At 40.0% G+C, this 51,161-nt stretch overlaps 3 protein-coding genes across 4 annotated transcripts; 2 read left to right on the forward strand and 1 right to left on the reverse strand.

The window, feature by feature from the left end:
* Positions 1-3,059: 3,059 nt before the first annotated feature.
* Positions 3,060-12,576, forward strand: c21h16orf89 (chromosome 21 C16orf89 homolog). 2 transcript variants are annotated; one of them, XM_061711836.1, is made up of 8 exons: positions 3,060-3,294; positions 8,381-8,533; positions 9,629-9,794; positions 9,978-10,095; positions 10,500-10,662; positions 10,882-10,986; positions 11,738-11,827; positions 12,121-12,576. In XM_061711836.1, exons 1-8 carry the CDS (start codon positions 3,114-3,116, stop codon positions 12,222-12,224), a joined length of 1,080 nt encoding a protein of 359 aa, XP_061567820.1. In that variant the 5' UTR covers positions 3,060-3,113; the 3' UTR covers positions 12,225-12,576. The 2 variants fall into 2 exon arrangements, with proteins under 2 accessions (XP_061567820.1, XP_061567822.1); XM_061711838.1 differs by having other exon boundaries at positions 9,629-9,779; positions 12,121-12,575.
* An 899-nt stretch (positions 12,577-13,475) lies between these two features.
* On the reverse strand, positions 13,476-29,323 carry ift70 (intraflagellar transport 70). The gene is made up of 19 exons (XM_061712302.1): positions 29,168-29,323; positions 28,678-28,743; positions 26,374-26,583; positions 25,882-25,938; positions 25,605-25,740; positions 24,721-24,825; positions 24,469-24,597; positions 22,212-22,261; positions 21,387-21,539; positions 20,031-20,096; positions 19,859-19,912; positions 19,498-19,563; positions 19,119-19,195; positions 18,405-18,612; positions 17,806-17,877; positions 16,606-16,709; positions 16,206-16,284; positions 14,261-14,390; positions 13,476-13,847 (listed from the first exon to the last, which is right to left on the reverse strand). Exons 1-19 carry the CDS (start codon positions 29,216-29,218, stop codon positions 13,711-13,713), a joined length of 1,950 nt encoding a protein of 649 aa, XP_061568286.1. The 5' UTR covers positions 29,219-29,323; the 3' UTR covers positions 13,476-13,710.
* A 1,165-nt stretch (positions 29,324-30,488) lies between these two features.
* si:ch211-76l23.4 (uncharacterized) lies at positions 30,489-38,283 on the forward strand. Its single transcript, XM_061711830.1, has 4 exons — positions 30,489-30,633; positions 32,707-32,838; positions 34,450-34,579; positions 37,771-38,283. Exons 1-4 carry the CDS (start codon positions 30,492-30,494, stop codon positions 37,988-37,990), a joined length of 624 nt encoding a protein of 207 aa, XP_061567814.1. The 5' UTR covers positions 30,489-30,491; the 3' UTR covers positions 37,991-38,283.
* Positions 38,284-51,161: the final 12,878 nt, after the last annotated feature.

Consider the following 51,161-nt stretch of genomic DNA (forward strand, 5'->3'; position numbering starts at 1 on the left):
GGACAAAAAAAAAATGCCCGGACAAGAATAAACATTGGCCCGGCGTTCACTCGCTGGCGTGAGATGAAAGACGAGGAGGGATGTCCGACCGATGGGGATTTATTGGGATAAAACAAGAGACAGAATTGTTATGATACAAATGTAAATGTAGAGTTCTATGTTCAATAAGAATCAAAATTAGAATGTTTTCACATACAGGGGATTCATCTTGGGTTCTAGTATTTTTCCTGAGAACTGTAAAATTGTGCAGGGCTGATCTGCAAAATATAAGGAATGGGCATTCAGTTATTCACAGGTTATAAAGTATTTTTTTATTTTGTCCGTATGTTGGACTACTAATTTATGACGAAGTCCCTCTAAAAAACGTGACAGGAAAAAGTGCAGAGCATTTGAGTTTGTAGGGCGCATTATCTCGCTGAAACAACTTAATTAAACCAAGTTGAACTTAGTGTTTTTCAACTTCGTCATATTATATTGTTTAGCCAAAAATCGATACATTACCTATTCGCTATCCATCCTGCAAACGACCATTGAAACAGAAAAGTAGTTTTGAAAGTCCGTCCCGTCTTCTCTCATCAAAACAAATGCACGCGACGGGGACAGGATCTTTCCGGCAGTACGCTCTGGTGCTCATGGGAAATGTAGTGTTCGGCCGGAGCCTCCGCCATTTTTCCGTAGCGGTGTATCGCGTCATTCAGGCAGCCAATCAGCACAGTGCCTCATTATCATAGCCCCGCCCACTCAGAATCCCTCATAGAGAAGGGGTTTAGAGAATGGGAAGATAAAGACATGGCTCACAGAATTTCTAATTTATTTAGCAAAAACAATCAAAAGCTTGTTTTTAAGACATTCAAGGCCTGTTAAAAATGTAAATGTTAAAAGGTATTAGTTGCTATAATAGGTCCCCTTTAATGAAGAGCTGGTGTTGTGACTTGACTTGATTTGACCCAAACAAACAAGAAAAAAAAACAACCTACAAGTCACTGAGGCGCTGATTTACCGGTAACAGATAACGTGTCTCCTTGGGGCAGCATGTCAGCTGAATGAATGATTGTCCACAAACATCCTCTGGTATTTATTTGTACACACAAGCTCCTTTATATACAGTGAACTACATGCACTTATAAGGCTATAACTTGCATGAAACCAGTAATGTTGTAAGACCAAAACTGCAACAATGCAACACCAAAGTTAAGAATAGGTTCTGAAACCTATTCCCCCATATACCACCTACTGTGCAAAAATGGCACTACAACAATTCACATACCCACACAAGTTATTAAATGGGGAACACAACACAATACAAAATTGGCTCTAACAGCTGGGGAAAGCCTGGGAGATGCTCTTCAACCTTTTATCTGTGTTATTTTCAGGGCCGCACCTCCCTAAACACAGAACACGTGCTGTGCGTGGGGCGACATCTTCCAACAGGGACAACATTTTGCGCGAAGGGATGCAACGCAATAGACATTTGACCAATCAGAGGGCTGCGCGTGCAGGCAGGCTCTTGCAGAGCTGCAGGAGGTGAGATTTCCACATGTTGTTCAAAAATACATCACAAATCAGGAGAGAGCAAGAGAAAAAAGGTAAACCACGAGGAAACTCATGCTTCACTTGAAGGTGGGTCATCATCATCATCGGCGATTACTCGAAACAAGTATGATTTTCCTCCTGTCGGTGAGTCTGGTCATCTGTGGGTCTTCAGGTGGCTGTGGAGGCCGATCCTTGATCCACAGTCTCTTGCGCAGTGGGGGCATATATGACAGCTTGACTGGGTAGTGGTGATGGTGCCGAGAGCGGTTTTGATGGCAGATCTCTCCTTCCTTTGTTGCCTCTTGGTTTCCGCGGAACAGTGGCTGTCCTTCTCCAGCTGTGATGTGCCTTCATGGACCATCCTGCTCCACATGTCTCTCCGGAGAGCAACCTCCTCCCAGGTGTTGAGGTTGAATGTTTTAATTCAGTATTTATTCATTCATTTAAAGGAACTTGCGGCTGGATTGAGGCAGAATTTATGAAAAAAATTCGTATACGTTTTAAGTTTTCTAGTAATAATGTCAGATGAAGCGTTCCAAACCCAAAAGAATGTGTATCTCTCCGTTGCCTTGAACAGGCTGTGTGCTGCAATATGTGGTGCAATTCGGGCCCAAATTTCCCTCGCTGTCCTGCAGATGTGACGTCACATGACCCTGCATGTGCGTTCTCCCCGTTCTCCCGTGCCGGCTTCACTGTTGGCTGCAGTACCCCCAACGGCCGTCGTGGTGAAGGGTGGCGCTAGAGAGTCTCATTTCTTAAAAGGAGCCTCAAGCTCCTTTAATATTTTATTTATTTATTTCATTATTTATTTATTTTTTAAATTGTATTTGATTCATACAGTCAAACTATATACTTACAGTACATTTGTTATTATTAATAAAGGTTGTCAAGTGTGAGGGTGTGGGCCGGGGGGCCTCAAAATAACATTTCGCTTAGGGCCCCCATTTGGTCAGGGGCGCCCCTGGTTATTTTACATAAAAAACAAAGTGAAATGCAGAAAAAAAATGCGGAAACTATTTCATACATGTCTGAAGTGTAGGCTACAATACACACACACACACACACACACACACACACACACACACACACACACACACACACACAAACACACACACACACACACACACACACACACACACACGCGCACATATGTAATCTGAAGTTTGTGTTTATGTAGTTAAATGTTACTTTTGTGTAGTTGGTTTTTATTACATCTTAGTTATGACTCGGATTCTGCACATCTTTTTTCCGGTCACACTTCCTGCATACACACACACACGGGTGCACACACATATTTGTGGGAACATACAAACAAAAAATAAAATAATAAAGTGAACTCATGTCTGATTGCCTAAATCAAACGTTTGAGGTTTGCAGGTGTGTGCATTACTTTCTTCCTATAAAATATTCTCTCAAAAACACATTCCCTATTAAGGCTGATTTATGGTCCTGCGTGGAACGCGGAACCATCATTCAGGCTTTTACATCACGCTGCCCCCTCCCCTCTTAAGACCCGCCCGCCCCGTCCTCTCTGCAGCTGTTCCCGGTCTGCAGGTCCCGGTTCCCGCAGGCCAGTGAAGATGCGGGCAGCGGGGATGCGGCTGGCCGCGGCGGTGCTGCTGGTCTCCGCGGCGGTGAGCGGGTCGCGGGCCGAGGTGATCGATGACGTCCTGACGAGCCTGTCCCGCGGCGTGTCCTTTCTGGAGCGGCAGCACGAACACATCAACCTGGACGGGGCCGTGGGCTTCGTCATGCTGCAGGGTAGGTCCGCAGAACACGCTCTGCAGTTGTTTTTATCCTCCGTATCCCCCCAACCCTCAATGCGGAATGATCTCCAGCAGCAGGGGCGCCAGGGACGGCCCGCTCATCGCAGAGTTTGGCTTGATAATGAGATCTCCAGCAGTGCACTGAAAAAAATAAATCTAAGCGCATGTAAATGTAACATTTTTAAATCTGTGTTATTAAAAATTTAAAATGAAGTTGGTTGCTTTACATGAATAAATCTAGTTTTGAACTTAATCTGCATTTGTTCAAAAAACAAGATATTGTGCAATTTTTCCTTAACAAGCAATATTTATGTAATCCCAGGCAATCTTTTCATTTACACACAAGCAACAAGCAATTATCTTGTTGTATTTACCTTTCCTTTAACAATTTTAATCTATTGGGCAGATTGACCAACGTTTAGATGAAACATGCTTTATAGATGCTTTTTTGTAGAACACAACAGTAAAAAATATCTTACTTGATCTACTTTAAAACAATTAAGGCGACATTTTCGCATGAGATTTTTATGTAGATCAAGAAAGACTAGTCTTTGAATAAACTACTTAATTTTTAGTATGTACAAAATTAATTTGCAAGTAGTCAACTTAATTTTTTTTCCCTTTTTTCTCTTTTTTCCTTTTTTTTCTCTTTTTCTCCTTTTTTTCTTCTCTTTTTTTCCTTTTTTTTCTTTTTAAAATTAACTTAATTTTGATAAATAAAGTAAACTTAACACAAACTTAGCACAGTTGACTGTACTTGCAAAATGTATTATTTACATACATAAAATTAAGTAGTTTAAACAAAGACTAGTCTTTCTTGATCTACATAATAATCTCATGCAAAAAGTTGACTTATTTTTTTTAAGTAGATCAAGCAAGATATTTGTATCAGTGCGCTCAGTGCACAGAGTTTGGGTTGATAATGAGATCGTCAGCAGTGGCGTGAAAACAGCACCGCCTTCTATAGTTTTTCTGTAATTTGTTTGCTTATCTGTTGTTTTCCAGTCCTTTCTTGTGTCCAATACTGGAAATTGCCTCCTGAAACCTTCAGCCCCTCAACCATATTGCACTTTTGTAATCTACAGCATTAAAGGGATAAGCAATATTCTTGAAACAGAATATTAAGTTAGGATGCATCACTGAAATGTACATCAAAACTTGTATCTTTGTTTGGCTCATAGGTTTATGAGTAAAACTTTACAACAAGGGCCACAACATATATTTAGATACACAGAAACTAAGAAGAACAATAGGTATTCAATCATTAACTAATTATTAGTAATTGCACTTGATCAGGAATTCATCATTAGGTATTAGTTCTGTATTCAATTCACAGTACTTCATATGTACCAAAGCACATTTGTGGCATTTTTTGTAAAGTTTTGGTGGTTTTTAACTATAAGAGTGATGCAGGAGGTGTGACCGGAAAAAAGATGTGCAGAATCCGAGTCATAACCAAGATGTGATAAAAACCCAAAACAGAGAAGTACAGGATTGCCTGAGAGTCATCATGACAGTATTTTTTCGTCATTAATCATTTGCATCTGCATATTTACTGATGCACAGCTCACAAGAAGCAGTAATAGAATTGGATGTGCTCCACTCTGAGTTGCTCAAGGCTCTGGATGTTGTACAGCTGTTCTTGGTTGACACACATCTGTTTCAGTGTGGACATTGGGACAGTTACTCTGGACTGGGAGACTGGGGTGATGTTTCCACTTGTTTAAGAAGGGGGGGCTCAAAGTCATCAGCCTTTCCAGTAAAGTCTATGCAGAGATGCTGGAGAAGAGAGTCCAGTTGGTATTGGAACCTCAGATTCAGGAGGAACAATGTAAGGGGCACTCGAGTTTTCCAAATCTGCACGTGCTTTGTGGACTTAGAGAAGGCATTAAACGGTGTTCCTTGAGGCATCCTGTGGCGGTTGCTGTGGTATGGGACATCTGGGGCCAGATTCACCAATATGTTCTTAAGAACAATCTTAAGAAATGTCTTAAGATCTAAAATTAAGAAGTTCATAAGAAAGTTCTTAAGTGCAATTCCTCAATATTTTCTTAAGAACAATCTTAAGAACTGTCATTTCTTACGAATTTCTTATTTTTCCTACTTAAGAACTTCTTCAAATATGTCATTGCATTGCACGCGCCAACAAACAACATTTATACAGGTAGTTTGCGTCTTAACCGTCAGTCACTCACTAAACATGGAGAAGGAGAAAAAGAGATGCAGGAACTTTTCAAGGTTATGGTGGATGAGATTAATTTGCGAAAAAAAATACTATTGGGGAAAATTAATAATAATTAACTACCACGCTTACTAACATGCTAACAAACAGTTAACAGGCTCTTTGTGTAATTAATTACAAAGTATATCCTCAAACTATGACCTACTAGTCTAAACTTGTCTAAAATGTGTTGAAAAACATGATATTAGAGGCTTATTATTATTATTATTATTATTATTATTATTATTATTATTACCTTTTCACAGAAGAAATTTTAAGACAGGTCAAGGTTGTCTTAAAGTTAAGAAAAAAGTCAAGAACAAATTTGAGAACTTTTATTTCAAGAATACCATTTATTCTTAAGTTTTTTCTTAAGAAGAAAGTTGAGAAAATACTTAAGAACTTTTTTGGAGAATATGACTTCTTCTCTTTTTTCTTCTTAAGACTGAACTTAAGAAAAAAATGACACTTAAGAAGATTTTTTTTCTTAAGAATGTTTTGTGAATCTGGCCACAGGTCTGTTGCTATAGGGCTGTACTGGTGGTAATAATCTGGATTTGTTTCAGGTGGAACTCTGGAGTCCATCAGAGCTGCCCTTTGTCACTGATTATGTTCATAGGCTTTATGGACAGAAACACTAGACTGTGGTTCGCGAGTCTGATTCTGTAGTGTCAACATTGCATCTCTGCTTTTTTGTGGATGATTTGATCTTGTTGGTGTTATCGAGTCAAGAACATCAACTCTCACAAGAGTGATTTGCAGATGAGGGTAAAGCGGCAGGGTTGAAAATCAGCACCTGTATGTCTGAGACCATGGTTCTTATTCTGAAGAGGATGGAACACACTCTCCAGGTATAAGGTATTCACCTTCAAGTGGGTGAATGTTAAGTGTCTTGTGAGGTAAGACTAAAGGAGACTGACAAGCAGATCAGTGTGGCACCTGTAATGCGGAAACTGTACATGGCTTGTTGTGGTGAGGAAGGATCTGAGTCAAGAGGGGAGGTTTTCAAACAGTCGATCTATGTTCTCTCTCTCACCTATGATCACCCATCACTGGAATACTGAGATTACAGATACAAGCGGCTGGAGGGTCTGGACTCCCCTTTAGAGAGAGGGGGAGAAGTTTTGTCCTTCAGCAGAGACTCTGAGTAAAATTGCTGCTCCTCCATATTGAGAGGAGACAGTTGAGGTGATTATCTAGTTAGGATGACCCTGGGCACATGTTTTAGGCACACCTTACTTGGTGGATGACCGAGGGCAGTCCCAGGGCACACTGGAGAGTAGGGCTGGGCGATATGGACCAAAAGTCATATCTCGATATTTTCTAGCTGAATGGCGATACTTGATATATATCGATATTTTTTCTGTGCCATAATTGGGGTTTCCCCCAAAGCATTATAGCATAGCATCTCTGTTAGCTTCATTTTTTCTGAGGCAAACCCTTAAAAAAACAGTCAGTTTTAATACAAAGCCTCATGCCAAATGTCACACAGGTACTTTTATTAACAGAGGTCTGCACAATACCAAAATGTATAAAACAAATGAAATAAAAATAAACTGCCTGCATATATAGAATAAAAATGCTTCTTGAATAAAATAAAACAAATATCCCTTTCCTGCATAACAATTAAATTAAAATACACTTAATAATTAATACAATGCAATTAATACAATGTAAACAGTAACAGGCAGACTTTTCCACTGAGGTTGACAGTTGTGCAAATAACAAAACATTTGTGCAAATCTCAAATAAAACATTCAAGTCAATTTGTCACAAAATAAGCTATATCAAAATCGTAAAAAAAAAAAAAAAAATGTATAATCGATATAAACGATATTGTCTCGTACCATATCGCGTTTGAAAATATATCGATATATATTAAAATCTCGATATATCGCCCAGCCCTACTGGAGAGGCTACATCTATTGGACGGCTTGGAAACACCTTGGTATTCCCCTGGAATGGCTGGAGGAGATGGCTGGGATGTGGTAAAGTCTGGGCCACGCTGTTACAGCTACTGCCCCTGCAACCTGAACTCGGATAAGTGGTAGTTCATGGATGGATGAATCATACATCATATGTTAGATAATGTTACAATAGAAGATACAGATAATGTATATCAAAAAGGAACCCCCTTTTAGCAAAACTTCAGACCAAGAAATAAGGTTTTAGTGGAGAGCTTTTCCAGAGGTCCCTCTGGTTAAAGACACTCATTTAAACAAGGACTTTGTTTTGAATGGGTTAAAGGACTTTTTATCTGTGAACTCTGCACACAGAGAATCACAACAAGGGGCTGAGGGATGATGTGTGGTGGTGGTGCTAGTTTTGAGCTGAAGGCATTTCCTCCCTGAGTCACATGACAAGGAAGATCTGTAAATGCTTACGCTGGTCACATGTGGCCCAGACCACCTTGAAATGTGGCTTTGAGTGATCAGATCTCAATGCCTCCTTCCTGGGTGCATTTACAGCTTAAGACCGTCCATCTGTGACTGGATCCCTCAGGCTAGATTTTAGAACCAGGACACAAGGAAAGCAACTTTAAAACTTCGTTTATTGTCACATTTTTCAAAGGAAACACAGGAACATTCTTCATTACCAGTAGATATCAGTAATATTTTATCATTTTCATATGGTTGATAGATTTTCATTGATGCATACAAGTGCAAGGTTTAACCTGGCTTCAGGCCACACGACCTTTACAGGTTTACAGGTTGATTGCTGGATATGCAGAGGGAGAAAATGTGCAGAGGTTTCTAAATTGTTTCCAAAGTTCCTGTTTCTTTGCAGCCTTTAAAACAAATGAACAGTCTGAGTCCACACAATGTGTTTTTCCTGTTTCCTATGATGTGATCTGTCTCAGCTGAGCTGAAAGCAGCAGTCCGGACATGGCCCCACACCGACCCGGTCAGCTGGGCTCAGAGAACCACTGTGGTGGCTCTGGTCAAACGTCTCGACCAAAGTCTGGAGAAGGCCGTCACCGCTCTGAAGCAGAACGACCCCAAATACTACAGAGGTGAGACGTCCAGACGTCTCCTGCCAGCTTTGTAATGGTACAAAGTTACCCGGGAGGGTTTTCCCCTTCTGTTGGATGAGGCTTCCTTGGGTTGCAGCAGAATGTTTCCAGATAGAACATTAAGAAGAAAACTAACAGGGTCCAAGGTCCAGTTTGGAAACACAAATTCAATATAAGTTAGGTAAATTTCATAATCTTATCACTCAATTGATGTTATCACATCATATCAAGTTGAGTTACAAATCATATTAGCTTTATTTTACTCTACATTTCCTTCAACAGTTGCTTCTTTACTAACCGGATTGAAACATTTTCTCTCTTTTTTTACTGACATTAGTTTCTAAAGTTCTGTTTTCTTTGACATCCAAACTGTTGTCAAGGTATTCATGTCCATGTAGAACATCTCACACTTGACATAAAACACAATTTCATGACTTTTTAGGCATACTGTACAGGACTGTCTCAGAAAATTAGAATATTGTGATAAAGTTCTTTATTTTCTGTAATGCTTTTAAAAAAACAAAAATGTCATACATTCTGGATTCATTACAAATCAACTGAAATATTGCAAGCCTTTTATTATTTTAATATTGCTGATTATGGCTTAGAGTTTAAGATTAAGATTCCCAGAATATTCTAATTTTTTGAGAAAGGATATTTGAGTTTTCTTAAGCTGTAAGCCACGATCAGCAATATTAAAATGAATAAAATGATGGCTTGCAATATTTCAGTTGATTTGTAATGAATCCAGAATGTATGACATTTTTGTTTTTGTAATTGCATTACAGAAAATCACAATATTAACATTTTCTGAGACAGTCCTGTAGATGTGAAACAGGTTCAATCTTTTAAGATAAGACGTAGCAGTAAAGTAATTAACGGTTTAGTTTTTCTGGTTGGCTAGATGTAGAAACATATTGAATTTCAATCTTGTAATCACTGCTTTCTTTATCTTTCATTAGTAAAACAATGACAAAGCAGGGTTGCAGCCATGAAAAGAAACCGTATTTGTCCTTAGATGACTTTCTGACTGTTTTAGACGAATTGTGTTTCTTTGTCTGAGGTTCTGAGAGTTTTCTAACCTGTTCCCTCCAGAGTTTGAACCTTTATTGTCCTGGACGTTCTGGCTGATTCCTCAGGAGTGGCGGTCCACAGACCCCAGCCTGGTTTATTCCTCCACCATGACATCCGAGTGTTACGATGAGCAGCTCAGTGACAAGTGTCTGACGCTGCTGCTGGGAACCTGGTACGCGTCCACAAAGTCAGTCCAAACTACCCTCAACACAACTCAGTGGAGCTTTCTTTATTTCTTTTTTCACAAAGAAAAAAAGTAACCCTGTTTTTTTTTTTAGTCTGCAGACGCTCCTCTTTTTGGCCAAAATTGCTTTATTTATTGATAAGTTCAACGTGCTAACACTCGCATATCTAATTCACATTTGGACAGGAAGATGAACGGGACACCCTGCATCGTCACCAAACCCTGCCGGGACACCATGACTCGTTTTGGTTGTCCGTTTTACTCTCTGTCTCACCAGCTGCTCTACTTTATGATTGGAAGAATGGTAAGAGGTTTAAATTACACTTAAAAACATCTGCAAACTACAAAAAATCTCCGCTTTCACAACAGGAAAACACTTGCAGCACCGTATATTGTTATTAGGACTTCATTTTACTGTGTCTACAAATACCACAATAATGTGAAGGAACATATGAAAGATGATTGTGAAACCATGTAATTATGCACTATGTCATCTGCAAAAGAATAAGGATTAATTATGTGTTGGCTAATAAGATGGAAGAACAATGGTGGATGAAAGACTGGGCTTTGAGGAACTCCATGAAATACTATTTAAAAGTAATCAAACAAAATAATACTAGCTGTTGTCTATACGAGAGGATGCTTCTGTCTTTTAACATTATCAAAAGATCCTCCTGAGATGCCTGCTGGTTCCTCTTTCCATCTCAGAAAGGCTGTAACAACCTGCTCAAAGGGGACACGAGAGCACCCAGAGCCAACATGACTGAACAAAACTACCAGGAAATCTTCTGTTCCAACATGATGAAGGCCAACCAGGACATCGTCACAGACGGGTTATCCGAGCAAACGGTCGACATCTTCATTGAAAACAGTGAGTTCCTGCTTGTTCGCACTGCAGCTGTGTAGTACATTTATGACTGATTGTATAAAAAGATAGTTGATAGTGTAGTTGTGATGCCTCCGGTAAAGCATCAAGCATTATTTGAGCCAGAGGACAGAGCTCGATTGGGTCTTGTTCATCTTGGAATTATTTTCAGAAGGATGTAAACCAGTTGGGTTGAATGTCTTGTGTCCTCTCCTCTGTTGACAGTCCTGATCTGTGGACTGGCTGGATTCTCAGACTTCCACAAAGCTGATTGGCTGCAGCACATCCTCAGGCTGCAGGACGAGGAAGTTGGCTGCTTCGGCAGAGACAGTAAGGATCGCTCGCTACAAAATCTCCATGTCCAATTACAATTTGAATTTCCCCAAGGTGGGATTATTATAGGAATTCTTAACACAAGTGAACCGAGAAAGACATGTTTTAGTCAGGATTTTGTGCTGGCCACACAAAATAAAATGAAATAAAATACATCTCAGGTTAATATGTATAGAATAAATAAATAAAATGTAGAAAAAAAACACAACATAGAAACAATAAAACATTTTTTGACCCAAAAATATCTGTTTACAACACTGTCACACATCGTTCTTTATGTGTGACAGTGTTGGCAGCAAAATGCAGTTAATGCGGGAGATTAATCCAGAACAGAAGTCCAAAGTTGCTTTGGGTATTTTTTGACGATAGATTGGACAGGCGACCACGAGAGCTAGAAAACCCTTCTTAAAACTAATCAAATATTCCTTCAAATTTAAGTTAAACTCATATTTTAACATGAAAAACTCGTTTGTGCTTCTGTAAAAGTGTTTTGATGCCAATACATCTAATTTACTTACTGCATGGATTATGAAAACAGAACTTTGGGTGCAACAAGGGTAGTTGTACTTTGCTGTATTGTAAGTTAAAAGATCAGAATACTTCTCCCACCACTGTAAATGTGGCAGCTTCTGTTCCAACAAGTGACTTGGATAATGTGTGATATTTTTAATCAGAGAAACTCGGTGCCTCTGCGGTGCATTTTGCACAGATGGGTTAGCAGTTGATGTTCTGTGTTGTTTGTCCTCAGGGAGCTTCATCTCTCAGATGATCGGGGACGAGCTGCTGGAACAGCTGCAGCCTCACAGGAGAGTGAAGAGGAGAGAAAAAATACTTCCAGGTCACTTTGTGTTTTTTTTCCCCCTCATACTTGCATAATTACATAACTTAATCACAGCAGCAGATCCGTGATGCTCAGTCACAAATACTAGTTTTATTTGTTTATTTGGCCAACAAACAGAGGGCTTACCTGTACCTTCAGTTCCCTGATCTCTTTTGAAAAGTTAAAGAAAAAAAATAAATAATGCGCACTCGTGTCAAAAAAAAAAAATGAAGTTGAAGTTTGACGTCACTCTTGAAATCTGACACGTTTGGCTGAATTCCTCTGTGTTTCTGTCATCTCTCATCTGGCAGACGGCTGTTCCAGTCACATGACGGCAGTGGCGGTCGGCGCTCTGGGAGGATACCTGAACTTTTATCTGACAGAACAGGACATAACGAAGAGGCCGCTGTCCTGAACAACAGGACCTGTTCACACGATCCTCAGAGATGTTCCTCACTGACGAACACTGACCCGTTACGTTATGAACATGGTTGGAAGACACAAAGAGCGGAAGAGATTTTTTCAAATCGTCATGTGAATGGGTTTTGTGAGTTTAATCAATTAAGCCGACCTCTTAAACATATATATGAATATTAAATCCCCCAAAAGATCCCAAATGAAAGTAGTGGTGCTTCAATTTTCAAGTTGAATACATTTGAATATTGTGATTTTCTGTAATGCAATTACAAAAACAAAAATGTCATACATTCTGGATTCCTTACAAATCAACTGAAATATTGCAAGCCTTTTATTATTTTTATATTGCTGATCATGGCTTACAGCTTAAGAAAACTCAAATATCCTATCTAAAAAAATTAGAATATTCTGGGAATGTTAATCTTAAACTGTAAGCCATAATCAGCAATATTAAAATAATAAAAGGCTTGCAATATTTCAGTTGATTTGTAATGAATCACAATCACAATATTCTAATTTTCTGAGACGGTCCTGTATATGTTGTTCTTCACATGGACCACAGATGGCGCTGTTTTGTTCAGCCTGAAGATGCAGCGATTTCTGGACTCAAATGACGCTGAATAGTGATGCAGATATTAAAATCTTGTGTGTGTGTGTGTGTGTGTGTGTGTGTGTATATATATATATATATATATATATATATATATATATATATATATATATATATATATAGTTACAGATTTGATCTCTGTTTGGGAGAATTTTTCATCTCAGACAAGCATTTTCTCTGTTATAAAAAAACGATCCAGGTATTGAAAACATTTTCTGACACTCATCAGGTTTCAGCAGCCGTCTATATGTGTCTCAGAAATGGTCTCAGATACTAAATTATTGGCACAAATTCCAAGATGCTTTTCTAGTCTCTGCTCACTACCCTGAGGGCAGCGACAAGCGTGTTTTTATTAGCCGAGTATCCAAGTGAGTGAACGAAAGCACCTCAGTGATTCGATGGTTCTGACATCATGGAGCACCTGCAGGATTTTTTGCCAACTTCAAACAGATATTGACAACATGCAATATAAAAACTCATAGTGGAGTATTTCAATATGAAACATATATTTATTTTACATTACAATTAAAAATAGTTTCCAAAAAAAAGAAAAAACTTTTTTTCATAAATACATTTTTTGTTTTCATAACAATTATATGGAACCTTTTGAATCTGTAATAAAGTATTCATATCATATCATATCATAACATTTAATTAGCTATAAAAACTGATCTGAAACATTAAGGCAACCGTAGGAACTGCATGACCTATAGCTGAACACAGATGAACTCACGTGAACTGTTTATATGTAAAGTTATGTGAACAGAATAAAGAGAACTACTAGTATAAAGTCTGCTCCGTTTACTGAAAACACTTTTCGAGTTTGTGCTGACAAAGAAACAGGTTTTGTTGAGCTGGGACCTGAGTGATGATGTCACTTGTTCCACCCGGTGACCTCGTAGAAGAGGCTCTTGAGCAGCCGGGCCTCATAAGTCACAGTGTTTTTGCCTGGGTGAATATTGATCTCCTCCAGAGGCTGCACGATGATCGCTGGCACCTCCTTCCCATACACTGCATGGAGACAAACAGACGCTTGAACAGAAACACTAAAGATGCTTTCTTTCAAAGACGTTCTAGTAACATTAACTTATGTCCTGAAAGTCTCTAATAGGTAAGCATTACGCAAATTCACGTGCGGAACGAAGTGTATAAAAGAAAAAGTAAAATATACTTGACAGGTCAGTTACTGCTGAGCCCAGGTTCAAAGAAAGTAATAAGGAACACACACACTGTTGGATCTTCATGAAATGACTGTGCTGGACTATAATGGACACTTGCTACATGTCACCTATCAAAACTTTCTACTCAGATAAAAGTGATCCAGCAAGAGTGTTTAAAACAGATTATTTTAAACACACCTGCCTATTCATGTCCCTGTGAGTGATGGCTAAAATGTTGGTGTTGTGCAGGTTTGTGCTGCTCACCCTCACAGTGCTCCAGGAACTGAATACACTCCTGAACCACGGCATCGCGCAGAACGACCATGTGTTTGGACATGTTCTCCAGCAAGGAGAGGAAACAGCGCTTGGCGTAGAACCACGTGTCCGTCCCCAGCTACACACACACACGCACACACACAGAGAATACACAGATTAACTGGTTATTTACAAGTAATTCTTCTCAACTACAGCCTTCTAGATAAAAAATAAAAACATCATATTCAGAATGATGGATTGGGGCTTCAGACCGTTTGTGTGAGACAGTTTCCAGCGACCAGAGATACTGTTCAGGTTACAAGAAGCTAGCATGACTTGTGCTTCTCCCCAGGCTTCACATTCCTGGAGTCCTCTCTGCTTTCAGTGTAAATGTGGATCTGTGACTGCTGAGGGGCTGACGGCTTGTTTTCTCTGCTGGAGGTCAGTGGACTCAGCTGCAGCCATATGCTGTTTTGGCTGGACGAGATCAAAGGGTTTCAAATAGAGCCGCTCGCCCGCTGAGAGTGAGTCCTGGAAGGCTTGCGATGGAAAAAGGAAAATATTTGGAGCTGGATTTTTTTTCTCATGTAAAAGATTTTGTTTTTTTGTAAAGTAAAAGTGTAACAGCTTTCTTTGGAATCCTATTGCAGTTTATTTAGATTGATCAGCAACTTGTATAATGATATAAAGTGATGAAGGGTCTCTCCCCTGCGGTATTCGTAACATTGATTCAATTACTCACGTTAAATCTCAACTCAATCAACTCAATCTGTTCAGGCTTCACGGTTCTCTCTGAGTGGGAGAACCTGAACCGAAGTCTGCACAGATAATGTGAGCAGTTGAAGCTATGACCATTATCCACACTTGTCCATTTATCGCAATCGTATTACCTATTTATTATCTATAATTGCTTTTATTCTTTAACCTATACAGTGTCTGTAATTTGTTGTTTTTAATTGTGTATTCAGATTTTATCTATTAGGTGAACTTGAGTATCACGAAAGGTACTTATAAATAAAATGTATTATTTGTTATTTATGAAATTGCAATCTCAGTGTCTTACCAGCTTCTGGTGGACATAGCAGCTCTTCTCAGTATAAAGAATTACATTTCAGCTTGGTTGTGAAGTATGTCAATAAGCCTAACTCTATGTGATGAGTGTAAACTGTCATTAGGGGACCAAAACAACATGGAATTGATGCAGTTTTGAGATGTAGACAAATATGATTGCTGCAAAATGGATTTATTGCTAGTTCAGAAGGAAAGTAGCAACATCAGGATTAATTGCCATTATGTATATACGTGTCCAAACTTCTGGTCTTATTTAAAAAAAAAAAAAAAAACAGACTGCCTTTACAGGAATGTCCTGTTTCTGTTCATCAACAACTACTGGAGAGCTCGTGGCCACTGCTTCTTTACAACTAGATCAGTGTGACGGTTATAGTGAAGCTGTGACTGTGAACTCGTGTCCTTTAATTAAAGCTGGTAAGAATGAAACATATTGATTTAATACACTTTCTCTACACTCCAAGTTAAAACTACTTTGGCTCATCTATAAGAACCATATTCACACTATCACTTAACTGGAATTACATTTTTGGTTGTTGTCAGAGGGTTAAAAATGGCAATTTATTCACACGTTACTACTTGTTCTCTGGGCAAATGAATCCATTAAATCCATTATACTTCAAACATATATTCTGTTCTAACTCAAAACTTTACCGATTGACTGTTTCTTGATCCTTACTGAAAGTTTATACTCAACCCGATGTGGTAATTGACAGAGGGTTGATTTAACTACAGAATATTCCTTTAAACCTGCTCAAGCAGCAGATCAGGTACTTAAAATACTTTTCACAATTAAGTACAATTGTGGATGTTTTCCTTTTCAGAGGCTATCCCTACATTTTTGTGGAGGTACAGTAAACAATGTTAAAATATCAAAACGACCAACCTTCTTATTATAAGGCTCCAGGCTTTTGATAACTCGAGAGATGCCAAAGTCGTAGTTGCCCTTGGCACAGTACAGCGTCCTGAAGGGGAAATGGGTTCAGAGAATGAAGTGATTATTTGTAACGTTGTCTTATTATTGTCAGCTACTTCAAAAGAAATGTAACTCAGAAAATTTAACTCTGATTTGATGGTCAAAGTAATCTGGTGTGAACGGTCCCACTGCCTCTTTAAGAGAGACACCTATCAACCCATAACTCAAACCCTGTAAGTAACCCTAGAAAAAACCCTTCAAATCAAGGCTGATTGCTGCCTTCCAGTTGTGGCTACAGCTCACAAACATATGTTGGGATGGTCGTCCCAATTTTTTCCCCTTTGCTGTTAAAACACAGTTCTGTACTCACCCGATGACCAGGTTGACGATGCAAAGGTGGAACACCTTTTTGTCTGGGTTGTCATAGGAGACCTGCTCCTCCTCTTTCTCGATCTTCCTCATCAGTTCTTCAGCCTATTCAGTCAACAGGACATAAAGAAGAAACAGAATATTTGATATTTAAAGACAATTATAGCAATTGCAATAATACAACAAAGTCACACAAGATTCTGATTTGAAGAGGCAAATGTACAAGGTGGCAAGAAGCAACACTAGAAACTTGCTTTGATAGTTCTAACAGCAACATTGCTGTTAACGGCATCGGTCCTGAAACTCTTACACCGTTGTGTGACAGAACATCTTTACAGAAGTGGCTCAAACAGGCATCTGTGAGGTTTATAAAAGGACATCAAACCGACATGAATTGGGACACAAATTATGGAAGGAAAAAATAAAACATTTTTGTTGCTTTCATGGAAAGTCAGTGAGTGAGTGAATCCTTTACAGTCAGTTTGCATAGCAGTTTTATTTTAATATTCGGGATTACTCAGCAGCCCTGAGTGATATTTTCACAATATCAAACTTTCCTTCAGTGCACCAGATTCTTAAATACTGACACAATTTCTAAACCCCTCCCATGACGGGGCATGTTTTCATGGGGAGCTCAGAGGGAACTGTTCTGTTGATCTCTTGTTCAAGTATCAACATATGATGGTGTCCAGAAGTTGTGTAACTTGCCTTTAACAGTGAAGATGTGATGCATTTTGTTGTGTATTTATGATCTTTCACTTTGCAGGAGTTTTTACCTTGAATTGGGAAGTTAAGAAGTTATATATGAAAGATAAAAGGGTAAACTCAAGAAAACCTTTTGGTTGCTGTAGAACTGAAGGCGTAAAAAAATCTTCAAAGCAAAAAAAGAAAAAATAGAGAACAATGTTTTGTAAGAAGGGATGTTCTTCAGTCACCTTTTCAGCTATTACATTTCTTTTAACTACACAATCAAAACTACAGCAGTCGTAAGAATAAAAACAAAAGTATTGCATACATTTTACTTGTGTGTGTTGTGTAGTTTATTTTCTTTTAATGCGTCATATGCTGCTCTCCGAGAGCTGCCAGAGTACACGTTTCCTACACTCGATACTGAACCTGAAGGCCTCATGGGAACACTACCAGAGAAGCTGTTTTATGCAACAACATTGGCTGTCTGAGTGTCGTCTTCTTTGTACATTACCTCCTCGTTCTGGCTGGTCATGATGTAGGATACACAGAGGTTGGCCAGGACGACGGCGCTCACGTCCAGGATCTACAGCAACAGACAAACGTTTCTTTATCAGCAATTGATTTAAAACAATCCAACGCACTGCAGACCATCAGCCACTGTTGATGCAGAATAATTACAGTTTGCATCAGGGCTTTTGAAAGTTGGGCTGTAATCAGTAATTAAACAGTTTTCTTTCGCTTTCCAGGAAAGAAAAACAACACTCCAAGACCCTCATTCAGGATTATTACGACTCAAACATCTGAAACTGGAAAATATTCAAGTGTCAGATGGTCAAGATTTCTGACATGAAACACAATTAAAAAAAAGTTTTTAAAAAGTCCCACACAAGAGCTGCAACAGATGTCATGCACAGAGGTGAAGACACTGCAGAGGGTTAAACACAGCATTTGGTCTTTATTGTTACCGAAGCTTTGCATTTGCAAGGACACTCCTGAATGTTACACTGCTCCACCTGGACAGAAAGGACAACCTCAGAGTGTCACTGGTGCCACAAGTGTTCACAAAATTCTAAATTTCACACCGCACATATATTTTCCTCATAAACTCACATTATTGTAGTGCTTCTTTACGATGGGCTCGTAGAAGCCGATGGCCTCCTTGTATTTGTTTTGCATGAAGAGAACGTGAGCCACGTTGAGCTTCCACGTGTCCTCTTCACTGCAGAACTCTGCCGACTTGAAAAAAATCTTCTGCACCATCTGGAAGTTTTCACGATTCCAGTAGATCTTGGCCTGAGCCATGACCACCACAATGTACCTGGAATCAGTGAAAAAGGTGAAATAACTGACTGTTCTCTTGTAGAATGAGACAAAGGGAATTCAAAAAGAAAACAGATAAAATCATTTGTTTTATCAAGTAGTTTGTGTTACTTCAGGAAGAAAATCTTTAAGTCCTCTGAATAAATGTTTTCACAGATGGAAAGCTAGAAACACTGGAGAGAGATTTGTCAGGCTTCTTTTCAAACATTGTTTTTATTTATTTCCATTTCTTTAGCATCAAAAGTAGAATTGCAATTTGTAAGTATCTTTACTCCTCCTCATGCAGGCCAATTTTCAATATGTTAAAATGGAAATGTACACAAGTGTACAAACTCCTTTATGTGCAATAAAAAAAAGATATACTGTAAGTACTTAAAAGTAAATGTTGCAATCTGAAGATGGACCCACTTGCCATCTCAAAAAAGTTTTACTTTAATCTCTTTAACAGGAAACAGGCCCGTTCTTTCCATCCCAAATTAAGTGTGTGTGCATGTGTGTCCTCACTTCTCCTGGACCAGGTCGTACTCCTGCAGAACTTTCTTCAGCGCCTCATCATCTCGAGAAAGCTTGGCATCCTGAACCTGAACGAAGACAAAAACCAACATTGAGACACGGCTCTTCGGCTGCATTGATTACAAAATAATTATGTTTCTCCTTGATTCATTCAGGATATATCAGCATCTGTGTATGTGTGTAACTTCCTCTGCGTGAAGGGCATTTACTATAAAACTGACCTAAACATAGCTACACATACACATCAATATCAGCACAGATCTTCAGCCATGTAATGTTCCGCTCATGTCTTTCAGGGGTCTAATCCGAATTTCTGTGACAACTAAAGATTAAAATTCATGTCCAAAAAGAGAAGAATGAGGTGGTCAACCTGTTTTGCCAGTTTGCGGAGCTGCTCTGTCAATTTGGTGTTCATCTCATCCAACTTCCTGAATGCCTGTAAAAGAAACAGAATCAAAATAGTAAAAATATAGTATACTTGAATGCACAGAATATAAATGAAAATCCAAACTGAAGATTCAGTCAAACTATGTGAGAAGTGGAAGCAGAGAAGACAGACTGAATAGTAATAAATTCACTGTGTTTAACTTATTTTATTTTGGATCATTAAGGTTGTTTTATGCAGAAAACCTTCAAGTGCTTTTGCTTTTAGAATAAACTGGCACACACCTCTTCACAGCTCAGTGTTTTTAATTAGTGACTGGTGTAAAAATAGTGTTTTCATGCTGTACCTCCTCTGGTGCTGTCTGGGACGTCAGCAGGGCATCAAGAAACTCGTAATTGTACTGGAAAGAAAACACAAACTTAGAGCAGATTAACTTTTTTACAATTAGACAACCCTGATCTGAAACTTTTTAAATAATAAAAAACACCAAACCCTTGAATGAATGTGGTGAAACTCACTGGGGAGAGGAACTTGTAGGTGAGATGGGCATTTTCTGCCAGGACGTCAGCTGCCAGATCGAAATACTGTGAAAAATCCAGCAGACATTAATACCAATTTAATGAAAAAGCCACAGACCTCTACAGCTTTTTCACGTCCATGATTGGTCCTTTTATAAACCTGCCTGGCCCCCTGCTGGTGTACAGGATGGTGGAAAATGCTGACACTTTGGCTCATGTTAGTGAGGGATTTCATGGTTATGAAGGATAACACTGTTGTAATCTCTAGAAGAATGAAGTCAACGTGAAACCAGTCAGCAAGAGGAGCTGTGATGGAAAGATCTCAGTACATGGCCTGGGATTTTATCAACAGGAAGAAACATCTGTTCACTTACATGAATACACATAACCTGTGTTAAATATTGGATTTAAGTTTTAATCAAATGTACAAGCCACAAAACACGTGAGGTGTTGCAGGTGTGCTGGACAACAGTCAGAGTTGGGTAAACAGTTCAATGTGGCTGTTCCTCCTCACATTATCCCTCCCCGCAGAATTTTAAAAAATTAATCTACTGACCAAATAATGCCCAATATTTCCATTCCTAGTGGTGCTGACCGTTTAAAATCAAAAACGTGCTTCACAATAAAAGGTTCTGTATGTTTGGACATTTGAGAATGGAAAAACTGCAGGATCTGCAAATAACAGCCTCCGTCGTACAACCAGCTCCCAGCTGGGCTGCAAACTATATTAACAGAAATGTTAATATACTTTGTTCTGTAACAGATGCAACATGAGAATAACAAAGGCATGAAATAAGAGTCATTAGTGATGCTGTAGAGCTCAAACTGAGGGTGTTTAAGGCTGCGTCCCAATACTCCCCCTCGCCCTCGTTTTCTTCACTAACCCTAACTTTTGCGCGTTCCCGTGAAGGTAGTGGTGTCCCAATTCCTCTTTTCACCTAGGGGGATGGGGCATAACGAGGGCTAGGGGCTGAGAATAGCCCCTTCAAATCGAGGGATTTCAGATGCTGACTTGGCGAGCGAGGGAGTATGAAAATTTCCCTAACTCTCTGCAGTCACCATGAGGATCAGTCTCCCTACTGAAAAGTGAGAAAATGCTCATAAAACTGCAAACTTCTCCCTCGCTGGAGACAAGAACTGAAATCCCTGTAGTAAATTCACGGGTTCAGTTTTCTTGTCACGTTAAAAAATTGTTTCCAGGAGTAGAAACACAAACAGTTCGGGTCTAATTCACATTCTCTAAGAGCTCCCCATTTGCTATTACACAACTCAGGATGCACAATAAAACCAGGTGTGAACAGATCAGGGACTGCTGTATTATCCCTTCAGTGTGTGGTCTTGAACATGGTTGCATACCTCGTGTTTGCTATACAGCAGCAGCAGGTTTGCAAAGCTCACAGGAGGAAAAGAAGGCAGCTGTAGGAGGAAGGCCAGCTTCTCAAAACCTTCTGACGGCTTTGTGTCCATGTTCATTAGAGCCTGATTGTGCAGCGTCACTGGGTCCAGCTCCTGTCAAAACACACAGACGTCTCAGTAAATCAAGTAAACTCTCGCAAGTAAAGTTTTTGCTGTTTGATGATACATCCCATCAGATATATTTTCCTGTAAAAACCTTTATAGATTTATGGCACTGACATAGGACCTGGCTGCCCAACATTGATGCACTAAGCTTTACATTCCACCAGGGGGCAGTAACAGCACATCTCTGTATTCATAATTTAAAAAAGTCCCAGGAGCAGTCCACCTCCTTCATCATCATATCAGGGTGACAAGGAGCGGGGATACCAACCAGCACAGCCATGTGCTCCCCAGAACTGTCTCCATATCTGCTTTGAATTAAATGAGGTCAGTTAGGACAAGGAAACTGAGGTCATTACCTCCATGTAAACCTTTCACACCTCTCTACTCTAATATTCCTTTCATCTCTCGTCTGCAGGCTTTCAGTAAGGCAAGTTCAGGCAGATTAAAACATTACTCATGTGAAGAGCATAGAAACTCCTGAACAGCTCTTGGTCTCAAGAAAAAAACATGTTATGAGGATGTTAGAAAAGAAGCAGAATGTCCAGCTTATTGTTATTATATCAGTTAGTATAAAGATAAGTTATGATCGTTTTTTTTAAGTTTGTATAAAAATAAAAAAAACTCAGAGTAGAGTGCCCGTGGATAGGTGATTATACTCACCTCGTCTGACCTTGGGGGCATGTCTTTCAAAGTCTCCTGAGCTGTTTTCACTGATGAAAGAAAATAAGGCATGTTAGTACACACAGCTATTTCCCTAACAAGTTTTTTTTTTTTTTTTTTGTTACAGGGTGAACTTTACAATCCAGCAGACTAAACACAATATATTATTTGCAGGGTAATCTCAGTGAACCCATTAAAAAGTTAAAAGTATGTATTTTTGGTGTCTATGACAATTGTCAAACTATCTTCAACAGTTGCTAATGGGGAAACAGGGAGGAAACTTGGAAGGTGAGGAAGGTGAAACTTACTGGATAAACAAAGTTTAAAATAAAAACTCCTTTGACAACCAGGCTACCAGGGCCCTCCCTTCCATATCTGGTTCCTCTCTGCTGCAGGACGACATGCAGCAGGAGATGTCGAGTGTTTGATGTGAGCTCCCCACATCCTCCTCGTTCAACATCTGAACAATGTTATTTAAAGCTTTGGTCTGATAATGCGTCAGAAGGTTCAGAGAGGAGTGCTAAAGATAAAAGGGGGTTTTTATCAGTTCTTGTCCAGGAGATTTTCATTTTGACTTTCTCTCTTTCTCTCTGAAAGTAACCTGTTTTGGAACTGAAACATACCAACCGCTGCTTTAAAATAAGTCAGATCAAAATAATTGTACAAATGTTGTGTTCTTCTGTTTTTTCCTTATATTTCGCCCCTCTTGGAGGGGACACAAAGAAGGCCAAATAGTTTTTTCATTGAAAATACAGATCTGTCCTGGTGTTTAAAACAGAATAAAAAAATATATTTGGAAGAATTCCAATCCAATTATTTGGATCAGAACTTCCAAACCACTTGACAAAAACTGCAGTGTTAGGATGCTAATTTGGCATAATGGTGATAGTTTGCAAACTAATTTTGGTTTGATTGATTCTACGTGTTTGCATGCCTGTACTATGAAAAAAATAATAATAATAATAAGGAATGTTGCAAATTGTTTAAGTCTTTGTCACAACTTAGCTTTGTAAGCTGGATATTTAGTAAATGCAACTTATTACTGGATTGAGTATTACCACTCCTGGGTTTTGATTTGACATTTTACAGGTAGATATCCACCTTGGCAAAGCTGTACTTATGTTGTTTTAGATTGGGTCACGTGTCTAAAATTATTTATTTTGTATTTTAATCATTATTACCATCCTTGATTAATTTTGTCTAAACTTCTTCTCAGACATACATGTATCAGGGAGAAGTGGATAGTAGAGTTTAAGACACTCAGAGACACAAGTCAAAGTTTTTTTGGTCTCTGAGTTTGTTTCTGTGCTGAACGATCCACTGCAACGCCTCATTAGAGTTTCCCCTGCTGGCCTCGCCTACATGTTCCTGCTTGGCCCACAGATTTAATACAGTGATAAATGAATTCAACTTTCTTTTCTGGGCGCTGGGGAAGAGTCATAAATATAAAGCTCTTTTTGATTAGGAGTTTAGAATAGACAGAGTAAAGAATAACACTTGAGTTGAACTATGAGTTCATGGAGCGCTGCTGGGTGTGAGCCTTTAATAGGTCATGGCTTTACAAAAAGTTCAAAAATGCCAACATGTTTTGGCCTAGCAGGCCTTCCTCAAGGCAGATGACAAGGAACACAAAGGATTTCCTTCAAGCAGAGCAGCTTTTTCTACACGTAAACTATCATGTGATCAGCCCAGCTGCTATCTATTGACCTGGTAAATGTGAACAAGCATAATAATTAGATGCAGAGAGAGCCAAACATCAATTGGCATAAGTAGTAAAGAAGTATATAAACTAATATTAAAGAATAACACTATTTGATATTACAAGCGTCACTTCTTGAGCTTTACAAACAAGTTCTTCATAAATACATCTTTACTGGCCATAGGGGGAAAAATGTGCAACATTTTACTGCTTTGAGATACAATTGCTTCAATCATTTAATTTTTTCAGTTTTTTACTCATTTAAATAGTTTTGTTGAGAAATAGTGATTTTGAGTGTACAAAATAAGATTATTGTACACAATTATTGCAGAAGACCAGCCTTTTACCCCAACTCAATGGTGTGTTTAAAGATTAAACTCCTTTAAACAGGCCTAAAAACGTGACCTGGAGATTTCTGGGGAGTTTTCTACAAATATTAATGTTATTAACTATGTATTTATCTGTTACATGGAAGACACAGGCTCTCTCAACCAGCGTATGACTCCAGCTTTATTTTACTTAAAGCGATCAGAGATGAGATCAGAATGAGGTTCTTACTATCCTTCAGCTGGTACTCGATGGCTGCTTTCAGGTTGAAGGCTTCTATCAGGGCAGACTGCTGCAGTGCCAGTGTGTTGCCCACGCTCTGGACATCAGTGATTTCTGTTTTCATCCCAGCAAAAAACTCTGGTGTGCAGGCAAAATATCAAAATGGTCAAATACTTAAAATAATGGCAGAGAAGTTAAAACTGAATTCACTAAAGTAGGGCACACAGAGTAGAAGATGGAATTTCCACTGAATTGTTTTACCTGGATGGTCCTTTCTTCCTCGTTCCATGATCTCTCTGACGTATTTGAGGGCTTGAGGGTAGTTCTTCAGGCTGTAGTACGTCAGGGCAATGTTGTAGGACAACGCTGAACGAGAGAGTAGCAGCAGGAAGACAAAAACAGCATAATCTAAATAGAACCTGCTATATATTGGTCTCTGTGTTATTTGGATGGATTTTCAGTGGATGTACAAAGTGACAAATGTGATATTTACATAACATGAAATTAAATCAACAGAAATTAAAATAGCATAAATTACTATGAATTCAAACTAGACTGGCATTGTAAATTTTCATAACACTTTTATGTGTGCTACTGCTCCTAATTTTTCTATACAACCTTAAGTGCTGCAAGTGAGTGAAAAGTTCATAGATACAGGGGACATCCTGCATCTGTATGTTTTTATAGACACCAAGAGACAGCAGGATAATTCAAGTATGGGTGCAAATGGGTGAATGAGAGATGCATGATTGTGGACCGAGACAAGGTTAAAAAGGCTGATGAGTAAGTGGAGACCATTTGTTATTTATCAAAGACATGGGATTTTATTACTTTATCATATCTTCATTGAGACATCTATACATGCAGTTGACATCAGATTTATAGGAAAACTGTGTCTTTCTAAGATTAGCTTTTAAAAGACAAGAAAATGTTGGTCACTTGTGCTTTATCTCGTTTGAACCTTGTTTGAATCTGGATTTCTGGCCAAACATTTGACAACATTTATCTAATGAACTGTATTTCATTGGCTTTGTCTTTTTCTTACCGGTACCATCATGTGAAAATTTTAGACTGGATCATTTCCGTTCATACATGAACATACATAGTCACCTCAGGCACCTTAATGTGCATCTTTGATTGATTACCTGGCTTGTATCCCAGCACTTGCATGGCAGCTGTGAACCTTTTGCAGGCCTCCTCGTACTTGCCCTCCTGGTAAAGCAAACAGCCCAAACTGTAGACGTAGTCAGGGTCTTCCTGAGGCAGTTGCTCCAACAGCGACTAATAAATATGCAAAATCATGTGGATTCAGTCTCAGAAGAAAATGAATGAATGTTTATGTTTAGCTGCAAAAAATACATTTTTCCACATGGCATGATGTATAAAGTATCTGTTAATTGATCATTTGTGAGCAGTCATCACCTTGACAGTGGAGTAATCTTCCTCACAGTATTTGATGCAGGTTTGCAGCTTGACCATCTGTGTGGAACAGAGTTGAAAAATTCAGGAATTGGGGACACAAAATTGCTAATTAAATATATTTCTCTTTATGTACATGTGTTAATCTGATTCAAATTCCTTAATACATTTCGATCATTTTTGTATAGATTGTAGAAGTTGAATCTTTTTTTAGCAAGATGGACTTAAATTCAATTTAAGGACAGCTTTCTTGTGATTTCTGGTAAAGGTATAGCGCATGATCAAAAAAAAAAAATGTAATAAAATAATTTGTTCCTAATGTACAACTGAAAACACTATTATGTCCCATTAAACTGATGACATTGCTTATTTGAATCAAATGGAAAAATTACAATGTGGAGCCTGTGAAAAGTTAGTATTCTGGTGTAAACACAGTTTCACATGGCATCGTCATTATGCTAAACTCAGTGGGGTGTGTCTGTGTGCGTTTTGTACCTTGGTGTGACTGCTGGGGTTGTCGAGTGCTAAAGAGGCTTTGCTGGCTTCAGAATAAGCCCCGGCTTTGTATAGGGACTGGGCGTAGTAAACCTTGTACTCCTCCACCTCGGGGTGCAGCTGGGTGAGCTGCTCATAACACTCTGCAGCATTGGCAAAGTCCTGGATGTGATAGTAGCAGTAACCCAGCAGTGACAGAGCCGCCCTGGACTGAGACACAGAGGAAAGTGAGAGTTACCATGATGACCATTGGGAGCAACTCATCAGATAGAAAAACATTTTAATTAAAAATTAATTTAGTGTTCTTCACAATGTTACACAGAAACAGCTAAATATTCTGTTGTGACAAATGTTCTTATAGTGAACATGAATGAACACATGAATAGTTATAAGGGGCGGTACACACAAAATAAGATTACACACATATACTGTATTATACAATCCCCAAAGGTGAAAGTTTGAAAATCATGAAGGATAACTTAAGTTGGAAGTATACACCAGAGGTGTATACTTTTTAAAGTTTCCTACATAGTTTGTGGGCATTAATGTCAGCAAAACCATTTTGAGTTGCAGTGTGTTTGGACTAAATATGTAAACTGTTTGGATGACATGATTACAAATAAAGCTAAGGAAGACCACTGGCAGATGCATTTCATCAATGAACAACATGAGTAGTTGCTAATCACACCTGCATGATTTCATAATGTTTCAACTTTGGCGAACAAAGCGTGTGACTCTTTTTTGTTGCAATAACCAATCAGCAACAAAACAAAATATTATTTCAAGGGGGAACAAGCAAACATGTGTATTGAAATTGTGAGGGTCAAATGTTTCTGCTGTTATTTGGAAATGCAGTTATTTTTTATATTCTACATCATTTAAGGACCTCCCAGGCCTTTCTGTGTGGAGTTTGCATGTTCTCCCCGTGCTTGCGTGGGTTTTCTCCGGGTACTCCGGCTTCCTCCCACAGTCCAAAAACATGCATATTAGGTTAATTGATGATTCTAAAATTGCCCGTAGGTGTGAGCGTGAGTGTGATTGTGAGCATGGTTTGTGTGTCTATATGTGGCCCTGTGATGGACTGGTGACCTGTCCAGGGTGTAACCCCTGCCTCTCACCTAAAATGAGCTGGGATAGGCTCCAGCAGACCCCCGTGACCCCGCAAGGGATAAAGCGGGTATAGATAATGGATGGATGGATGGATGGATCATTTAAGGACATAGAACAACATAAAATAAACAGTTTTTTTTACTATGGCTTGGTTGATAACACCGGCAGACACTCTGGAAAGTGGCTAAATCTTCAGAATCAAATATATTAAGTTCACTAATTGAAAGTGCATTTTAAGACTCCGATTTATACAATGCATGGTCAACAGAAGGCCAAAATCCAGAACGGGATTGCTTTGAAAAGAGGGTGAATGTCCTATATCACGTGGATTGACATTGCATTATCTTTTAGTCCTGAGCCATGTCTTTGGATTTTTGTGCTGAAACTAACAAAAGCAAAGTGAAACAAGAAAACACAGACAATGTGAGGCTTCCATCTGACTACATAAGAACATTTGTCATTACTCACAGTTGATCTCAATCACCAGATACAAAAAGCTATTCTTGGTTTGCAACATAATAACTTGTTGGCTTTAGGGATTAACCAGTTATTAGACAGGCCAACTATAGCGGCTGATATTTAGCTTTTTGTAGACATTGGCATCTGTCATTTCTCTTATACAAATAGTGATTATAGAAAAAAAAAAAAAAGAAATCAAGCGACTTTGTGGTCACCACACTGTGGTCTTGAGTTATCTCCCACCCCCAGCACTATGGGATGTGTTAGGTATCACCAGACGTTCTCTTACTCACTACAAGAAAGCCCAGATTAAGATAATGAAATTCAGAATAAAAATTTGTTTTCTTTAACAGAACTAAAAGACAGCAATTGTGTGTGTGTGTGTGTGTATGTATGTGTATATATATATATATATATATATATATATATATATATATATATATATATATATATATATATATATATATATATATATACACACATACACACATACACACATACATACATATACATATATATATATACATAATATAATATAATATACATCATATAATAATAATAATAATAATAATAATAATAATAATACAGTTGTTACTTTTTATTAAAATCAACTTGGCCCCTTATACAATTCCACCTGAGAGTACCTGAGTAAAACTGGTGTTTATATTTCACATCATTCTGCCTTGTAAACACACAAAGTGCATTTCTGCAGCCCCCCCAAGAACACTGACTTACCTTAGTGTGTTTCTGAAGTTGGCCGTTCAGGATGTGAATTGCTTCAACATACTGACCGTCTGTGATCTGAAACACACATTAACATAGGATGTTATGGTTTGTAGTTCATATTCTGAAGTCGCCTGCTTCCGAATTGATAAAACATTTCAAGAACATTTGGGTATTTTGTTGCGCTAATGTTTAAAATCCATCATTATTATTATTTTATTTTTTTTAATAAATGGGATTTGACTAAACATAATGAAAATACAAAACCATCGCAGGGTTTACATTTCATTTGCTGCTTTAGTGTGCTTGTTTGTGTGTGCAGAATTTTCAAGAATACAGCAATAAGTTGTGCAGAGTGCATCGAGTCGAGTATTTATATTTCAATGAGAAACAGACAATGCAATTAATTCATTTTGAACGAAGTTCATTCAAAGTGTGTCTGCAAAGTCGCTGTAAAGCTAGGACGCTAAGCTAAGCTCCCCCCAAACGACAATATTCTCACCAGTCCATAGATTGTAGCCGTGTACTCTCCGTCTCTGATAGCTGTCATCATTTAAATAAAAAAACAACCGCATTCATGAAATTAGTTGTTTTTTTCGCGTATTCCTCCCAGTTAACTTCTTAGTTGGCTTCTCATTGCAAAGCATTAGAGAGTCGTTGCTTAGCAACAAAGTATCCGGAAAAATACCGGAACAGGAAATACGAAGGATCTTTTTTTTTTATTTTATTTTTTTTATTTAAAATGTATCGTTTACATAAAATAAGGCATAGAAACCATGGCAATGAACTTAATTACGCAAGGCACATAGAACACATAGAGCTTAGAGATGATTGTCCACAAAGGTCTTTTTTAAAGACAGAGAGGAGGTCTTTAAAAAAAAATAAATAAATAAACAAAATGAATTAAAATCATTATGTCACTTGATTGTTAAAACAAAAATACACAGAGGTTTGTCCTTAATTAGCTTTCGGTGGTAACGTATTGTTCTATAATAAATTGTGTAATTTTATACAGTCATCTATCTTTGAAATGTACATATTTTTTATTGAATCATCTGTTCTGCGTCTATTTAAATTTGTTTTGGACACTGTGTGCTTTTGTGTGTTGCACAACCTACCATGTGTATTTTGGAAAACGTTTATTTAGTCTGTAATTCTGTGGACAGATGTTGTCCAGGTGTATGAGATCAAAAGTAAAACCTGGGGGTGATCTGATCCAAGACCACATACATGTAAGTACTGTCATAAAAGGGAAATTAGAATTCAACAGCCATGCCTTAGAGATACACAATGTCCACCTGTGTTGCTGCAATGTTTCCATTACAACATCACATCTTTTTAGTTTAGTCTATAAATGTTAACGATTATTTCTCTCTCTGTCTTCCTTTCTTCCTTCATTATTTTCCTGCTTCATTCTTTCTTTCTGGCATTACAAAACCTGAGAGTTTTTGGTCAAAACATGGGTTGTACAGAATGGTTTATTGTTCTTGAATTTTTATTTTTTTCGAAGTTTGTAACTTCAAAACTAAAGATAGTTTTGCAATCAAATTGTTCTTTCTTTCTTTTCACAAGGTAGAGTACACGCACAGACTGGTAAGGATTTCATATATGAATTATGTATGACTGGATTTTATCCAAAGGTCATAAAAGGAACAACATATTCAAACGCACACACAAACACCGACCAAGGTGCTGGAGCTTTGCCTCCACCCCAAACCACACTGATGACCACCGAGCCTCCATAATGATGGGGGAATGGCTACATCCTGTGTGTGTATGTGTGTGTTTAAAAGTGTAAGGGTACATTTTTGTGTGTGTGTATTTGCATGTGCATGCATGCTTATGTGGTGCAGGGGTGTGTGTTGTGTCTGTCTTTTACCAGATCTCTCTGCGCGTCTTGTATGCCTTTCACTGACTTCTGTTGGAGCAAAGGCAAACCTTTACATGAGAGGAGCTGCAGAACTACAGGTATTGTATTTTATATATAATATTTGGTTTAAATATATCATAGGTTGATGATTATGTAAAGGCAAATGAGTGCTGTGAGATGGGTATAGTGCCTGTTTACCTCACAACACACAAGTATTACTTTTATCTTTAGACTAGAAGAATATGCCTTGTATTCATGTTGCATGAGCTGCTCTATAACTGCATGTTTGAAATAAAACTGAATAGTCCTCCTTGCTCATTTTGTGCATGAACTTAACAAAGCATATAATTGTTTTCTTTCCTGCGCTACAAAGCCGTGCTTGTTTTATAGGTGCCAGATTGAGCTGATCAGATTTTTAGTTGCTTATGAAAGAAATTGCAGCAAAGATTCAGGCAGAGAATGCGATTTGTGTATTGCAGTATTATTGCAGTATTACTGCAGAACAGCTGCAATATTGGTGTTTGGTTTGTTTAAATATTTCAAGGGCATGTTTTGCTTCAATTTAATCTACTAAAACCTGGTGCAATTTTTTTTCTTGCTGATTTGGGCCCCCATTAAAAAATTAGATATTATGACAACGAAAGCTTTGATGTCCACATATGTGTACGCCAGGTCTTAGGAGGTTATGTCATGAGTGTGATACATAAGTCTTGTCTCCTGCAGATCTCAGGAACATGTTCTCTCAAAGATTAAGGGATATTTTCTTTATATACATGTTTTTACAGCAAAAGTTGAAGGAAATCTGACATGATGAACATTGCAGTTTTTAGTGGATGTATTTGTGGCCATCAAACGTGAAATCAACCTGCACTTAAGAGAATTAATGAAATATGTCAATGTTTTAAAACTGATATCTAACAGTGTTAAAGAGACGTCACATTTATGTGCTTAAAACTTAAATTGGGTTCCATGAGTGGCAAAAATTACAGCGGACAGGTAGCTGGAGGCTGGAACCATCTCTGATTCATCAACCGAATATGTGAGTTTGTTTTAAACACACGTGTCCAGTGTGTCCAGCTGTATAGTCTACTAAAGTTTCAGTGTATTATTGTTGGCTTATGTGGGACAAACGTGAAGTTACAGGAGTGGTTTGTACTCAGCATGCCTCTGCAGCTCTCCTCCCTGTTTTCCAAATCTCTCTCTGTCAGTTCAGGTTTGTGCATCGGTGTTCTGATTGGATCTTGGACTCGCTTTTAAATGTGAGCTGACTGGTTGGCGCTGAGACTTTATAGCCTCGGGGCGACTTTCTTTCTTCCACCGTCTGACGCATGTGGAAGATTTGGGCGTTTGTACAACAATGAGTTATATTCCCTCCCTTCAGCTTTTCCTGCATTGAAAGCTGTACAGTTTGTTTTTTCATTGAAGAGTGAAATATTCACAGACATCCAGCTTTGTCTATATTTTTCTTCCCAAAAAAGAAAGAATGCAATTCAGAATTTAGAATGAGTTTTCATGTGTGATTTTTATATTTTTATGTATCTTTTATGTCTCGCTTTTGTCTAAAAATGCAAAACAGACTCAAAATCAGTGATTTATATTTAATATCAGGAAACTGCTTCGGGTCAACCTTCATTAAACAAAGATGCAAAATGGGACTCATTTAGCATTCAATCAAAAGTTGTTTTCTGGATTAAAACTCAATAAATAAAGAAGGAATAAGGATTAAACCATACCAGTAGGACTCATTTCAGTGTCAAAAGACTTCAAATAGGATGAAACAATGAAGAAAAAAATAGAAAGTACTAAGTGAACATCCAAAAAGAGAAGTTTATGAGGTCTTAATGAACTGAATCTGTAACATTTGTAACATTTCTGCATCCAAATACCACTAAGACATGATTCAAAAGCCCTCTTATACAACATGTCTTTATATTTTTGTTTATAGCAACTGATTTTAAGGTTTCTAGTCAACCACTCCACTGCTATTTTCCAGGCTGTGTGTCTATTTGTGTGTTGGTCTTAGAGTTTTAACTTAACCATTTCTCAGGTACATAATTCCTTTACATGAAGCCTTTTTTCCCTTTTTTGCTTTTATAAACTATCTCAGTCTAACTCAGTCTGGGGCTGATGAGGATAAATTGCCAATGACTCACATGTGTCTCCTTCTTTAGGTTTTGGTCTCAAAATGACCCTCAAACTGAGCGTGATGTTGCTGTTACTGGCCGTCGCCACAGTAACTGTGCTGGCCCAGAGGCGACGCCCGACGTCGAAGGCTGCCAGCGAGTGGAACTACAGGGATGGCTGTGAGCACCCAGATTAAAATGTCTTTACTCTAGATTGAAGGTCAAATTCAGGACAGAAGGATGATGTCAGTGCTGGAACTGAGTGTTGCAGCGTGTCCCAAGCAATTCTCACCCTCATATCAATCTTTACTTGTACAGTATAGCACTTTTAAGCACTCACTGTTGACCAAAGTGCTTTACAGTTAAATATAACAAACACATGGACTGCATAAAATAGTCCATGTTGGAAACATTTTATTTGTAAAAACTGGTAAATTTGTGCAAACTGGTAAAAAATAGCAAGTTCTGTTGACAGATTTGGCTTTATTTACATTGTATTTGTCTAGGAGGGTTAAACGAACAGACAAACAAAAACCCAAGAATTTTCTTTGTTAGCAATCCAGCTCCTTTTCTCAAAAATACAATCAAAACTTAATCTTTTAAGGTTCCAAGCTCCAATTTGTGCCAAAAGGCAAATGTAGTGATGACTCACTGGCTGGCTCCACATGATACCATGGACTTAATAGAAAGAGTTGGACAAGAAGATATAGTTCAATTCAATTCAATTCAATTTTATTTGTATAGCGTCTAATACAACAAATGTTGTCTCTAGGCACTTTCTTACATAAACAGTGGCAAGGAAAAACTCCCCTTTAGGAGGAAAGAAACCTTGAGCAGGACCAGGCTCATAAGGGGGGGGTCCTCCTGCCGAAGGCCAGACTGGGGGGGTCGGGGACGTCAGCAGCACACAGCAGACATCCACGCAGGCAGGTGGAAGCAGCAGTGGGATGACCGGGGGGGGACCCCAGCTCCTGAAGCTCCGGCCTGCAAACATGCAAAAAAGAGAAAAAAGGGGGCCAGCACAAGAAACTACAGGAATGATGGCTTTGAGATACTTATAATAAATAAAAATGGAAAAGGAGAAGAAAGGAAGGGAAGAGGAGAGGAGAAGAAGGGTTAGAGCCAAGGAACTGCTCAGTGGATCATGTCGGTACCCCCTGCAGCAGAGGCCTATAGCAGCATATCTACCACGAAGCTATATTTGAGACTAACTATTATAGTCTTGTTCTATAGCTGCAGCTATGACTACTGACTCTAATACACTATAGTTTACACTAACTAGAGATTTACTCACACCAACTAGAGGTTTACTAAACACTAACTATAGGCTTTACTAAACAGAAAGGTTTAGTTTAGTACAGACATAGTACTGAGACCCCCAATGCTTGGCTAAATGACTGCAGCCTTGAGGATCTCTGGAGTGCTATCAGAGCACAATGTTGTGCTGAGTTATGGTTCTAAGCAAGATTAATCCATCCAAAAAAGGTGCAGAAGAACCTGGAGAAATGTATTCAAGCGACTGCTCAGTGTATTACGAAGTGGCACCAAACACTAGGAGCTGTTCCGGTTGCTGCCAGGGGAAGCAACAAATGAGCTTGAGCCCTAGTGGTCGTTTGAGGAACTGCACAGTTTGAGACTTCCTTGTGTCACACTCGCATGCTGGGTGTAGGATGTAAGGATCAATAAAGTGTATTTCCCTTACTATTTAATCCTGAAAAAGTTTTTAGTAAATATATTATCTGCCAGGCAACAAACACATTAGGACTGTTTGTCTGTGACTTTTCTGTGCAGCTGATCAGGTCAACATGCGTAACGTGGCCAACCTGACTCAGGTTCTGGACGACTGGAGGTTCGACATTCTGACCCAGATGAAAGGACTCCTGCAGAACGACCACCAGTCTCTGCTGCCGGACTATGCCAGGTACGCTGGATGGGCAGGGCCAGAGTATAGATGGGGCCTGAGGTTGGTCATACAGGTTATATGAGACGGGAGACAGTGTTTATCTGTCACACTGTCCATTCATTCATGATGAGGCACTGTCTCAAAAATCAGATATCTGTTTGCTTTGTGGTACTCTTGCTTTTAATGTGGTCGGAGCCATTCTGATCTGAGGTGTCCACTATTCCATTTTGATATTTTGTAATAAAACTTTTGAGTTTAGTTGAGCTATAGACTTCTGACAACTAACTTGTCAGAAGTTAATCTATAACAGATAAGAGAGAGCTCTTCTAAGTACTAATATCAATGAGTAGATCCATATCTGTTCATGATAAAATCCCATCAGGGTTTCAGAGTCCTGTTTTTTTTGCCTGAAATGATCTTGTATATTTTGAATCTGCCAGATCAGCTGATCTGTAGTTCAGGCTGTCCCCAACTGAATTTTCACACTTTGTTATTGAAAAGAATTGCAGAAAAGGTACATTTTTGCTCAGGGTGGCTTTCAGCTTTCTAAAAGTGTCATAAAAAATGTATAACCAAGAACGCCAGAGGTGAATAAGTGTAACATAACTATCATCTTGGACAAAGAGACAAGTGGGACTTTGATTAAAAACTAACAAGCACAAAAGAAACAAAAAACTGGGACGATGATGGATTCAAGCAGGAAGGATCACTGACATCTGCTGAAAGGAAAGAGCTTAATTGCACATCTCTGTAACAACAACAAAGTAAATTCTACAGTGATTATTCACTACTCAACAGGGGCATGTGATGGCTGGATGAGGAGCAACGCCTGAAAAACACTCACAGTTTATCACCATTCTGAAATTGTTGCAATAACGTTACCATCTGGCTGCAACCCATTTGAAAATCCCAACCTGGTCTCACTCCTACCTCATCATATGCTGACGCTGATTCAGGATCCTGCTGCAGGATCAGTTTTGAACACAGTGAGCACCCTCAAAGTATCACTTTGGAAGTGTTGGGTTTCCTTGGCTGGTATCCTGGTACCGGTAGTCAGGAAACATGTTTCCATGGCAACATGGAAATGATTGGTGTCGCCAAACCACAGAAGGCTGCTGTAGTAGACCAAAGGAAGTCAAAATAAAGACTTAAAAATAAGCTGCAACAACAGATTTATTTTGGAAACCGAGCTTGCACCGTGCTATGTTGTGGATCACCCATTTCAGGCATCACTATGCCAGGACATCGGGCCAGTCCCGACATGCTAGACCCTGGTGTTAACCAAATTCTTCCTCTCTTGTGCTTCATTTCAACAGGTAAGTTTTGTCTCAAAGAGCAGAGCACATGTCCTTGCCCTCTTGGGTGTTTTGACTGAGCAGACTGTTCTGCTGTACGTGAATTTAATTTCATTAATGTTTATCATTATTGAACAAAACAAACAAAAAATCCTCTGATTTCTGAGATACTGACGCATAATTTAGAGATCGTTTCTCATTTCAGTGTCTTACAGAAGCAGACTGTTCTGCTGTACGTGAGTGAAATAAACCGATCTGCGCGCTGTGGGTCAGCCACCACAGGAATTTGGTTTATCCCAGCGCTTCAAACTGCAGTCAGGGGTTTGTCAAGTACACTCTGTGGTCAATGACGTCATAGTAATAACCAGTCCATCCTGCAATTTCAGAATCTAAACAGAAACCAGGGCCGAGTTTTCCACTGGGAAGCCCTCTCTTATTTCTGAGCCAGTGGGCGGACGACTGCGGTTTAGTAGTTTAATAAAGAGAAGTGGAGAAGACATCTTTTCTAGACGTTTACTCGTCTTCTTCTTATGGAAGTACATTTCTGCCATCCATCCATCCATCCATCCATCCATCCATCCATCCATCCATCCATCCATCCATCCATCCATCCATCCATCCATCCATCCATCCATCCATCCATCCATCCATCCATCCATCCATCCATCCATCCATCCATCCATCCACCCATCCATCCATCCATCTTCATCCGCTTGTCCAAGACCAGGTCGTGGGGTCAGCACAGCAGTCTAAGTAGACACTTCCTCCAGCTCTTCCTGGGGATTCTGAGGCGTTCCCAGGCCAGCCGAGAGACATAGTCTCACCATGCGTGTCCTGGGTCTTCCCCGGGGTCTCCTCTCAATGGGACAATCCTGGAACACCTCCCTAGGGAGGCGTCCAGAGGGCATCCGATACATATTGCCCAAGTCACCTCAGCTGACTCCTGTTGATGTGAAGGAGCAGCAGCTCCACTCCGAGCTGCTCCTGGGTCACTGGGCTTCTCACCCCTCATCTCTACGGCAAATGTTTTATTGTTTAGAAAACATTTGAAAACTTGATTGCTAAAGTTGACAGATTGAAATTGAAGAAAGTATTTAAAATTTAAGATGCAGTCTGAATCACTCTAAGGTAGTTTTTTCAAACAGTTTTGAGTCATTACATTGTAAATTCTTCACTTTGAGAAAGCGTTGCAAACATTTTCAATACTTACTTGTGACTTTAAGTCATTCTTTTGAGACAGTTTGAGATGCTAATTTGTTCTTGTACTTGTACTGTTCTTGTACTAACATGTTTTGCTGAACATTTTTAGATCCTCATTATTGAATTACTATGTTTAATTCATTATTCAACAAAACAAAAAAAAACCCTCTAATTTCTAAGATACTGACGCATAATTTAGAGATCGTTTCTCATTTCTGTGTCTTACAAAAGCTTTGTTTTCTTTCTTCAGTTGTCAGAAATTAGCATTTATAAACTCCGGTTTTGTATTAGGAGCTGCTGCAGAGACTGAATCCCTGAGCAAACGCTGACATTCATGAATGAGTTCTTATTTCCTCTTCCAGGGCTTTCTCGAATCCATTAACATCAGTAGCGTCTCTGTTTTAGCTTTCAGAAACCCACATGGGCCACATCACAGGGCGCTTTACCGCCAGTGCCTCTGAAACTAATGTTTTAAACAGTCAAAACCATCCTGAACTACAAACTCATCAGTTCTGACAAACATCTGACGAAAATTATGAAAAAAACTAAATGATTTTTCTTTTATTGTACTTTATTGTACTTGTTTATTCATCAGGAGCTTAACGGTAGGTTTATTCCTCCTTTTGAGTTTTTTTTAACTGCATTTCCTTTTCTTTTCACAACATTCCTGGTTACTGAACAGAACAAACTGACGTTGTTTTCATCTCGGTTCAGGATCCAGCCTCTGTCTGAGGCTTTAGATGACCTCTACAAGGAGTTCAACGCCCTTAAAGCTCACCTGGGTGATCTGACTGAAAAGTTCAGCGCCGTAGAAACCTTCATTGACGAGGTCAAGGCCAGCCGTGCCAACAATCCTGCTCCCGCTGCTCCTCCTTCGGCTCCGAGACAGACTGGGAGGAGGCTGATAAAGAAGAAAGCTCCTACCCCAACCTAACTTCACAACGAGGAGCCTCTTTGACTCTGATGTCTGCTTCCTCTCAGGCTTTTCTCTGTCCTCTCTGATGGCACAGCCAATCTGAACATAATCCTTTAGCTTTCATTATTATCTGATTTGTTGCCGAGGCATCAAGTAATGTAATTTGGTCAACGCCCCCTGCAGCTGTAATGGTATTTGTCCACATGGTCTATCATTTGTGCATTTCTCATTTACTTCAGACTGGTCCATTTTGAAAGAATGAGTATGAGAGCATCTCTCGTCTAAGTGTTGAAAACTTCCCTGGTGGCACATCTATCCGGGGTCCAATGGTGGGGGGTGGTAGTCTAGTGGCTACAACTGAACCACCTTAACCCTAATTGCTGATACAAGACTGCAATCACACCATGTCTGAATCACATGACCAAAAATACTTGCTAAGAGACAGTAGAAATTATTGGTGTTTATTAGATTACTTTTCTTTACCAACCACACGTGGTGAAATTTGAGGCTGAGAGAATCATGCCACTGTGTCAAACGAGTCTTGATGGGATGATATGAATATGAAAATTGCTCTTATTTTATGACTTACCAAAGAAAAAACAAAAATTAAAGCCAATTTTAACAATAAATGAACCCAAAGCAACTTAATCCAGTTTTTTTTTCAGTGTTATAATATCTTACAGACTGCAAGTCTGGTGAAGATGAGTCAAATTTTAGTTCACTTGAAATAAACATTTCACAGTAGGCATTAGAGCCATGAGTTAGTGTCTGCAGTATTGACCCTGAAAATATAAAAGCATATTACATTTGTAATCCTTTACAATGTTCAGCCTCCTGGACCTCGCTGAGGTCTGCTTGTATCGCTCTCGTCTCTGTGCTGCATTATATTAATAAACTCTTTTGTTGCATTCATTGGTCAGTTCAGTTGCTTCTTTATGTCTTAACTTAACTTTGACCTATAATGAGAAAAGTTGATGATGTCCATAAATCTGTAAACTAGCTCAGAGTAAAACTTTTATCCTGACTCCATCAGAGTTGTGTTGCTGTAACGTTATGAGGAACAAGAATCAGTCCGGCGCTCAGAAATGATCTTCAGAATTTAAGTGTTGGAGGAAAGTATCCATTGAAGACCTCACATCTATTTGAAGGGTAATGTTTGAGACTTGAACTTTATGCCATGAAATAAAGCTTTGTGGGTTTGAAATTTAATCCATCAGGGGGCTCCAGCTCAGTGCTGTGACCCGGTTTGGATTACAGTACATCAGAGAGCGAGGGAAACATATGTAATCTCATGTAGTGTAGGAGACAGAGCTTCATCTGTTGCTGCTCTGATTCGCAACGATGTGGAGCATAAAACACAAAGGAGGTAAAACGGAGCAAAGGAAAGGTCAGTGGTGAAAACAGCTTACTGTTTAGCAGTTACTGTGTTATAGTGCAGTCTAACACTGACATACCGTTTTATTCACGCTTCTGTGCCTCCACTCATGTAAAGCTGCAAAATAACCAAGTCAATTCAATCATAAAGCACATTTTGAACAACCAAAGTGAAGCAAAGAGCTAGAAATGACAGTTAGGCACTACAATATGAAAACAAATACCAGAGGCATCAAGATGAGGAAAGAAGTCAAGACTTAAAAGCAAAAGATGCAAAAATGAAAAAGACAGTTAAAATGACTTTCGATAAGAAATAAGAGAGGAGGATAATACAAACTTAAAAGTTAAAAGTAACAAAGAACATTTATGTCTTTAAATATATCTTGAAATAGTCTTCTCTTAATCTCCTTAATGTCCCTTATATCTGTTTAAGTTCATAAATGCTCAGCTGAGGAAAGATAAATCAGTATGAATCTGAATTTAATATCGAAGTGGACATCAACAAGCCATTTCCAGCCATGTTTATCTTACGAAGGGCACTTCTGCATTAGCTGTGCGCCAATGTTACCTTCTGACAGTTTTGTAATTATTTAGGAATTATGCAACTTTAATTATTTAAATTTCTTGAAAATGACAAAATGTTGTCATGAGAGCATCGCTTGACAGGAAACCACTTCCAGTGGCAAATACTGTAACCTAGGCAACCAGGTAAATGGATGACAAAAAATTCTTTCAACGTCAATCCATCTAGATCTGGACTTGCAAAGGCTTAAGTTTTATGACAGTATATGAGCAAGGTGCTGAGATGAAACGCAGTGGATGCAGATCCTGCACAGTTTATCATCGCTAACGAGGTACAAATGAATGCAATCTGACGCTGAGATGATTCAAAATGTCTAATCAAATCTAAAGGATGACCTTTCTAAGCATTTCAGAGCATCGGTTCAGCACAGATGTAGTAATAAAAAAATAAAATAAACATAATAAAACATGAGAGCAGGTGTTACGGAAGAATAAAAAGAAGTGTAACCTCCTGGCAGAGCCTAATTTTCATGCAGTGATTTTCATGTTGTGTTATTGGTCGCCTCACTTGACCAGCTCAGGACTGGATTCCCTGGCTGCAGCTCTTCACCTGTCATTCTTTTGTTATTCAATTATTTGAACCAGAAAGGTCACAGAGAATTTCAGGTCAAAAGCAAATTTCATGGTTTTCGGTGTTCTGGTGGAGCCTGTCACAGGCTGCACTTGTGCCAGAGAAGTTTTCAATTTGTATTCAGCATGGTGTCACCAACTGCTGAAACTTTCTGCAGCATTTTCAACTTTGTCTTCCCCTTATTTTCAGCCTACACTAACAAACAAACCAAAACAAATAAAACATTTTTCCTTTTTTTTTTCTCTCTTATGCTGGTAACACACATTTACCTCTGACGCCTCATACGTCATTATTCCACATGTTGTGAGAGGTGAGAAGTGATTTACAGTCGACCTGGAGGTGCAAGCCAAATGCTTTAATCTTTGTTCGCTCTTCACCCGTGACTTCTTACCAGTTGGATGAAAAGTTAAGATGATCTTATTTGCCAGTGCAGAACAATTTTAGAGAATCTGGAATATAAAACACAAAATAATTTCCTCTTACTTACCTCTTACATAAAATGAATAAATGTACTAGATGTCATTCTTGACAGTTAGTTCAAAAAGTGAAATGTTATTATTACTAACATTATTATTATTATTATTATTATTATTATTATTATTATTATTATTATTATTATTATTATTATTATTATTATTATTATTATTATTATTATTATTATTATTATTCACTAAACAAGCAGGTGGGTTGATACCAAGTGGAGGCAGATGCAGGGGCTGATCTTAGAGGACCAATCTGCAGATTCAAACTCTGCTTGTTCGTGGAATGCCAAGTCTCTTGAAACCTTTGACTCTTTCAATTGTTAATATTTAAAAAAGCAGTGATAGAGTCTGAAAACTGGCTAAATGGCAGTTTAATCTAATTTGAACCTCTGAGAATAATATAAGACCTTACATGTTTCAGCGAGTTCAGTGAAACTGTAAACATAATATTTTACACAAGAGGGCAGCAGTACTCTAATCACTGACTGCTGACTCACTAAAGGTTCAAACGTTCAACTGTGCTGACATATTATACATACAAACGTATACCCTTAGAAGGATTTCAATAAAGGTTTAAATTTGTGGAAAATTATGTTGGAAATAGAGATGAAAAAAAAACTTTTTATTGAACAAACACAGGGGTAGAGGATAGCTTATGTAACATGTTTACAGATGAAATAACATGCATTTCAAATGATTCAGTACTGCCACTGTTTGTAAAGTCCAGCCCTTTTTCTCTTTCCTATCTCCTCTTGGAGACCTACACCCTCCCCTAGGGAATAGGTCATGCTGTTATTGATGTGAACAGGTTCAGTGCAGGACGCTGTGTCTGTAGCCAACCTTTTCTTATTGCCACAAAAATCTTCAAGAGGTAAACATCATCCACAGTCAGATCATCTGGGAAGAGTCCAAGGTATAAGAGGGTGAAGGAGCAAAGTATGATGATTTTGAACTGACGGCCTGATCAAACCATGTGTCCATGGTCTGCAGTGGCCTCCCCACATCCTCTCCAGCAGAGCGCAGAGGCCGTGCTGAACTTGGATCTCTGTTTAGGAGTTACGAAGAAACAGATGAGTGTCTTACAGCAATTCAATTCAATTCAATTCAATTTTATTTGTATAGCGTCTAACAACAAAAGTTGTCTCTAGACGCTTTCCAGAGACCCAGAACATGACCCCCAAGCAATTATTACATAAACAATGGCAGGTAAAAACTCCCCTAGTGGGAGAAAAGCCTTAAGCCAAACAGTTGTAAGGAAAAACAGCAGAGATGCCTAGGCTTCCCTCACCCCAGACACTTCCTCCGGCTCTTCCGGGGGGAGTCCGAGGCGTTCCCAGGCCAGCCGAGAGACATAGTCTCTCCAGCGTGTCCTGGGTCTTCCCCGGGGTCTCTTCCCGGTGGGACATGCCTGGAACACCTCCCTAGGGAGGCATCCAGGAGGATCCGGTACAGATGCCCAAGCCACCTCAGCCGACTCCTCTCAATGTGAAGGAGCAGCGGCTCGACTCCGAGCTCCTCCCGGGTGACTGAACTCCTCACCCTATCTCTAAGGGAGCGTCCAGCCACCCTGCGGAGGAAACTCATCTCGGCCGCTTGTATCCGCGATTTTGTCCTTTCGGTCCCTACCCAAAGTTCATGACCATAGGTGAGGGTAGGTGCGTAGATTGACCGGTAAATAGAGAGCTTCACCTTTTCGACTCAGCTCCTTCTTCACCATGATGGTCTGGTACATCGACCGCATAACTGCGGACGCTGCACCGATCCGTCTGTCAATCTCCCGCTCCATCGTTCCCTCACTCGTGAACAAGACCCCGAGATACTTGAACTCCTCCACCTGAGGCAGAACTTCTCCACTCACCCGGAGAAGGCACGCCACCCTTTCCCGGTGGAGAACCATGGCCTCGGTCTTGGAGGTGCTGATTCTCATCCCTGCCGTGTCGCACTCGGCCGCAAACCCGCCCCAGCACACGCTGAAGGTCCCGGTCCGATGAAGCCAACAGGACGTCATCCGCAAAAAGCACAGACGAAATCCTGTGGTTCCCAAACCGGATCCCCTCCGGCCCCTGGCTGCGCCTTGAAATCCTGTCCATAAAAATTATGAACAGGACCGGTGACAAAGGGCAGCCCTGCCGGAGTCCAACATGCACCGGGAACAAGTCTGACTTACTGCCGGCAATGCGAACCAAACTCCTGCTCCGATCATACAGAGACCGGACAGCCCTTAATAGAGGGCCCCGGACTCCATACTCACCGAGCACCCCCCACAGAATGGCACGAGGGACACAGTCAAATGCCTTCTCCAGATCCACAAAGCACATGTAGAGTGGTTGGGCAAATTCCCATGAACCCTCGAGCACCCTGCAGAGGGTGTAGAGTTGGTCCAGTGTTCCACGACCGGGACGAAAACCGTATTGTTCCTCCTGAATCCGAGGTTCAACTATCGGCCGTATTCTCCTCTCCAGTACCCTGACGTAGACTTTCCCGGGGAGGCTGAGAAGTGTGATCCCCCTGTAGTTGGAACACACTCTCCGGTCCCCCTTTTTAAACAGAGGGACCACCACCCCGGTTTGCCACTCCAGCGGTACTGTCCCCTTCCTCCATGCAATGTCGCAGAGGCGTGTCAACCAAGACAGCCCTACGACATCCAGAGACTTGAGGTACTCAGGGCGAATCTCATCCACCCCCGGTGCCACTGAGGAGCTTATGAACCACCTCAGTGACCTCGGCTTGGGTGATGGATGAGCATGTCCCCAGAGTCCCCACTCTCTGCTTCCTCCGTGGAAGGCATGTCAGTCGGGTTGAGGAGATCCTCGAAGTATTCCTTCCACCGTCCGACGATGTCCCCAGTCGAGGTCAACAGCTCCCCACCCACACCGTAAACAGTGCCGGCAGAGTACTGCTTCCCCCTTCTGAGGCGCCGAACGGTCCTCCAGAATTTCCTCGAGGCCGACCGAAAGTCTTCCTCCATGGCCTCCCCGAACTCCTCCCAGACCCGGGATTTTGCCTCCAGGACCGCCCGAGCCGCGGCTCGCTTGGCCTGCCGGTACCCATCTACTGCGTTAGGAGTCTCACAGGACAACATAGCCCGGTAGGACTCCTTCTTCAGTCTGACGGCATCCTGTACTTCCGGTGTCCACCACCGGGTTCTAGGATTGCCGCCACGACAGGCACCGGAGACCTTGCGACCACAACTTCGAGTCGCCGTGTCGACAATGGAGGCAGAGAACATGGTCCACTCGGACTCGATGTCCCCCGCCTCCCCCGGGATCTGAGAGAAGCTCTCTCGGAGGTGGGAGTTGAAGATGTCCCTGACAGAGGGCTCGGCCAGACGTTCCCAACAGACCCTCACAATCCGTTTGGGTCTGCCCGGTCTGTCCAACCTCCTCCTCCGCCAGCGCATCCAACTCACCACCAGGTGGTGATCAGTTGACAGCTCAGCCCCTCTCTTCACCCGAGTGTCCAAGCGGCCGAAGGTCAGATGAAACGACAACAAAGTCGATCATTGACCTCCGGTCTAGGGTGTCCTGGTGCCACGTGCACTGATGGACACCCTTATGCTTGAACATGGTGTTAGTTATGGACAAACTGTGACTAGCACAGAAGTCCAACAACAAAACACAGCTCGGGTTCAGATCGGGGAGGCCGTTCCTCCCAATCACGCCTCTCCAGGTATCACTGTCATTGCCCACGTGAGCGTTGAAGTCCCCCAGTAGAACAATGGAATCCCCAGTTGGAGCACTATCAAGTACTCCTCCCAGGGACTCCAAGAAGGCCGGGTACTCCCCACTGCTGTTCGGTCCGTAGGCACAAACAACAGTGAGAGACCTTTTCCCGACCCGAAGGCGCAGGGAAACGACCCTCTCGTTCACCGGGGTGAACTCCAACACATGGCGACTGAGCTGAGGGGCTATAACCAAGCCCACACCAGCCCGCTGCCTCTCACCCTGGGCAACTCCTGAGTAGTGGAGGGTCCAGCCCCTTTCAAGGAGCTGGGTTCCAGAGCCCAAGCTATGTGTGGAGGTGAGCCCGACTATCTCTAGTCGGTATCTCTCAACCTCACGCACAAGCTCCGGCTCCTTCCCCCCCAGTGAGGTGACATTCCATGTCCCCACTGTGAGGGCTTTAGTCCAGGGATTGGGTTGTCGAGGCACCCCGCCACGACTGCTACCCAGTCGACATGGCACCAGCCTGCCATGGACCTTCCTGCGGGTGGTGGGCCTACGGGAAGGCGGGCCCACGTCGCTGTTTCGGGCTGAGCCCGGCCGGGTCCCACGGGCAAAGACCCGGCCACCAGGCGCTCGCCTACGAGCCCCAACCCCAGGCCTGGCTCCAGGGCGGGGCCCTGGTGACGCCAATCCGGGCGACGTAACTGTCCTTGCTGTTTTCTTCACCATGATTAGCATGTGAACCGCTCTTAGTCTGGCCCGTGACCCAGGACCTGTTTGCCATGGGAGACCCTACCAGGGGCGTAAGTGCCCCCGACAACATAGCTCCTAGGATCACTCGGGCACACAAACCCCTCCACCACAGTAAGGTGGCGGTTCATGAAACATGAAAACATGTTTTTCATAATAGATCCCCTTTAAATACCAGGCGCGCCGCGCGCCCCCGTCCCGCTCCCCGCCCGTCAAAAGCAGACAACGTTGGATAAATGTGAGGGAAGATTAGATGAGCAAAGAATCTGGAGTATTAGCTAATTATAGCCCAACTGCACTTTATAGGTTGAGTTACACTCACTGCTGTTACATGTTTACTTTATTTGTTTGTGATTTATTTTTTTTGTATCACCCTGTTTTGATCCCACTTAGGAGAAGGGGATATTTTTTGAGCCTTTTATTTTTCTCCATATGAGGTTAGACATAGTTACATGGAAAATGTAACTGACCAATGCACCTCTTGTACAATGTTTGTGATGCATATGGTTCATTGTTTTACATTGAGCTGCTTAAGAAAACAAGGAATCTTAAGTTAGTCTTTACAAGTGTAAAGTTGGGGACTACATTGTGTTTGTATTTATGAAGGAATGCTACATTCAGGTCAAAAGCTATTTTTGTGGAAAGTTGAATAAACATTTGCATAACGCAAGCATATTTGCCCTTTCTCATGTTGTTAACAGTATTAAAAACATTTAAAAAATACCTAAAGGTAATTTAGAACAGCAAAAAGTGTGTTAATAAATGTGCGATTAATATGCGATTAATCGCGAGTTAACTATGGACAACATGCGATTAATCGCGATTAAAAAAATGAATCGTTTGACAGCCCTACTTTAAACCCATTATAATCAGTATTGCAGGTTGTTTTTTTTTTTTAAACAAAACAGCAGGCTTTCCTGAGAGCTCTTCCAATACATGAGAAAAACCGTTTGGTGCGACTGGTTTTCTTTGATACAGTCATCAAGTGTTTTTTCACACAGGACAAAAATTTGTTGTCCATGACTGGCTTCTCTAATTCCAGGCATATCAGTATAATATCTTGGCAGTGCCACATTTTCAGGAGGTCTTTATAAATGGCCTTTTTGAGGTTTGCTATCTTCTTTACATGAAAATCTTCACAATCAACTAAAGCCCAAATCTTGGGGAACAGTCGCTCAGTGACAGCATAAAAGCGGTCATGCGGGAAGTCCCCTTTTGACTTTTCAACTATTCTCAATATCAGTTTGTTAAGAAGCATTCTCAGAGCTGTTTTGACTTCTTCCTTTGCCCCTGTGGTAGCTTCACATGTTTCCTGTGATCCGATGGCAGCCACTGGACCAGTTTCTATAGGTTCTACAGTGCTGGGATCAGAGATATGGTGGACTGGTGACATTGAAACTGGAAGACAATCATCCTTTTCAGAGACAGACTGGACCACACTCCGCGGAGAGGATACAGGTTCCTGTTGAAGGACTTTGGGTGTTTGGACTTCTGCAGGTTTTGGCAAAATGACTGTTTCCTGCTCAGAGATTGTGGGTGGTTCATTCTCTGTTTCAGATTCTGAAGAAAGGGCAAATTCTTCAACTTGGGTGGATTGTGATGCACTTTCCACTGATGCACTTTGTTCCTCAGATATTTCCTCTCTGTGTCGTTGAGGTTTGCACATAGGTGTCTGCTCAGAGATTGCGGGTGGTTCATCCTCTGTTTCAGCTTTGGAAGAAAATGGTTCCTGCTTAGAGATCTTAGGTGTCTTTTCCTCTGTTGCAGAAACTGTTTTAGTGTCGTTCTGAAATTGTTTAAATATGTGTTCTTTGAAAAGGTCGAGAATTACGTCATGTGTCCTTGGTTCTTCTAAAATTAAAATCATCATTTCTTCTTCCGCGCAGTCACTTATTGCACAAAGATCGTTGAAAATGTGATGTGTGATTAGCATAAATCTCTCTTTGGGGATGAGAAAATGACTTCCTTCTACTTTATCCAAAATGAGTGTAAAAAAAACAGTTTCAAAAGTCGCTGATACGTTTTCTGGTAAGGGCATCTGGTTTGACTTCTTTAGAGCAAGACGAAACAGAGCCCTAAGGAATAAGCTCACAACTGCTTCCCAAGTGTCCCCCTGTTCCTGTTCCTCTTCCTGGTCGCTTGAATCTCTGGAATCAGTCTTCTCACACACAAATTCCTCCTCCTGGGTGGATTGTGATGAACTTTCCACTGATGCACCTTGTTCCTCAGATATTTCCTCGCTGTGTCGTTGAGGTTTGCACATAGGTGTCTGCTCAGAGATTGCGGGTGGTTCATCCTCTGTTTCAGCTTTGGAAGAAAATAGTTCCTGCTTAGAGATCTTAGGTGTCTTTTTCTCTGTTGCAGAAACTGTTTTAGTGTCCTTCTTCAATTGTTTAAATATGTGTTCTTTGAAAAGGTCGAGAATTAGGTCATGTGTCCTAAATTCTTCTAAAATTAAAGTCATCATTTCTTCTTCCGCGCAGTCACTTATTGCACAAAGTTCGTCGAAAATGTCATGTGTGATTTCCATAAATCTCTTTCTGGGGATAACAAAATGACTTCCTTCTACTTCATCCAAAATGAGTGTTAAAACAGTGTCAAAATTGTCTGCTAATTTTTTTAGTTTGGGCTTCTGGTTTGACTTATTTAGAGCAACACGTAACAGGCCCTTAAGGAATAAGCTCACAACTGATACGCAAGTGTCCCCCTGTTCCTGTTCCTCTTCCTGGTCGCTTGAATCTCTGGAATCAGTCTTCTCACACACAGATTCCTCCTCTTGGGTGGATTGTGATGGACTTTCCACATATGCACCTTGTTCCTCAGATATTTCCTCGCTGTGTCGTTGAGGTTTGCACATGTTGACCAGGAATTCTCTTATTAACATCAGAGAAACCTGAACCATATTGTCAATATTATCGACATCACTGATCTGTTTTACAAAAGGTGCAGCAGGGTCCTGATCAGAGTGGATGGAGGATTCTGGTTTGTTTTCCACATGATGCATGGCTTCTCTCTTGAAGAAGTCTGAGATATCCATGTAGGCTTGCTTGGTAATGCCCTGGACTATCTCCTCACAGGTGACGGTTCGTTTAAGAATCTGGGTCAGAACTGATGCTGCTAATTGTTTTGTCATTTTAAACTGAAGTGAAGCTAGCATATCAGTGGTGTGGTCGTCTGGAGAACCAGTGGTGACACTCTCCCACTGTTTTGCTGTAATGGTGCTGAAGAAGTTATGAATAAGGGGCTCAATAACATCGGCAGTTAAGGCCACCTTTACTTCCTGCGGGATCATTATGTTTTGAACGCGTTTAATCCAGTGTAACAAAAATGTTTTGCTGTGATCGTCTGCACGGATTATTGTCAAACGACTTCGAACTGGAATGACGCCAGTACAGTATCAAAGGAGTCATGCGTCACAGCTGCGCATGCGCTCTTCTGTGTTTTCGTTGCGTGCCGCTGCAATGACGTCACCAACCCCTCGGCCGCAGCGTCGCGTCTGTTTATGTTAATGTAGCGCAGATATAGTAACGGAGCAAATAAAGAGTATTTTACCCGAGTTGAAGCTGATAAATGTTTTACAGACACAGGAAGCATTTATTCTGCACGACTTGAAAACCACAGAATAAACCTCTCTCTCTCTCTTCAGAATCAGAATCAGAATCAGAATCAGAAAGGGGGTTTATTGCCAAGTTTGTTAACACACACAAGGAATTTGTTGTGGTGATTGGTGCAATACAGTAAAAATAAAAATATAAAAACAAACAGATATATAGAGATAAAGTAAGAGATAGAATAATGTAAAATGTATAAACAGAAATAAACAGAAATGTACAATATGAGGATTAAAAAGTGCCGGATATGGGTCTTACAAAAAGTGACGTAGGATGGCAGATGACAGGTAAAATGTATAAACAGAAATTAACAATATAAACAGAAATGTACAATATGGTACACAATATGGAGTGAATATATGGTAATATTCACGCTCTCTCACTATATACACATATATACATATAATGTGTGTGTATGTATAATAAAACATTGCAATATAAAATCCAGATAACCAACAGGATGTTATGGATCCCTTTCCTGTTGTTCAGCATTGGAGTTTGTAGTCCCTCTTTTAAAAAAAAAAAGTCAACTGTGGAGCTGATTTTATCAGGCCATTAACGTGATATTGGAATGACTTGTGGCTAGGGTAAGTTGGAGTGAGTTGGCTTTGCTTCTCTTAAATCAGATTAATCAACTTCTTCATTTGTTTTCATTGACTAAAATAGTAATGGCAGTAACTCAGATGCTTTCATTTAAATTGGTCCAGCCTGGTCAGGCTGTCTGGGTTCAGTTAGAACAGGTGCAGGCTCAATACCTTAAAACCTTGATACACCTTGTGGACAATGATTGTTAAGAACAATTGGAACAATAGGAATGTTATAATTTTATTCCACAAAGCACATTATGAGGACTGAACCGGACAAACTATTGTTACAATGTGTAAAAAAAAAAACACTTAAGGTAAACACTTTTTTTTTATTTCATTGAGCATTATTTTCATTTAATTCATAATCAAATTCCTAATTTCATTTTGCATTTAAATATTAATTAATTTCATCCCAGAGGTCAGAGTTGTTTCAGAGAGTGGTTCTGTGAAGAAAAGGCATTGTCATTTGTCCATAGCGAGGCAGCTGATGGGTGAGGTAGCCCAGACTAAATGTAGCATTTTCTTTGTTCTGCAGCAATATTGCTGCAATAAAGCATTTGAAATACACTTTAAATATTCTTGTTTTGCTAGTATCATTCCTCTTGAAATGATGGGAAAATGCATAATTTAGTGTTGAATAACGTGCCAGGCATGTGCACCCCCTCTGATATGAGATACAGCCCTAGTCATCATTTTCTAGAACCGGCCCTGGGGTGAGCTGCAGCAGTTAGATGACAGCTTCATCCACACCTACTAATTTTAAACTTACCACACGTTTTGTGGCTTCTTTCAGATCCGACACCAACCTGGACATTTTTTTTCTTATTCTACTCACTGGGAGTTGAGCTGTGCCTTAGTTGGGTTCCTGTTTTAAGAAACCCCCCAAATGATCCTTAAAACGAAACCAAAAAAAAGAAAGGCATTGTTGTGGATGCTTTATAAACTACGTCATGTGTTTTAAAATGCACTTTTTTGAAAATAAAAGAATATCCCTTTATTTTGTGTAAGTGTTGCTTAATACACCGGTGTATTGAAGTCAAATGTAACAGAGTATGTACTTTGTTCTTTTCTATGATTGCATATCAGCTGGAGTTGCTTATTAGTTTAAATATTTACTCAATAAAAAATGTAAACTGAAACAGTTTTGACAAAAGTCTCTTACATTTATATTTGTAAATATATACATTGAATTAGAAGAGGAATTGTTTCTGTAATTACTGGTATCATATTTAAAGATCCCAGATTAAAGTAGTTGATTATACGTTTAATCATGTCGTGATTTTATCCTCTTTCTTTTTTTTGAAGAAATATTAAATAGATTGGATCTATAAACTCTGGAAGAAGTTTAAACCAAAGTTATATTGATGAGGAATCAGGGAAATAAAGGAATACATGATGGATTATTGACGGTGTTTGCTGAGGGCAGACCAGACGTGTAACAGGTCTTCAGCTGTTAGTGATCCTGTCAAAGTCCAACTATTTCCCCCAGGGTCCACAGATATTCACCATCAACGTGCCACAGGACCGTAAAGTGGAAAATTCAACAACAAAAGAGCATTTTAACCCA

This window comes from Cololabis saira, chromosome 21 (assembly GCF_033807715.1).
Source record: "Cololabis saira isolate AMF1-May2022 chromosome 21, fColSai1.1, whole genome shotgun sequence".
In the NCBI taxonomy this organism is placed as follows: Eukaryota; Metazoa; Chordata; class Actinopteri; order Beloniformes; family Belonidae; genus Cololabis; species Cololabis saira.

What these genes read in the sequence shown, in the direction of transcription:
- si:ch211-76l23.4 (XM_061711830.1), top strand. Translation starts at nt 30,492, where the DNA reads ATGTGCATGCATGCTTATGTGGTGCAGGGGTGTGTGTTGTGTCTGTCT. An exon ending in GAGGAGCTGCAGAACTACAG is followed by an intron (nt 30,634 to 32,706) that starts GTATTGTATTTT and finishes CTCCTTCTTTAG; the next exon opens with GTTTTGGTCTCAAAATGACC. An exon ending in CTGCTGCCGGACTATGCCAG is followed by an intron (nt 34,580 to 37,770) that starts GTACGCTGGATG and finishes ATCTCGGTTCAG; the next exon opens with GATCCAGCCTCTGTCTGAGG.
- c21h16orf89 (XM_061711836.1), top strand. Translation starts at nt 3,114, where the DNA reads ATGCGGGCAGCGGGGATGCGGCTGGCCGCGGCGGTGCTGCTGGTCTCC. An exon ending in ACTTTATGATTGGAAGAATG is followed by an intron (nt 10,096 to 10,499) that starts GTAAGAGGTTTA and finishes TTTCCATCTCAG; the next exon opens with AAAGGCTGTAACAACCTGCT. An exon ending in GAGAGAAAAAATACTTCCAG is followed by an intron (nt 11,828 to 12,120) that starts GTCACTTTGTGT and finishes CTCATCTGGCAG; the next exon opens with ACGGCTGTTCCAGTCACATG.
- ift70 (XM_061712302.1), bottom strand. Translation starts at nt 29,218, where the DNA reads ATGATGACAGCTATCAGAGACGGAGAGTACACGGCTACAATCTATGGA. An exon ending in AGTGCTGGGATACAAGCCAG is followed by an intron (nt 24,826 to 25,604) that starts GTAATCAATCAA and finishes TCTCTCGTTCAG; the next exon opens with CGTTGTCCTACAACATTGCC. An exon ending in TACGACCTGGTCCAGGAGAA is followed by an intron (nt 18,613 to 19,118) that starts GTGAGGACACAC and finishes CACTGATTCCAG; the next exon opens with GTACATTGTGGTGGTCATGG.